At 35.8% G+C, this 72,089-nt stretch overlaps 2 protein-coding genes across 2 annotated transcripts in view; both read right to left on the minus strand.

The window, feature by feature from the left end:
- Positions 1–5,397: 5,397 nt before the first annotated feature.
- Positions 5,398–55,363, minus strand: ADAD1 (adenosine deaminase domain containing 1). Its single transcript, XM_035023132.1, has 11 exons — positions 55,190–55,363; positions 54,236–54,424; positions 51,693–51,860; positions 45,690–45,758; positions 40,959–41,084; positions 37,296–37,419; positions 35,219–35,389; positions 33,398–33,627; positions 22,544–22,781; positions 16,895–17,027; positions 5,398–5,651 (listed from the first exon to the last, which is right to left on the minus strand). The coding sequence occupies exons 1-11, from the start codon at positions 55,359–55,361 to the stop codon at positions 5,538–5,540; spliced, it is 1,734 nt and encodes a 577-aa protein (XP_034879023.1). The 5' UTR covers positions 55,362–55,363; the 3' UTR covers positions 5,398–5,537.
- Positions 55,364–71,545: 16,182 nt separating this feature from the next.
- Positions 71,546–72,089, minus strand: part of KIAA1109 (KIAA1109 ortholog) — a 205,475-nt gene continuing 204,931 nt past the window's right edge. Inside the window, exon 87 of the mRNA XM_035023133.1 lies at positions 71,546–72,089. This exon is cut by the window's right edge and continues 199 nt beyond it. Coding sequence (XP_034879024.1) covers positions 72,072–72,089 — 18 coding nt within the window. The 3' untranslated portion in view covers positions 71,546–72,071.

A 72,089-nucleotide genomic window follows, 5' to 3' on the forward strand; every position in this document is an offset into this window, starting at 1 on the left:
TTTGCAATTCTTATTCTCCTTGACCTGTAGAACCCTTGAGAATGCCTATTCTAGTCTTTGAAATTCCTCTTTCTGCCAACCTCACTCTTCACCCAACTGTTGCTTCCTCTTATTTTTCCAAATGCAAAATATAAGAGTTTCTTGGGAATCTAGCCCTAATATTCTTTTTTTCATGCTCCCCAAGAAAAGGCAAACATCTTTTCTCACAATTTGAGAATTGCCTCTTTGCAAGTGATTCCTAATTTTTTATCCTTACTCTAAAACTTTCTGAAAGGTCTCTATACCTGTATTTCTAATTGCTGAATATCTCTACTTGATGATCTTATTACCACCTTAAAAATATATGTCAAATCTTCAAATATTTTCAGCCACATCATTCTTGACTCCTCTACTTATATTTAAAATACTTCCAATTTCTAGCTCAGCCACTGTATAGTACATACCCATGGTATCATTTTCATCTTGTCTTCTCCTTTGTTTCATATATCCTATTTTTAGGTCATATCTCCTCATCACTGCTTCAATTTATCTTTCCCTTAATTAACTGGTCACAACCTTGGTTGGGGTCATCATTATTTATTAGGCTACTGTTATGGCCTCCTGACTTTCTAGTCTCTTCTGCTCTAAGCAACCTAAAAACACAAAACGGGCATCCATCAAAATCCTTGAGGAGAACACAAGCAGCAATCTCTTCGACCTCAGCTGCAGCAACTTCTTCCTAGAAACATTGCCAAAGTCAAGGGAAGCAAGGGCAATAATGAACTACTGGGACTTCATCAAGATAAAAAGCTTTTGCACAGCAAAGGAAACAGTCAACAAAATCAAAGACAACCGACAGAATGGGAGAAGATATTTACAAATGACATATCAGATAAAGGGCTCGTATCCAAAATCTATACAGAACTTATCAAACTCAACACCCAAAGAACAAATGATCCAATCAAAAAATGGGCAGAAGACATGAACAGACATTTCTGCAAAGAAGACATCCAAATGGTCAACAGACACATGAAAAAGTGCTCAACATCACTCAGCATCAGGGAAATCCAAATCAAAACCTCAATGAGATAGCACCTCACACCAGTCAGAATGGCTAAAATTAACAAGTCAGGAAATGACAGATGATGATGAGGATGCGGAGAAAGGGGAACCCTCCTACGCTGTTGGTGGGAATGCAAGCTGGTGCAGCCACTCTGGAAAACAGTACGGAGTTTCCTCAAAAAGTTGAAAATAGAGCTACCCTATGACCTAGCCATTGTACTACTGAGTATTTACCCCAAAGATTCCAATGTAGTGATATGAAGGGGCACATGCACCCCAATGTTTACAGCAGCAATGTCCACAATAGCCAAACTATGGAAATAGCCTAGATGTCCATCAACAGATGAATGGATAAAGATGTGGTATATATATACAATGGAATATTATGCAGCCATCAAAAAATGAAATCTTGCCATTTACAATGACGTGGATAGAACTAGAAGGTATTATGCTAAGCAAAATAAGTCAATCAGATAAAAGATAAATATCATATGATCTCACTGATATGAGGATTTTGAGAAACAAGGCAGAGGATCATAGGGGAAGGGAGGGAAAAATGAAACAAGATGAAACTGGAGAGGGAGACAAACCATAAGAGACTCTTAATCTCAGGAAACAAACTGAGGGTTGCTGGAGTGGAAGGGGGTGGAAGGGATGGGGGGCTGGGTGGACATTGGGGAGGGTAGGTAATATGGTGAGCACTGTGAATTGTGTAAGACTGATGAATCACAGACCTGTACCACTGAAACAATAATATATTATATGTTAATAAAAAAATTAAAAAAAAAAACCCTACCACTAGAGCACTGTAATAGCAAAAAAAATATAAAACAACCCAAGTGACTATCCATATATTTATGTGTGTGTATGATTACATTAAAAATGAAGAAATGAAAAACCTAATAATTTTCTGTACATATGCATATACATATATTTATGTGTGTATATATAAAGCCAGAAAGTACACATGCACACATATTCTCAGGAAGGGTCAGGGATAAAGCTAGATGTTTCTGTATAATACCATGTATTACAGATATCTTATATATTTTTTATAGATTTATGTATTTATTTTTAGAGGGTGGGGGAGCACATGTGCACCCATGCATGAGCAGGGGGAGGTGCAATGACTAGTTCCAAGAATGGAGCAACAAATGCACAAGATGAGGCAAGAACATCTGGTCATAAGAGAAAGAAAGGAAGTTAACAAAGACTACTGGGATCATGTACAGAAGACAAAGGCACCAACGTGACAAGGTTCTCACAGAAGACAAGGACACTGCTACACTACTTCTATTCACATTGTACTGGGAAGTTATAGCCAGTACAAAAAAAAGCAAGAAAAAGAAATGAGAAGATAAAGATTGGATCAGAAGAAATAAACCTGTCATTATTTGCATATGACGTGACTGTGTATGAAGAAAATCCAAAAGCTCTCCAGATAAACTATTAAAATTAATTTAGCAGGGGCACTGGATATAAGGCCAACATAAAAAATTAGTTTTATGTCTATATGTCAGCAACAAATAGAAAATAAAACATACAAAATTACTTAAAAAAGCATTAGAAACATCAACTAGAAGAAAAACACTGAGAGGTTTAGAATAGGTTCCTACTGACACAAGAGAACAATATGAATATGAATTGTAATGAGAGAAACACAAATGTGTTTAAATTCATAATGATATTTAAAAAATTCTCACTGGTGAACTTTAAAAAATGATAGGGAACCAACTATTTCAAAAACATAAATACAGAGAAACAATTTAGCCTTTGTACCAACTACATCCCAGGTCATCAAATCATCTATAAGCAAACATTTAACAGAAGCATTCCATCTAATGAGAGAATTTATCACCTGCAATCCCCAATGAAATAACAGAATTGGGCAATGATCAATGACTGCTAATATTACAAAAAGAGAGAACCCACACATTGTGTCTTGTGATGAATGTACACAAAACTACCTATGACGTATTTTTGCTAAAAAAATTGAACCTCTATTTGAAAGCCTCTAAATTTAACTATTGATTTCTGGAAATACAGATCACAGAGAAACACACTAAATGACATTATGGAAATGTAAGCAGCAAAAATGAGATTGTGGAAGACTCCACTAAGAACCTAGCTTTTTCCAGGAACTAATTAAAAGGAAAAAAAGTGAGAGAAAATCTATAGATTAACAGATATTTAACACAAAAATTCCAACATATGGATGTTGATTTTGATCTTGATTCCAACAATCTACACAACACTTAATAGATATTGGGAGAATTACTATTAATTTTTAATGTGTGCTAACTGGATTGTGGCTATACACGTGTGTGTCTGTGTATTAGAGTTCTCATGTTTCACGGATGTGTCTCAAAGTATTTTCAGATGAGAGAAACTGAGAAACAGACTAAACTAAAGAGAGCTGATGGGTTACCAGAGGGAAGTGGGTGGGGGAATGGGTGAAACAGGAGATGGGGATTAAGGAGTGCACTTGTTGTGATGAGCACCAGGTGATACAGGGAAGTGGTGAATCACTATAGTATACACCTGAAACTAGTATTACATTGTATGTTAACTAACTGGAATTTAAATAAAATTACTTAAAAAAATAAAACTAAAAAAAAGTAACTTGTCTGGCATTTGTTCTAACATAATCCAGCATGGGGAGATATATACGAAATAAAGATTGCTATGTTTTAATAATTATTGAAGCTGAGTGATGGGTACATGAGGATTCATTTACTATTCTATTTTTGTATGTTTGGAAATTTCCATAATAAGTAAACAAAAAAAATGCTGTGGAACGGTGTCTTAATGTATGTCACTTTCCTACACAAAATCCATCAAGGGTTCCCTTCTGATGACCCAAATGAGAACATCTGCTAGACTCAACCCTCAACTTTCCCATCCAGTGTTCTATATTCTAATCTCAAACACTGTAACATTTCCCATCTAATCTTTGCTTTATTATTTCCAGCTGGAATACATCCCCTCTCTCATTTCAGCCTTCTCAATTTTTATCTATCCTTTAATGTTTATCTCAGATAACAGAACCTGAGACTAAAAGAGGACTTAAATTTAGATGTAACTAATTTAATGGCTTTTGAACAATTTTATAAGTTAAAGTTTAGAAGTCTGAATTTTGAAGTTTGCTTTTCTTCAAGCAAAATATCTTCTACAACCGTAAAACATAAAAGAGGCAATAAGCATTGCTGTTTTTGATGTAGGGCAGTCTAGAGTCCTATCAAGCTTCTATCTCTGAACAAAGAATGACAACCACCAGTATCAATTTCAATCTTCCAAAGATACTTTTAGAATAGACAAAACAAAAAACTTATACTGACCTCATCAGAGATTATAAAGACCCAAGCTAAGAAGAACAAAGTTTGAGACCAATAATGTCTAATTAATCTGTGATTGAAACTAAGGAATAGGTTTGAAGAGGCTGAAGTATGGAACAAACTCAACATTTCACTGAAGACATATAGCCTAACTCAAGTATAACTAAACTTTCTCTTTTGATCTAATCACTGTATAAACAAATATAAGTGTAAAGCTAAATAATTTTTGTTGATTATCAGAAATCCCTACTTATCTAAATTATAAATATTAAATCACATTTGGATGGATCTTACACAACACTTGAAAATGGTCAATCTTATTTAAAGCATTTATGATGACCTTTAATCAGAAGATCATGGTTAACATTTTTCTGCATGTATATGTGCAGTTTGCATTCATAAACTTCTTGGACATGAGAAATGGTGTTCTAGTTGTTGTTTTTCACTATCACACAAGCATGGTTACTGGCAAATATTAGGCACTCAAATGTTTGTTGAATTAATCAACAAATGAGCAAAAACTATTTGTATTCCTGGATTCTAATTTTTAATTTAAAAAGAAAAAACCTGAATGAGATACCCAGAAACAATGTTGAGTATATTTGCTAAATAGATAGCTTCAAAGTAAAAACTTAAAAGAAATTTTCTTTTAAACTACAAAAAGGGCAGTGGCTTTATAATGCCTGTAAAAATAAAGGCAAAATGGCTGCATAATGACTCAGGTAATAATTTTTCCAAAAGGCCACAAGAAATTCCCCAATGTTTTTTTCTTTTTTTAAAGTACGTCTTTTTTTTTTAATTTTTTTTTTTTTAAGATTTTATTTATTTGCGAGAGAGACAATGAGAGAGAGACAGAGAGCATGAGAGGGAGGAGGGTCAGAGGGAGAAGCAGACTCCCCGCCGAGCAGGGAGCCCGATGCGGGACTCGATCCCGGGACTCCAGGATCATGACCTGAGCTGAAGGCAGTTGCTCAACCAACTGAGCCACCCAGGTGCCCCCCAATGTTTTAATGTAAATTATTACTGTCAGCAATCTCTGGACACTGCTGTTGCAAGACTTTGGTTTTGAAAGCTGCAAACCACCAAAATTCTTAAAATATATTTACTAGTCAAAGACACCAAAAAATAAAAGATTTTTAATATGACAATGGATTGCCTAAATCACATACTAAATTGCTCTATACAGGGAGATTTCACAATCCAGGAGCCATAGCCATGTTGTTGGAAGTAGGATTTCAGCAAAGTTTTAGCTTCTTGATAGGATCCAGACATACACTAGAGAAAGAAAAAAAATTGAATTACAGGATATAGGCAGAATTTGGCTTATGAAAAGTAAGTAACCCTAATGATGCTTTAGTTTGACATTTTAAAATTTAATGAAAATAGTTTTGAATTCCTATTTTTCTCATTATTTTTTTTTTTTTAAGCGTTGGCAGCAAGGACTTCCTCTTTTTGCCAGTCTGAAGTTTTTTTTTTTTTTAAAGATTTTATTTATTTATTTGAGAGAGAGAGTGAGAGAAAGAGCACAAGAGGGGGGAGCGGGAGAGGGAGAAGCAGACTCCCTGCTGAGCAGGGAGCCCGATGCGGGACTCGATCCCGGGACTCCAGGATCATGACCTGAGCCGAAGGCAGTCGCTTAACCAACTGAGCCACCCAGGCGCCCTCTCATTATTTTTGAACCTAAACATTTTTCTTGCCAACACTCCTTAAAGACAACTTTTTTTTTGTTTTTACATTTTTTATTAAAATAATCATACTCATTACAGAAAACTTGAAAAGTAGAGAAAATATAAAGAAAATAAAATCTGCCTATAATCCCCAAACAACAGATAACCATCATTTTGGTTTATTTCATTTTTTAATAAATGAACATACAGATGAACTTCTTAAAAAGCTTTACTGAATGGTTAAGCGACTGCCTTCGGCTCAGGTCATGATCCGGAAGTCCCGGGATTGAGTCCCACATCGGGCTCCCTGCTCAGCTGGGGGTCTGCTTCTCCCTCTGACCCTCTTCCCTCTCATGCTGACTCTCATTCTCTCTCTCAAATAAATAAATAAAATCTTTTAAAAAAATGAAGCTTTACTGAAGTATAATTACATACCATAAATGCACTCACTGCAAGTATACAGTTTAATGATTTTTAGTAAATTTATAAAAGGTATGCAACCATCCCACAAATTGTAAAACAATTCCATCACCTGCAAAAAAGCTCCACTGTGTCCATCTGCAGTCCAATCTGTATTCCCAGCTCCAGCCAACCACGAATCTATCTACTTTGTCTTTAGAGTTCTACTTTTTCTAGAAATTTCATAAAACTCAAGGAACACCATATGAACTCTTTTGTGTCAGGCTTCTTTTGGTTAGCATAATGCTTTCAGATTCATTCATGTTGTTTCATGTATTTGTAGTTTGATCTATTTTATTGCTGATTAGTATTCCATCATATGGATTTATGACATTGTTTAAGGATTCACCAACCGATGAACAACTGAATGTTTCCAGTTTGGGGCTATTAAGAATGCTGCTGCTGTAAACATTTATGTACAAGTCTTGTGTGGATATAAGTTTTTGTTCCTCCTGGACAGATACCAGTGAAAGTGCTGGGTCACACGGTAACTATATGATTACCTTTGCAAGAGACTGCCAAACTGTTTTCCAAAGAGACTGTACTATTTTACATTCTCATCGGCAGTACAAGTCTCCAGTTTCTCTGCAACATCTAGTATAGTGTTTTGGATTTTAGTGTTTGTGCATATGGTCAACACCTAATGCCTGATGAGGCTGAGCATCTTTTATATGTGTATTAGCCATTTGAATATATTCTTTGCTACTTTTAAAAACGGTTGTTTGCCCTCTCAATACTGAGTTGTAAGAGTTCATTATATATTATTACAGCTCCAAGACCTTTATCAGATGTATGATTAGTCAGTTTTTTCTTCCAGTCTATGACTTGGATTTTCATTTTCTTAATGATGACTTTTGAAAAGCAAGTTTTAAATTATGGAGTCCAAATGATCAATTTTTTTCTTTTACAGATTGTGCTTCTGGCATCACATCTAAGAAACTGTTTCCTAACCTAGGAATATAAATACTTGGACATTTTCTTCTAAGTTTTATAGTTTTAGCTCTCTTAGATATATGATCTATTTTAAGTTTTTTTTGTATGACTCATGAGTCTAATTTTTTTTTGTCCACAGATATCCAACAGTTCCAGCACCATTTATTAAAAAGACTATTTTTTCTCCCATTAAGTTACCTTGGCACCTTTATACAAAATGAGTTGACCATAAGTGTGTGGGTTTACTTCTGACTTCTGTTCCATTGATTTATAGGTCTATCATTACATCAATACATTGTCTTGACTACTGTGACTTTATGATAAATTTTGAAACTATGTAGGGTAAATCTACCTTTTAAAAAATTGTTCTGGTTCTTTTATATCCTTTGGATTTACTTGTCAATTTTGATCAGAATCAGCTCGTCAATTTCCACACAAAAGCTTGCTGGGATTCTAATGAGTTTGCTTTGAATCCACAGATTAATTTGGAAAGTGACAGCCTAACAATATTTAATTTTCCAACCCATGAATTGGTACATCTCTCCATTTATTTAGGTCTTCAATTACTCTCAGCAACGTTTCATCATTTTCAGTGTATAGATCTTGTACTTATTTTGTTAGATTCATTGCTAAGCATTTTTTATGCTATTCTGGAGAAAACAGTTTTCCCAATTTTAATTCTGGAGTGTTCATTCCATATATATACACACACACACACACACACAATTTATTTTTCTATATTGTCCTTATAACGTGTACTAAATTCACATATGATACAGTTGTTTGTTTTTGGTAGAATCCACAGGATATTCTACATACAAGATTACATTATTTAGAAACAAGAACAGTTTTTCTGTTCTTTTCAGTGTCGATGCCTTTTTTCTTGACTTGAACTTGCTAGGACCTACAGAACAATGTTGAATAGAAATGATGAGAGCAGACATTCTTGTTTTCTTCCCTAATCTTGTGGGGGGAAGGGGCAAGAGTATTCTTTCACCATTAAGCATGATGTCAATGGTAGGTTTTTCATTTGAGGAAATTTACTTCTCTTTCTTATTATTTTTAATCACGAATAGCTGTTGGATTTTGTAAAATACATTTTGTACATCTTTTGAGGTAATTATGTGGGTTTTGAACTTGAATCTAGTCATATAATGGTAATACATTCAATAATTTTTCTGATGTTAAATCAACCTTGCATTCCTGAAACAAACCTCCTTTGTCATGGTGTATAATCCTTTTCATGGGTTGCTGGATTTATTTTGCCAGTATCTTAAGAATTTTGCATGTATACTCCTGAGAGATAACAGTTCGTAGTCTTCATTTTTTTTGTGATGTTTTAATCCTGTTTTGGTATCAGGGTTATAGTGACCTCATAAAAGTTGGCAGTAAACTTTTTAAAAACTTCCATTTTATGGAAGAGTTTTTTTGTAGGATTTGTATTTTTTTGCATATATGTTTGCTAGAATTCACCAGTAAAGCTATATCTGCACTCTGCTTTCCTTTAGGAAAAGAATTTTTTTTTTTTAGTTTTGATTTTAATTCCACTTAACATACAGTGTTATATTAGTTTCAGATATACAATATAGCAATTCAACAATTCCATACATCACTTGGTGCTCATCAAAACAAGGGCAATCCTTATTCCTCATCATCTATTTAACCCATACCCTCCACCCCCTCTGGTAACCACCAGTTTGTTCTCTATAATTAAGAGTCTGTTTCTTGGTTTGTCTCTTCTTTAGGAAAAGACTTTTAATTAATAATTCAATTACTTTAGTTCAATTTGGATATTCTCTTTATTTTTTTTATGCTACCATGCAACAGAACTTTTATTAACATTTTGAACAGCTACTGAGAAAACCAGTGATTCAGCTATTACTGAAACTAGTAATTTCTAAACTTAAATTGGGGCAAATGGCTATAGTGCAGAGCAATGCCATCATTGGGCACTTTGAATTCAAGACTGAAGAATTAACAGCCACCCCTCACATGGAGAACCAGGTGGAGAGTTGACGCTTTCTGAATGTCATGTTTTATAATTTAGATCTTTCTAGGAATGTGTTCATTTAACTTGTCTAATTTTTTGACAAAAGCTTGTTCATATTGGGTGCCTGGGTGGCTCAGTCAGTTAGCATCTGCCTTTGGCTCAGGTCATGATCCCAGGGTCCTGGGATGGAACCCCGCGTTGGGCTCCCTGCTCTGCAGGAAGCCTGCTTCTCCCTCTCCCACTACCCCTGCTTGTGTTCCCTTTCTGTCTCTCTCTGTCAAATAAATAAAATCTTTAAAAAAAAGTTGTTTATAATATTCCAATTATCTTAGCTCTTTGGGGTCTGCAGTGATGACCCTTCTTTCATTCCAAATTTTGATCACTTGTATGTTATCTCTTACTATTTTATGTTAGCCTAAAGGATTATCAATGATTTTTTTTCAACGAATCAACTTTTGATTTCATTGATTTTTCTCTTTTCTAGTTCACTGATTTCTATACTTTATATTACTCTCTCCTTTTGTTTTAATTTGCTCTTCTTCTAACATCTCAAGGTGGAAGCTCAAATAACTGATTTTACATTTCTCTTCCTAATGTAAGTGATTAAAGCTGTAAATTTCTAACCACTCCACCAATTTCAATATGTTGTATTTTCATTCTGTTGAAGATATTTTTTAATTTGCTTATAATTTCTTGGCTCACAGGTTATTCAGAAGTTAAGTTGTTTAATTCTCAAATGGCTAACTTCGCAGATCTCATTCCACTGTTGATTTCTTTTTTTTTTTAATTTTTATTTATTTGAGAGAGAGAGAATAAGAGAGAGCATGTGAGTGGGGGAGGGTCAGAGGGAGGAGACGACCCCCTGCTGAGCAGGGAGCCCGATGCGGGACTCGATCCCGGGACTCCAGGATCATGACCTGAGCCGAAGGCAGTCGCTTAACCAACTGAGCCACCCAGGCGCCCTCCAATTTTCTTAATGCATGTATCTAAGAGTGGAATTCCTGGGTTACATGCGAACTCCATATTTAACTCTACACCCCCAATGTGGGGCTCAAACTCACAACCCCAAGATCAAGAATCACATGTTCTTCCAACTGAGCCAGCCAGGCACCTCTCTATATTTAACTTGTTGAGGAACTATTAAATTGTTTCCCAAAGAAGCTGCATCATTTTACATTCCTACCAGCAATGTGTGATGGTTCGGATTTCTTTACATCATTGACAACACTTAATATCTTTTTTTACTATTGATATATCCTAGTATGTGTAAAGTAGTAAATCACTATGGTTATTTGTATTTCCCTGATGATTAACGATGTCAGACATCTTTTCATATTCTTCTTGGCCATTTGTTTATTTTCTTTATAAAAATATCTATTCAAATTCTTAGGTCACTTTAAAAACTGGGTCATGTATCTTTCTATTACTGAGTTGCAACAGTTTTTATATGTTCTGGATACAAGTCCCTTATCAGATGTGTGATTTACAAATATTTCCTCCTTGTATGTAACTTGCCTTTTCATTTTCTTAATTTTTGAAATGCAAAAGTTGTTACTGTAATAAAGTCTAAAATACTAAATTTTTCTCTTATGGATCGTATTTTTGGTATCGGATCTAAGAAACCTTTCTCTAACTTAAGAATACACATATTTTCTTCTATGTTTTCTCCTGAGAGTTTTTTAGTTTTAATTCTTATATAGGTCTATCATCCATTTTGAGTTAATTTTTTTTTTTTAATTTTATTTATTTGATAGAGAGAGACACAGCGAGAGAGGGAACACAAGCAGGGGGAGTGGGAGAGGGAGAAGCAGGCTTCCCGTGGAGCAGGGAGCCCGATGTGGGGCTCGATCCCAGGACCCTGGGACCATGACCTGAGCCGAAGGCAGACGCTTAACGACTGAGCCACCCAGGTGCCCCCATTTTGAGTTAATTTTTGTACATGGCATGAGGTAAAGGTCCTAGTTTATTCTTTTCCATGTGGATATCAAGTTGTCCCAAGACTACTTGTTGAAAAAACTTTTTTTTTTCCACTTAAGTATCTTGGTACTCTTGTGAAAAATCAATTGTCCATAAATGTTAGGATTTCTTTACTATCAATTATATCCTATTGAGCTAAATGTTTATCCTTATGCCAGTTTTACCGTGTCTTGATTACTCTGGTTCTGTGGTAAGCTTTGAAATCAGAAGTGTGAATTGTCCAACTATATTCTTATTCAAGACTGTTCTGGCTATTTTAGGTTGGCCTCCATTCTTGCTAAAGAGAAATCAACCTTTAGATGTACTGCTCTATGATTAATAACATTTCTTTCCTTCACTGTTTTCAAGATTTTCTCTTTGTCTTGGTCTTAAGCAGTTTCAATAGGACATATGTAGGTATGGATCTTTTTAAATAATATATTTATTTAAATTCCATTATGATTAATATACAGTGTTATATTAGTTTTGGTATGCAATATAATGATTCAATAATCAATACATTACTCAGTGCTCATCACAGCAAATGTGCTCTTAATGCCCTTCACCTATTTCACCCATTCCCCCACCCACCTCTCCTCTGGCAACCACCAGTTTGTACTCCATATTTAAGTTTCTTAAATTCCACATATGAGTGAAATCATATGGTATTTGTCTTTCTCTGGCTAATGGATGGATCTAGCAGGTATGGATCTTTTCAAAAATTTTTTTTCTTGGGAATTTGTGGAGTTTCTTGAATCTGTTAATGTTTTTCATCCAGTTGGGGGACTTTTTCAGTATTCTTCATATTTTTTTCCTGTTTTTCTCTCTCCTTTCCATCTGAGATTCCTAATACACATCTGTTGGTGTGCTTAATATTGTTCCACAAATCTTTGAGGCTCTGCTTATTTTTCTTCAATCTGTTTTCATTCTTTGTCTTTAAAAAATAATTTCTATTGATCTTCAAAGTTCATTGATTTTTATCTGCCATCTCAAATGTGCTGTTGTGCCCATCTAAAGAATTTTTCACTTATTGTTTCAATTCTAGAATTATTTTTTTGTAGTTTGTTTCTCTATTGAGATGGCTATTTTTTTTCATTTTGTTTATTATTGGAGTATAATTAACATAGTGTTCAATTAGTTTCAGGTGTACAATATAATGATTCAACATTTCTATACATTATTCAGTGCTCCTCACAGTAAGTGTGCTCTTAATTTCCTTTATCTATTTCAACCTCCCTCCCCCACCTACCTCCCCTCTGGCAACCACCAATTTGTTCTCTGTGTGTAAAAGTCTGTTTTTTTGTCAGTTTTTTCTCTTTGTTCATTTGCTTTGTTTCTTGAATTCCACAAAGGAGTGAAATCATATGGCATTTGTCTTTCTCTGATTTATTTCATTTAGCATTATACCCTGTAGGCCTATCCAAGTTGTTGCAGATGGCAAGATTTCATTCTCTTTTATGACTAATATTCCATATTTCAATCTTCTTTATCCATTCAGCAATTAATGGACACTTGAATTGCTTCCATATCTTCACTACTGTAAATAATGCTGCAATAAACAGGTGCATAAATCTTTCTGAATTAGTGTTTTTGTTTTCTTCAGGTAAATGTCCAGTAGTGGGATTACTAGGTCATCTGGCAATTCTATTTTTAATTTTTTTTTTTTTGAAGATTTTATTTATTTATTTGAGAGAGAGAATGAGATAGAGCATGAGAGGGGGGAGGGTCAGAGGGAGAAGCAGACGCCCTGCCGAGCAGGGAGCCCGATGCGGGACTCGATCCCGGGACTCCAGAATCATGACCTGAGCCGAAGGCAGTTGCTTAACCGACTGAGCCACCCAGGCGCCCCTCTATTTTTAATTTTTTGAGGAACTTCCATACTGCTTTCTGCAGTGGCTGCACCCATGTGTATTCCCGCCAACTGTGTATGAGGGTTCCTTTTTCTCCACACCCCGATATTTTTTTATGTGATGTTAATCACCATACATTACATCATTAGTTTTGGATGTAGTGTTCCATGATTCATTGTTTGCGTATAACACCCAGTGCTCCATTCAGTACATGCCCTCTTTAATACCCATCACCAGTCTAACCCATCCCCCCACCCCCCTCCCCTCTAGAACCCTCAGTTTGTTTCTCAGAGTCCATAGTCTCTCATAGTTCGTCTCCCCTTCCGATTTGCCCCCCTTCATTTTTCCCTTCCTACTATCTTCTTTTTTTTTTTTTTAACATATAATGTATTATTTGTTTCAGAGGTACAGGTCTGTGTTGATACACTGTTATATTTTCCTTTAATTCTCTGAACATATTTATAATAGCTGCTTTGAAGTCTTAGCTATATTTAACATTTGGACCCACTTAGAACCAGTTTCTATTGACTATTACTTTTTCCTGACTATATGTTTCACCTTCTTGTTTTTTACATCTCCCATCTTTTTTGGTTAAAAATTAAACTTTTTATTGAAAATAGAGCTACTATATGATCCAGCAATTGCACTACTGGGTATTTACCCCAAAGATACAAAAGTAGGGATCCGAAAGGGTACGTGCACCCCAATGTTTATAGCAGCAATGTCCACAATAGCCAAACTGTGGAAAGAGCCAAGATGTCCATCGACAGATGAATGGATAAAGAAGATGTGGTGTATATATACAATGGAATATTATGCAGCCATCAAAAGGAATGAGATCTTGCCATTTGCAACGACGTGGATGGAACTGGAGGGTATTATGTTGAGTGAAATAAGTCAAACAGAGAAAGACATGTATCATATGATCTCACTGATACGAGGAATTCTTAATTGCAGGAAACAAACTGAGGGTTGCTGGAGTGGGGGGTGGGGTGGGAGGGATGGGGTGACTGGGTGATAGACACTGGGGAGGGTATGTGCTCTGGTAAGCGCTGTGAATTGTGCAAGACTGTTGAATCTCAGATCTGTACCTCTGAAACAAATAATGCAATATATGTTAAAAAAAAAAAAAAAGAAGAAGGTAGCGGGAGGGGAAGAATGAAGGGGGGGAAATCGGAGGGGTAGACGAACCATGAGAGACGATGGACTCTGAGAAACAAACTGAGGGTTCTCGAGGGGAGGGGGGTGGGAGGATGGGTTAGCCTGGTGGTGGGTATTGAGGAGGGCACATTCTGCATGGAGCACTGGGTGTTATGCACAAACAATGAATCATGGAACACTTCATCTAAAACTAATGATGTAATGTATGGGGATTAACATAAGAATAAAAAAAATTAAACTTTTTAGACAATATATTATAGAAATTCTGGACATGGTTTTATTTTTTCTGAAGTTTTTTTATTTTTTAAATTTAGCTTGCTTAAATTGTGAAATCTGTTTTCTCCATGGTATGCAGCTGCTATTGTCCCTTCCCAGGTTTTTTATTCTTATTTTTATTTTTTAGCCTGGTCTCCTAATGGTTACCCTATTATCTGCTTCGCTTAATGATAAATGATTTCAGCAGACACTGTTCAAACACCTTAAACCTATAAGGCATCTACCTTCTCATCAATTTGTGTGTGTGTGGGGGGGGGGGGTTGTGTACATAGTCCCTCCACCCTATCCATGGTTTTGCTTTCCCTGGTTCCAATTACCCATTGTCAACCACAGTCTGGAAGAAGATGATCCTCCTTCTGATATATCAGGAGGTCAACAGTAGCCTCACGCTACGTCACAATGCCTACATCATTCACCTCACTTCATCTCATCAAATAAGCATTTTATCATTTACTATCATCACAAGAAAAAGAAAGGTGAGTATAGTACAAGATATTCTGAGAAAGAGACCATATAACTTTTATTACAATACACTGTTGTAATTGTTCTATTTAAATTATTGTTGTTAATCTCTTGTGCCTAATTTATAAATAACACTTTATCATAGATATGTACATATAAGAAAACAACAGTATATATAGGATTCAGTATTACCTGTGGTTTCAGGCATCCGCTGGGGTTCTTGGTAGTATCCCCCACGGATAAGGAGGGACTATTGGATTTAATGTTGCAGCCAGTTCTCTTTTACAGTTTCACTCTTTATTGGGTTCTCTAGGGTCTTCCCTGCACAAGTGTAGGTTCTCATTCAGCCAAGGATATATGGAGAATTTATCTTAGCCCTTCCATGGCTCTTTCATTTTTAAAATCTACCTAAGTAAGTTACTAGTTGGTCCATCACTTGTCCCAACCAGGACTGCAATCTTGGGTCAGCAAAATTATTGATTTTCCCTGTTTGTTGCATACTAGGTTTGGCACTTTTAGGTGACAAAGCTTCAAATTTTTACCCTCTGCCCCAAATAAAGTCCACCCTCAAGCAGCAAATCTACTTCCAGTGACATCCTCACGCTAGTAAAAACTATAGTTCTTGCCACTTAAACTAGCAGAAAGGAGGGAGAAAGAATAGGGTCTTGGGTGAAGGCACCATAAACTCCTGTTGTTCTTATCCAGAGCTCAAGAAGTTTTTCAATAATACATACTTCTGTCTTCAATTTCTAGAGTTGTGAAAGGTGGTTTTTTTGACAATTTTGTCGTTTTTATACTTGCTTTTTTATAAATATGATCTACAACTTCATACCACCAAAACCAGAAATTGCCTAGATAAGCTTTTATACTTAAAAATGTGTGTGCATACCCACAAATCTGTAGTTAAGATACTGTTGAAATTAAGAGACTTTCATACAATACTAGATTACGGACTGAAACTGAATTTAGGTTATCAGAAACAATTTGTATTTAATAACTTGATGTCTTGGGTATGTCACACTACGATAACATGGTTTATGTCAGACAATACCAAATGAAAAAAAGCAGATTAAAAAATACATTCAGTATGGTAATATTTTAAAATATATGCATACTCAAATATACATATATATGCAAGACACATGACGAGAAAATGAAATAACATGCTTACAGGTTTAAAAGTACCGTAATTTGAATAGTAGGAAGGATTACAAGTACTATTTTTCCTCTGTATTTAAAAAAAATTGCCAAATTCTCTATATATGCATTATGTTTGTAATACTAAAAAAAAATAAATATTTTTAAGGAGAGAAAAAGGCTATATATATATATATATATACACACATCACCTACTTAATCAGGCCCAAGTCACATGCTGAAATTAAAGCAGTTTCACAACTTTAAAACAGGAAAATTTACATGGATATCTTAATGTATTATTTTAGAATACTTCTAAAGTTACCATGGTTAATATATACAGAAAAAATTTTATTACCATTTTGTTTTTCTGGATATGAAAGGTTTTGATCAAATATCGTCAAAATAAGTGGCACCATACTAAGGTGGCTACTTTAAGTGGCAGCATCATTTACATATTCAATTTCTGGCATTTTCATTTAAAAATTAATTCTACCAGTACATGGCAATACCTTATATTCAATAACTATTTCAAGCAACTTCTCCTATGTCTCATTATCATAAAATTACATTTTTGTTGTCTTAAATTTTATTTCTATGATCAATTTCATTCCTTTAAGGACTTACCTTTGCTGCATGGTATGTACTAGCTTCAAGTAAATCTCCTTTCTTAGCTTCTTTGGCAAGCAGGTTAAATCGACTTAACATTGCAGCTTTACAAAGCCGGCTTGCCATTGACACACCACTTTTAAATGGGGAACTAAAGTAGAAAGGAATGAAACATCCACTAATCATTATTCAAGGATTTATGTTGACAATTGTAGAGATTAAAGTCAACAATCTACAAATACTTTTCTCATTCATATACAATGAAGATAGTGAAAGATTTTTACACAAAAATTGTTCTGAATATTTACTTTCTGAAGCTAATTAACCTACAGCTTAAATTATTACAGTGTTGCATTAAAAATTAAAGAAGATGGATACTGGAACATTTTATTGTTTGAAGCAAAATTAATCTACGTTGATACAAATTGAAACAGTGGTTGTACCAGAACTGACTGGAAAAAGGCACAGAAAGATCTTCTGGAATGATGAAAATGTCCTGCATTTTAATGGGGTGATGGTTATACAGGTGTATACATTTATCAAAAGGCATGAAACTATATAGTACATTTCACTGCATGTAAATTTTAACTCACTAAAAAAAATATATATACACCCCTCCTCATGACCTTCCTATAATCTATGTATATGTATGTGCATGCATATATTTTTCTGTTTCTAATAAAAGTGGGTCCATAGACCATGAAATTTTTTGCTATAACTCTCTTCATTGTATCTTATTAGGTGTTCTTGTATTTACAAAAATTGCCCAAATCCTTTATTTCTCCCTGTCTCCATACTCTTTATAATGTGACTTTTCACATTCTCCTCTCAGTAACTGTGGTTGATTTCCCCTCCCTCTGAATTTGGGCTAGTTTTGTGACTTATTTTGGTGAATGAATAGAGGATGTGTCAGTTCTGAGCCTGGGCCTCATAGGTTTGTGTTCATTCTCTAGGGAATCATTCCTCTACCAAATGAGCCAGCTGGGACTAGTCTACAAGAGGGTGAGAAAAGACATGGACCAGAGCCTTGTCATTCCTCTAAGACCAGACAGGTTGAATTTCAGTTAATCTAGAGTTAACCCCAGATGAATGAGGGAGCCCAACAAAATCCAGCTCAGTTGACCCTAAAAACTTGTGGACAGTAATAAATGGTTATTTTAAGTTACTAAGTTTTGAGGTCGTTTTATATACAGAAATAGTTAACATATGCTCCTGTGTATGAAACCTATTGATATCTTTATTAATATTTTCACCATGATACCTTTTGTTGTAGTTTTCCCAATGATTCTCCTGGTATAATATGATACCATATGCAAAGAATAGTAATTTTACCTCCTCCAGTATTTCATAATCTCTCATTTCTTTCTCTTGTCCAAATGCTTTAAGTAAAATATTAACAGCAAGAGTAAACAACTGTGTCTTGTTCTGGATGTTATCATCAATCATGATGATACTTCTGACTAATAAACACACATTTTATCCTTAACAAACATATCAAACTATTGCTTTTTTATTATCTTTATCTAGAATAGCTGAAGAGATGTATTATATGCCTTCTTGGGATTTAGAGAGATGAACATGTGGTATCCCTAGATCATTTAATGACTATTTTAATAAGAATTTGTAATCTGGTATTTCTATTATGTTATTACTATCCTCACTCCTACAAAAAATACCAATTGATATTGTTGTATAAAATATGTATTTTTTTAATGTACTGTTAAATTTTGCTTAATACTTTATTTAGCTATTTTGCCTGGATATAAAAGAAAGTTTCATCTGTAACTTCTGTGGAAGGAGGCAGCAATCTTCTATTAGATTTAATAGCAGTGATACACCTGCTCCATAAAAGGATTTTAATGTTTTCCATCTTCTTAGATAGCACTGGAAAGTTCTGCTATTTAAAGGTTTAAAAATTCCTCTGAACCACCTCAGAATGGTGCTTTCTTTGAGAATAGTTAGGGCACCTTCCTGATAACTTTCTTATGAAAATAACTGTTTAGGTTTTTCCCTCTTCTGTACCAGTTATAGAAATAATTTTTCCTAGAAATGTATGCATTTCACAAGGATTTAAAAAATATTTACATGGTTGAGCAAATAAGTTACGATTCTTTTAATCTATTACTGTTAATTACTCCCTTTTATTAAATATGAGATTCGCTAGTGACATTTTCCCATAGAATCAGATTTTTATTACTTCTTTTTGTTATTTAGCTCTTTAAATTACATTTCCAGTTTTTCTGATTTCTTCATTCTGCTTAATTTATTTCCATTATCTCTTGATATAAGCATCTGAAGTACTGGCTTTTCCATTCAGCTTTGCTTTAGCTGTATATCCTACGAGTTCTGATATGTAATGCTTTCAATATCCTTGTTTTCTAAATATTCTGCAGTTTCATTTTATATTTCCTCTTTGAGCCAAAAGTTAGAGGACTTTTTTCCCCAATGAAAGAAATTCCTAGTATACTGATTTTGTTATTTAGAGATTTACTGTATCACAATCAGAAAATGCTCTCTATATGGCTTCTAACTTTAATTTAAATTCAAGTTAGTTAACATATACTGTATTATTAGTTTCAGGGTAGAGTTTAGTGATTCCTCAGTTGCATATAACACCCAGTGCTCATTACATCAAGTGCCTGCCTTAATGCCCATCACTCAGTTTCCCCATCCCCCACCCACCTCCCCTCCGGCCACCCTCAGTTTGTTTCCTAGTTAAGAGTCTCTTATGGTTTGCCTATTTTTATCTTATTTTTCCTTCTCTTCCTCTGTGCTCTCTGTTTTGTTTCTTAAAATTCCACACGAGTGAAATCATATGGTATTTGTCTTTCTCTGACTTATTTCACTTAGCACAATATACTCTAGTTCCATCCACGTTGTTGCAAATGGTAAGATTTCATTCTGTTTGATAGCTGAGTAATATTCCCATACACACACACACACACACACACCCCATCTTTATCCATTCATCTGTTGATAGACATCTGGGCTTTTTCCACATTTTGGCTATTGTTGACATTGCTGCTATAAACTTTGGGGTGCAGGTGCCCCTTCAAATCACTATTTTTGTGTCCTTTGGATAAATACCTAGTAGCACAATGCTGGGTCATAGGATAGCTCTATTTTTCATTTTTTGAGGAACCTCCATCCTGTTTTCCAGAGTGGCTGCACCAGTGTGCATTCCTACCAACAGTGTAAGAGGGTTCCCCTTTCTCCCTATCCTCACCAACATCCACTGTTTCCAGGGTATTATGTTTGAGCCATTCTGACCAGGGTGAGGTGGTATATCTCATTGTGGTTTTGATTTGTATTTCCCTGATGATGAGTGGTGGTGAGCATTTTTTCATGTGTCTGTTAGCCTTTTGTAGGTCTTCTTTGGAGAAATGTCTGTGCATGTCTTCTGCCCATTTCTTGACTGGAGTTTTTGGTTTTTGGGTGTTGAATTTGGTAAGTTCTTTATAGATTTTGGATAGTAGCCCTTGATCTGTCATTTGCAAATATCTTCTCCCATTTCATAGGTTGCCTTTTAGTTTTATTGATTGTTTCCTTTGCTGTGCAGAAGCTTTTTATCTTGATGAAATCCTAATAGTTCACTTTTGCTTTTGTTTCCCTCACCTCTGGAGGCTGTCTAGTAGAAATTTGCTGAGGCTGAGGTCAAAGAGGTTGCTGCCGGTGTTCTCCTCCAGGATTTTGATGGATTCCTGTTTCACATTTAGGGCTTTCATCTATTTTGAATTTATTTTTGTGTATGGTGTAAGAAAGTGGTCCAGTTTCATTCTTCTGCATGTTTTCCCAACACCATTTGTGAAGAGACTGTCTTTTTTCCTTTGGATATTCTTTCCTGCTTTGTTAAAGATTAGCTAGCTGACTATAGAGTTGAGGGTCCACTTCTGGGTTCTCACGTTGCTTCTAACTTAGAATTTGAAATTTTCTCTGTGGCCTAACGTAGGATCAGTTTTTTTTCAATATTCTATAGGTTCTTCAAAAGTAGGTGTATTTTATATATTTACACTGCAGAGTTTTGTGTAAGTTAATCAAATCTACATTTTCGTTATTTAAAATCACTATATCCTTGCGTATTGTTTTGTCTACTTGATCATGAACTGAAAGGTCAATTACTGTCTCAACCAGTAGTGGATTTCTATTTTTCCTCCTCTTCTGTAACTTCTGCTTTATGAATGTTGATACTATATTATTTGTGCATAGAATCCCTAACTGTTCTTTCTTCCTTGTGAATTATACATAATAATAATAAAGAGTCTTCTGCCTTATGTAATGCTATGGAGCTGAACTACACCTTGTCTAATATTTAGATCACATCTGCTCTCTTCATTTGTAATCACCTGGCAAGCATTTAGCTATAATAAATTAGCTAAGCTCATTTTATACGAATTTTAGCTTTGTTATGCTCGTATTTTATCTGCTTTCAGTAAAAGACTTTTTCATGTCTTTTCAAAGACTTGTTTTGTTTGTATGTGTATAATTTGTCCATTATTAACAGCTGATTGAAGGCAAGATTAGTGTAATTCACATTAGTTGAAGTAATCAATAGTATGCCTGAGGTCATACCAAGGAACATTTGTATGTGGTCTTAATTTAAACCCATCTTTCACAAAGAAAGCAGTTTAAGCATTTAAATTTTTAACATTATTCATTACCTCATTATAAATGTACGGTCACGCTAAAAGAACAGTTTTAGTTTCACCTGATAATCAATGGCAGGGATATTATAAAGAAATGTCTAAAACGCATAGCATATTATGGTTACTGGCAAGGGCTTTGGAAATAAAATGTCCAGATAAGAATCCCAGCTGTGTTACTTACTATTTGGGTGACTTTAAGCAAGATATTAAACCTAGCTTGAATCAGTTCATCTGTAAAAGAGCAACAACCTAATCTATAGGGTTATTATAAGAATGCAGTATAACATAGTACATATTTTAACACATGTCAAAAATACAGGTTCTTAGCTTTAGATCCAGAAATTCGGATTCAGTAAGAGAAAATGTATTTTTAAAACAAATACATTATATGATTCTAGTGTTAATTAAAATCACGAAATGATACTTAGAAAAATATAGGTTCTGGAGACTGATTTTGAATACTGGCTCCATTCAACTTAATTAACTCCAGTAAGTTATAGAACTTCTCCAGGTCTGTCTTCTCATCAGAAACAAAATGTGTGTTTTTTTAAAATTAGTACAATGCCTACAAAGTAGTCACACTCAGTGATAACTATAATTGTTCAGAATTCAAAAAACTGCACCTAAAAAAGAATGATTTTAAAAGTTCTATTAAAATGCATTTTTGCTTAGTATTTTTAAGGGTTTTGTTTTTATTATAGTATAGATGGAGCTAGATTTACTGTGAAGCTTAACCTTCTGGGCCCCTTACACTTGCACAGGACCCTTCTAAATACAGCTGACCCTTAAAAAACACAGGTTTAAACTGCACAGGCCCATTTATATGCAGATTTTTTTCTGATACAGTATTGTAAACGTATTTTCTCTTAAGATTTTTTTTTTTTAGTTTTTATTTAAATTCCAGTTAGTCAGTATTAGTTTCAGGTGTACAATTTAGTGATCCCACACTTATATACAACACCCATTGCTTACCACAAGTGTCCTGCTTAAATACGTGATTTTAAAAGAAATTAGTAATGCTAACCTTTCAGTGATCTTTCCACTTAGGCCATCCACAATCTCCAAAGAAATGTCCCCCTGTGCCCAATTCAGACTCAGGGATTTATATTCCAAGTTTGTTTGAAGTGGATATGCAGAAGGTACTAAACTAACATGAGGTCTGTTGACCAAGTAAAACATTGGAAGTTTTGAAGTGAGTGCATCATCAACACGTTGCTTTACAGCAATTTCTAAACCTCTAGTATCACTGCAATTCCCATCACCTAGAAAGTAAAAACAAAACACTCAGAAGTTCAATATCAAAAGACTAGACAAAAAAAAAAGGAAACAGTCTAAAGTCTTTTTATCTTTTTCTTGCAACCTTTCCTTTCCTACTTCTCAGCAGCTACTTCTATATTTTTTTTACCAGAACCAGGACAAGGTAACAATGGTCATAATTTCCATTTAAAAAGGAATCTACAGAAAATAACAAATTGACATTCCAGTGAATAAAAGTGAAGAGCCAGAACTGACCCAGAAAAAAAATATAGTACTTTTTACAGGGTTCTGCCAGAGAGAATTAGCTTATCCTGTCTTGATTTTTCAGATTACAGCATGAAACCAGCAAATAATACAGGAGATAAATGTGGCTGAGAGATGGCTGGTGAGATTAAGTTATTTTTCCACATCTAAGGGCCACAAATTGTAACTATTCCAGTACCACAATGTTCCAGTTTCACAACACAAAATAATTTAAATAATGACCATTTCTGGTTACAATGTGGGCTAATACCAAAACCTTTGAGTTTTCAGTTAAAATAATTGTTGAAAGAATGCTCAAAAAGATGTAATATCATTAGTATAGTATAAAATAGTGGGCTCATCAAACTTAAAACAGAAGTTAGACAAGTCATTCCTATTTAAAAATTAGTAATTCAAAAGTAGATCTCTTTTCTCCTTAAAGCGTCAGAAGTTCTCACAAAGAGAAATTTTATACCACTAGACATTACATCACAAAGTTTTGTTTCCATACATTGGAACTGTTGAGATGGCTATTGGTCTTACACTCATTATGACTATTTGGAAACTAGAAAACGATGTAAAAAGAACACGAATTGCTGTTGACACCTTTTTTCTAAGCACTCCTTTGTGTGTGTGTGTGTGTTTTTTTTAATCCCAGTATAGTTAACATACAGTGTTAGTTTCAGGTATATAATATACAGATTCAACAATTCTATATATTACTTGGCACTCATCAAGATGTGTACTCTTAATCCCCATCATGTATTTCACCCAGCCCCCCACCTACAACCCTTCCTCTGTCTGTTCTCTATAGTTAAGAGTCTATTTTCCAGTTTATTTTTTTTTTCCTTGCTTGTTTCTGAAATTCTTTATGAGTGAAATCATAGGGTATTTGTCTTTCTCTGACTTATTTCACTTAGCATTATACCCTCTAAATCCATCCATGCTGTTGCAAATGGCAAGATTTCATTCTTTTTCATGGCTGAGTAATAATCCATTGTATGTATATACCACATCTTTTTTATTCATCAATAGACAGTAAGTATTCCATTGAACATTCCAAATTAAGAAGTAATGACAAATGAAGACTAGTTAAAAATATGCTTGGGCACAAAAAAAAAAAAAAAAGATATGCTGGGGCACAAACATTTGGGAAGAAATAAGGTCTGTGGAATAGTCACTGTATCTATAATGAACAGAAGACATGGATTCAAAAGAAAATGTTAACATATTATTACTGTTCTATAGACTAAATGCGTCCCCATAAAATATGTTAAAATCTAATTCCCAATATAATAGTAGGCCTTTGTGAGGCACCCTTGTAAAAGAGGCTCTCATCCCTGCTACAGTATCAGGACACAGTGAGAAAACAGGCATCTATGAATCAGGAGATGGGCCCTCACCAGACATTGAATCTGCTAACACCTTGATCCTGGAATTTCCAGACTCCAGAACTGTGAAAAACATATGTTTGTTGTTTAAGACACCCAGTCTGTGGAATTTCTGTTGTAGTAGCCCAAACAGACTAAGACATACTATAATGAAATAATGCCATTGTTTGTGCCTAACATACCAAGACACATGTGGAAAAAAAAAAACCCTGAAAGTCAAATTCCATTTAAGATTCCTTACATACCAAATTTTTTCACCTAAATGTATGGTGATTAACATAACATAATAAAATACAATTTAAAAAAAGGTGGTATAAAAGCAATAATGTAATAGAAAAAAGTATATTAATATTAGAAATTTTACTTTTCCTCTTTATATGTGTATGCTTTAACTATTAACTAAACCTGAAGTATGGTTTTGTTCATATCTTGAGGCTAAAAATTCTTCCTGGAAAAATACAGCTCTAAAATTACAGCATATTATAGGGCAAGCTTGATTTATCTCAGGTCATCTAAAATAACATGAAACTCAAAGGTGAAGTAAAAAGTTAAATCTATAATAACAAAAGCAGGGCGCCTGAGTGGCTCAGTCGTTAAGTGTCTGTCTTCGGCTCAGGTCATGATCCCAGGGTCCTGGGATCAAACCCGCATCAGGCTCCCTGCTTGGCAGGAAGCCTGCTTCTCCCTCTCCCATTCCCCCCTGCTTGTGTTCCCTCTCTCACTGTGTCTCTGTCAAATAAATAAACAAAATCCTTAAAAAAAAAAAAAAATAACAAAAGCAAAGAAACACATCGACAACAATACAATAATAGTGGGGGACTTTAACACCCCCCCTCACTGAAATGGACAGATCATCTAAGCAAAAGATCAACAAGGAAATAAAGACTTTAAATGACACACCGGACCAAATGGACTTCACAGATATATTCAGAACATTCCATCCCAAAGCAACAGAATACACATTCTTCTCTAGTGTCCATGGAACATTCTCCAGAATAGATCACATCCTAGGTCACAAATCAGGTCTCAACTGGTACCAAAAGATTGGTACCAAAAGATTCCCTGCCTATTTTCAGACCACAATGCTTTCAAACTAGAACTGAATCACAAGAGGAAAGTCGGAAAGAACTCAAATACATGGAGGCTAAAGAGCATCCTACTAAAGAATGAATGGGTCAGCCAGGAAATTAAAGATTAAAAAAATTCATGGAAACAAATGAAAATGAAAACACAACTGTTCAAAATCTTTGGGATACAGCAAAGGCAGTCCTAAGAATAAAGTATATAGCAATACAAGCCTTTCTCAAGAAACAAGAAAGGTTTCAAATACACAACCTAACCCTACACCTAAAGGAGCTGGAGAAAGAATAGCAAATAAAGCCTAAACCCAGCAAGAGAAGAGAAATAATAAAGATCAGAGCAGAAATCAATGAAATAGAAGCCAAAAGAACAGTAGAACAGATCAACGAAACTAGGAGCTGGTTCTTTGAAAGAATTAACAAAATTGATAAATCCCTGGCCAGACTTATCACAAAGAAAAATGACCCCTATCAACAAAATCATGAATGAAAGAGGAGAGATCACAACCAACACCAAAGAAATACAAACAATTATAAGAACATATTATGAGCAACTCTATGCCAGCAAATTAGATAATCTGGAAGAAATGGATGCATTCCTAGAGATGTATCAACTACCAAAACCGAACCAGGAAGAAATAGAAAACCTGAACAGACCTATAACTACTTAGGAAATTGAAGCAGTCATCAAAAATCTCCCAATAAGGAAAAGCCCAGGGCCAGATGGCTTCCCAGGGGAATTCTACCAAACATTTAAAGAAGAATTAATACCTATTCTGAAACTGTTACCAAAAAATAGAAATGGAAGGAAAACCACCAAACTTGTTTTATGAGGCCACATTACCTGGATCCCCAAACCAAAGACCCCATCAAAAAGGAGAATTACAGACCAATATCCTTGATGAACATGGATGCAAAAATTCTCACCAAAATACTAGTCAATAGGATACAACAGTACATTAAAAGGATTATTCACCACGACCAAGTGGGATTTACCCCTGGGCTGCAAGGTTGGTTCAACATCCACAAATCAATCAACGTGACACAATACCTTAATAAAAGAAAGAACAAGAACCATATGATCCTCTCAACAGATGCAGAGAAAGCATATGACAAAGTACAGCATCCTTTCTTGATCAAAACTCTTCAGAGTATAGGGATAGAGGGCACATACCTCAATATCATAAAAGCCATCTATGAAAAACCCACAGTAAATATCATTCTCAATGGGGAAAAACTGAGAGCTTTCCCCCTAAGGTCAGGAACATGGCAGAGATGTCCACTATCACCACTGCTATTCAGCATAGTATTAGAAGTCCTAGCCACAGCAATCAGACAACAAAAAGAAATCAAAGGCATCCAAATTGGCAAAGAAGTCAAACTCTCACTCTTTGCAGATGATATGATACTTTATGTGGAAAACCCAAAAGACTCCACTCCAAAACTGCCAGAACTCATTCAGGAATTCAGTAAAGTGGCAGGATATAAAATCAATGCACAGAAATCAGTGGCATTCCTATACACCAACAACAAGACAGAAGAGAAATTAAGGAGTCGATCCCATTTACAATTGCACCCAAAACCATAAGATACCTAGGAATAAATTTAACCAAAGAGGCAAAGAATCTGTACTCCGAAAACTATAAAATACTCATGAAAGAAATTGAGGAAGACACAAAGAAATGGAAAAACATTCCATGCTCATGGTTTGGAAGTATAAATATTGTGAAGATGTCAGTGCTACCTAGAGCAATCTACACATTCAATGCAATCCCCATCAAAATACCATCCACTTTTTTCAAAGAAATGAAATAAATAATCCTAAAATTTCTATGGAACCAGAAAAGACCCCGAATAGCCAGAAGAATGTTGAAAAAGAAAAGCAAAGCTGGCAGCATCACAATTCCAGACCTCAAGCTCTATTACAAAGCTGTCATCATCAAGACAGTATGGTACTGGTACAAAAACAGACACATAGATCAATGGAGCACAATAGAGAGCCCAGAAATGGACCCTCAACTCTATGGTCAACTCATCTTCGACAAAGCAGGAAAGAATGTCCAATGGATAAAAGACAGTCTCTTCAACAAATGGTGCTGGGAAAACTGGACAGCCACATGCAGAAGAATGAAACTGGACCATTTCCTTACACCACACACAAAAATAAACTCAAATGGTTGAAAGACCTCAATGTGAGACAGGAGTCCATCAAAATCCTAGAGGAGAACACAGGCAGCAACCTCTTCGACCTCAGCCGCAGCAACTTCTTCCTAGAAACATCACCAAAGGCAAGCGAAGCAAGGGCAAAAATGAACTATTGGGACTTCATCAAGATAAAAAGCTTTTGCACAGCAAAAGAAACAGTCAACAAAACCAAAAGCCAACCGACAGAATGGGAGAAGATATTTGCAAATGACTTATCAGATAAAGGGCTAGTATCCAAAATCTGTACAGAACTTATCAAACTCAACACCCAAAGAACAAATGATCCAATCAAGAAATGGGCAGGAGACATGAACATTTTTCCAAAGAAGACATCCAAATGGCCAACAGACACATGAAAACGTGCTCAACATCACTCGGCATCAGGGAAATCCAAATCAAAACCTCAATGAGATACCACCTCACGCCAGTCAGAATGGCTAAAATTAACAAGTCAGGAAACAACAGATGTTGGCGGGGATGCAGAGAAAGGGGAACCCTCCTACACTGTTGGTAGGAATGCAAGCTGGTGCAGCCACTCTGGAAAACAGTATGGAGGTTCCTCAAAAAGTTGAAAATAGAGCTACCATATAACCCAGCAACTGCACTACTGGGTATTTACCCCAAAGATACAAATGTAGGGATCTGAAGGGATACATGCACCCTGATGTTTATAGCAGCAATGTCCACAACAGCCAAACTGTGGAAAGAGCCAAGATGTCCATTGACAGATGAATGGATAAAGAAGATGTGGTATATATATATACAATGGAATATTATGCAGCCATCAGAAGGAGTGAGATCTTGCCATTTGCAACGACGTGAATGGAACTGGAGGGTGTTATGCTGAGTGAAATAAGTCAATTAGAAAAAGACATGTATCATATGACCTCACTTATATGAGGAATTCTGAATCTCAGGAAACAAACTGAGGGTTGCTGGAGTGGTGGGGGGTGGGAGGGATGGGGTGGCTGGGTGATAGACATTGGGGAGGGTATGTGCTATGGTGAGCACTGTGAATTGTGCAGGACTGTTGAATCGCAGATCTGTACCTCTGAAACAAATAATACAATATATATTAAGAAAAAAAAAAGAAGATAGCAGGAGGGGAAGAATGAAGGTGGGAAATCGGAGGGATAAACCATGAGAGACAATGGACTCTGAAAAACAAACTGAGGGTTCTAGAGGGGAGGGGAGTGGGGGGATGGGTTAGCCTGGTGAAAGGTATTAAAGAGGGCACGTTCTGCATGAAGCACTGGGTGTTATATGCAAACAATGAATCACGGAACACTACATCAAAAACTAATGATGTAATGTATGGTGATTAACATAACAATAAAAAATTATTTTAAAAAATTAAATCTAATCAAGGACCATAGCTGACCTAACTGGACAGCTTTTTATACAGAAAAGATTCTCAGGAGCTTAATCTACCATAAGTGTAATGTAAGTCAGCAGAAATGGTTGCTGAAACAGCTATTTAAAACTGAGGCTGCATGAAGAATAAAGTATATAAATCAAAAAATCAAACATTAAAGAACTATGCACTGGTCCTACCACATCTGGAACATCATAATTAGTCTGAGGCATTACATTTTACCCACACCACCCATATATCACAGAACATCCAGAGAAAACAAATCATGTTCCTGTGAAACACAAATGTGTGGCCAGGAGAATACATAAAGGCAAGAAGCATCTTGCCTTTGTATTAATAATGCTCACTCTGTATTTTATTACATGAATGGTATCCCTGAGAATCCAACAGTGTACAACACCTAACATATAGTAGGGGGCTCAATAATCACCTGATGAAAAAAGAATGTGAAAGATTAGATTATCAGAGAGCAGTAATTATCAATCCTGGATGCACATTAGAATCTTGAGGGATTGGGATATTAATACCAATGCCATTCTCACATTATTTTCAAAGCTTCCTGGGTGAGCATAAAATGCAACAAGCATAAAGAATAAAATTTTTCAAGTGTTCCAGGCAGTATTAGTGTTAAGTAGAAAAATAAAAGCACTTTCAAAAACAAAACATGCTGACTCAAATCATTTATTCATGAAATATTTACTGACCCCCTAGCACAAACTGGACTAAGATGAGTGTGGCAAAGCATCTGCCTTCAAGAGTGTCAAGTTTAACAGACACAGCAATGAGATTCTAGTACTCATTATGCTCAGACAAAGCTATCAGAGCTCAATTTAATACAAAAAGCAGCAGCATGAGAAGTTATAAAACTGGTTGAGTCCAGGCTCTGCCAATAGGCAAACTGAATGATTTGGGGCAAGTATTTTATTAACATTGTGAACCTATTACTGATCTAAAAAAAAAAAAAAAAAAAGGAATGAATAACAGAATCTCTAAGGTTATCAAATGTTTCTTTCATTAGGAGGGAGTCAGCAATTGGCATTCTTTATAATCCAAATGTACAATTCAAATTAGTTTTTTAAAAGAACTAGACGGAAATACCTCTGGACAAACACTTAGAAATATTTAGACAGATGATCTTACCATAACAGAATACCAACCTTGCAAATATACCTTAAAAAGCTTGAAAATATAAATCCAGCTGTTTTTAAGTACTTAAGCAAAGTGAATTTTCTTCCCAATATGGATTTTTTTTTAAGATTTTATTTATTTGAGAGAGAGAAAGAGAGCACACGTGCATGAGCAGGGGGCAGGCCAGAGGGAGAGGGAGAGAATCTCAAGCAGATTCTGCACTGAGCACAGAGCCCCATACCGGGGCTGGATACTACAACCCTGAGATAATGACCTGAGCCAAAATCACGAGTCCAACACTTAACTGACTGAGCCACCCAGGCACCCCTACTCTGGATTATTTTCTATTCAAATAATAGTAAATGTCTTTTTAATGCAAGCCTAAGACTTTTGTCCTACAAAAGAAGGAAGACTACTACCACAAAGTGATAAAATGAACATCTAAGAACACCCACAGCATAAAATTGGCTTCTGTAAACTTTCTGAAAAGTTAAGTAAGTCTTAAAATGTAATACTCTCCCCACTGGTAAATGATCTAGTAAATAAGGTTTTTAAGAATTAAAATAAAGAACTGTAAAAGATTTCATAAAACTTACACGAGAACGGGATGAGGTCATTATCCTCAAATAATTAGATTTAACTTATAGTGTCAGTACAGAATTAAAGGGAAGCAAATTCCAATTCTAAATAAGGAGGAATTGTTTTAAAAACTGGGGCTATTCAATTAATAGGATAGATTGGTTTTAAATCCTACACTCCACATTACTGGATGCTTTTAAACTAGGGTTAGATGATACTCTATCAGGAATGGCATTAAAAGAGTTTATGTACTAAGTGAGAAGCTGTACTAGACTACTAATAAAGTTCAGTGAATTCTGAAGATTCTTTTGGCTCTCTAAATTTCTCTCTTTTAGTGTACAGAAACTTTAAATGAGTATTTCTCCAAGAGCCATTCACATCATCTGTATCAGAATCACTTAGTGGTGCTTTTAAAATGTATATTCCTCTGTCTCAAAACTCCTACCCCTTCCCCCAGACACAGAATAGAGATCTTAAGAGGTCCAAAAATCTGCAATTTTACCAACAACTTGAACACATTAAAATCATTTAGGTTATACTAGACAGAACGCCAATTAGCTTTAGATATGTCCCACAAAGATGCCAAGAAGGAGAACAGAAACAATTTTACTAAGTCTTATATGGTGTTTTTTATTGCTACCTGGTATTCCCCATTGCTAGGTAAAAGATGACACTCAAAATGACAAGAGATTTAATTTTTAAGCTCCTGTCCCAAACCACTAGCTAAATACTAAATGATTTTATAAGAACCTATACTCATCCTTTTAAGAAACTAAATATAGTATGGAGTTATGTCATATAAATGACAAATTTTATATTTTATTCACCAAAGTCAAAGAAAGCTGTGATTCTGGAGAACACATAGACAATTCTTAGATAGTTAATAGACATTCAAGGAAAAAAAGAGCCTTTCTTAAAGGAAATTGAAATAAGTTTAAGTGCCTGAGAAAGTATCAGACCTGACTAAAAGAAAACAATCCAAAGAAATTTAGTAAGCAAATTAAATCTAAGAAATGTATCATCTACAAGAATATATATTTGGAAAAAGCAGATTTAGAAGTAACTACTTTTGAGGGTAAGAATAACTGGCACTATCATATATTACCAATGGGAATGTGATTTGGAGGGTAACTTAATAACATTTTTCAAAATTGCAAATGCATACATGCCCGTGATTCTACTTCCAGGAATTCATCTTAGAGACAGATATACTTTTACATGTGCAAATAACAAATATAAAAAGGTCATTCACTATAGCATTTTGCTAGCTGAAAAAAATTAGAAAACAATCTAAATTTCCCTCAACCTACAAGTGGTTAAATTATGATACCTTTATACAAGGACATACCATACAGTGAGACACAAATAATAATGAGAAAATTCTTTACATACTCGACATGGAAATATTTCCAAGATACATTATTAAATGAAAAAAGCAAGATGCAGAAAAGTATGAGCTGTATTACCTATTCATACAAAATACAAAAAGAAAGAAAAAAGAGAATATGCATTTACTTCTATCAATATAAACTATCTTTGGAAAGAAAAACAACAAACTAGTAACAATGAATGCCACTGAACAAAAATGGGTGCCTGGGGACTAGGATGGGAGGGAAATTTTTCACTGAAAATCCTTCTGAATCCTTTGAATTGTGAATCAAGTAATGTATTTTCTATACAAAGAAAATAAGCTTAATGTTAGAAAATAAATCTTTTCCTTTTTACAATTTATTAAAGCCAAACAAAAATAGCATCTTATATACACATGGAACTGAAAAATTACCTGTAAGAGAAATTCCTAAGAAATGGGTATAAAATATATAAATAACAAAAAATCAATTTAAAAAACAGAAAATATCACCACCTGAAAACAAAATTATTACCCATATGAGGATCTCAAGCTTACACATGCAATTGTTATAAAAAATTAATGGCAAGCAAAGAAGAACCAAATAACAGTAGTATTTAAAGTATTTCAATACTTTAAAGTTTAAATTAAAGGGGTAAATTAAAGTTTTGCAACACTCAGGGCTTTATGAAAACTATACAAATGAGCCCCCAAATTGTTTACTGACATAATGTCTGAAAAACAATTCAAATATAATTACATAATTCTGTAATACCTCCCACCAAAGAAAGAAGTAAATTACAAATTCACATTATTTATCTTGTGTTCTAGTTACTTCCTACTCATTTGACAAATTAAAAGGATCCAGATCATAACCAAAGGTATGAAAAAGGTAGCAAAAAAACCAAATGGGCATTTAAGATTTTTCTTATTTTAAGGATTAAATATAAGCTTTTAGACTTGAGAAGTTCAAGGAAACATCTTTTTCCAAAAGAAAGGGAAAAAATTTAAGTATTGTGCAAACAAAAGTGTACATTCAAGGTATAATACATCTAACTGGCTAATTTAAAATATTAATTCTTCTCCTCATAAGATAGAAGTCATATTATGCCAAGTATGATCACAAGTTACCATGAAATGAAAAGCTCAATGAAACAATGAATGTGGTTTTTTACCTTAAATAAAGGATCATGTATGCAAAATCTGATTTTATACTGATATAAAATATATTTACTTAGGGAAAGACGCCAGGAGGTACGGAAATCCCACTTACCAACAAGTATACTGCTGATATAAACTGGCTGTATAAAGTGACTCAGCAATGCTCCCTGTACACCAAGCACTTCCCATCTTGTCAATTTGTCACTTGAGGACATACTGCTTACTCTATTAACAACATCTGCAGGACAGTAGACAGTCAGATAAATTTTGCCTTCAACAGCCACATGGAGACTCAGTTCTTCATTGGCTTCAAATGCAGATATAGAATGTGGATTAAGACGCCTAGAAAAAGGAAAGGTTTTTTCCTTTAAAAAACAAAGTATACACAATGGAGTATTACTCAGCTGTAAAAAAGAACAAAATCTTGCCATTTGCAATGACATGCATGGAGCTAGAGAGTATTCTGGTAAGTGAAAGTCAGTCAGAGAAAGACAAATACCATATGATTTCACTCATATGTAGAATTTAAGAAACAAATGAGCAAAGGAATAAAAGAGAGAGAAAGGCAAACCAAGAAACAGACTCTTAACTACAGAGAATGCACTGATGGTTACCAGAGGGGAGGTGGGCAGGGGGATGGGTGAACTAGGTAATGGGATTAAGGAGTGCGCTTGTTGTGATGAGCACCGGGTGTTGTATGGAAGTGTTAAATCACTATACTGTACACCTGAAACTAGTATTACCCTGTATGTTAACTGGAATTTAAATAAAAAATCTAAAAAATAAAAAACAAAGTTAACTAGATTCTAGAGGGGAGGGGGTGGGAGGATGGGTTAGCCTGGTGATGGGTATTAAAGAGGGCATGTATTGAATGGAACACTGGGTGTTATACACAAACAATGAATCATGGAACACTACATCAAAAACTAATGATGTAATGTATGGTGATTAACATAATAAAAAAAGAAAAAACAAAGTTGACAAAATAAAATCTATATGTACTTAAGAATTGTTTTCAAACCTAACTTGCCAGTGTACATTTAATTCTAGTAACAGAAACAGATGCGAAACTAAAGCAAGGTAGGAATGGAGTGACTTGGTTCCACAAGATTAATACCAAAGAGAAATTAACCATATGTAGACCTTATGACAAAGATAAATTCTTTTTACTGCCTTTATGTCCCTTAAAATCAACTGGAAACCTAATTTCTGTTCCTACCACAGTTATTTTCTCTGTATGAAAATTTTTAAAAACTACAAAGAGAATGAAGAAAAAAAAAACCCTGACAATTTGTATTCAAGATTCTTCTCCAATAAAATGTTAAAAAATTAAATGTAAAATCATTTGTCCTGAATTTCTCCAGGAACCCTCCTTGTCCTTGTTTTCAAATGTGTAACTGGAAGAATTTATAACAAAGTATTAACCATGGTTATCTCTAGATAGTCAGACTTGCTTTCTCCTCTGTGCTTGTCTGTACTGTTTCAATTTCATGCTGATGCTACCCATTCATCAAGATAATGAAGTTTTGGCTACAAATTGACTAGAAAAACAAACTGCATTTTTCTTAGCGCCTGTATTAGTATTTGAGAGTGCATAAATCCATGCTTTCCTAACATTTATGAAGCCTTAAAACTCGAAAGAAAAAAATTTTCAACAGCATAGAAAGAAAGTGGTAGAGTACATGGAAATATTTAAGTAGTAGTAGTGTATCAGATCGAGTGGAGGGGAGGAGTGGAGAAGTAGAAATAGATCAGATTGAGTAGTAATAGATCAGATCTGATTGAGTGGCCCTCTAGCAGGCCACAAATAACACCTCAAGCCAGAGGGAGAATACGAACAGATATGAATTTACTTGTTCTATTGTTGTAGGGATTCAGAATATATGATACAGCCATCCTGACTGATTTTAAAAACAACTTCCATGATACTTACAATTGTGACTTAATTTGAGCTGACCCTTTAGGCAACTGGTTCATATAGAGATAAATGTTGATAATCTGTTTGAGAGTGAGTAGATTAGAAGCTGGTTCTGTACAAAATATTGATTTTTCCATCATAGCAGGATTTTTGCTGTAGAAGAGTAGAAGCTGTCTATAAAAGTACCTAAAATAAAAGGGTTATAACTTTATCAAGTAATAAAATTTTAAAGTAATTTATCTTAAGTGTCATATTCCTATTCATATGTGTTGTGAGCAATGTCCCTCCCCATGTGGAAAGTTTTGATATTGATAAGAACTCCGAAAATAACTTTAACCTTATTTAATGAAGCATTAAATCCTGTAAGAAGTCCTCAACTGGAGCCCAGTCTGACATGTGATCTGCCTAAAAGTGCCATTCCTGGACTACCATTCCACTCATTTCACATTTGAGTCCTCAATTGTCATATCCTGCAAAAGACCCATTTCTCTACTGATCCCTCTCTTTGTTCTCAGACAGTTCTGCTTTCAGTCTCCTACCTGAAGTGTCAAAATTCTGCCTTGCTTCTACTTTCAGACAAACAACAACTGTGGTTCCTGCTCCTTAGTGGTTTTAAAGACAAAAACACAGAAGTACAAGAACAATACAATGAAGACCATAAGTTATACTGAGATATGAAACAAATCTCCTGAAAAACTAATACTAATCACATCAGGGGACAAATACTATTTTGCTTATTAAATAAAAAACATGATTTTAGCCCTTTCATCAGAGATAGTAAGAAATAGTAAGAAAATTCAGCACAAGCATATAACAGGGCCAAGCATGGGAAGAAATAAATATAGAAGAGGTAATTTTAAAGAGGTCAAATAACTTAATAAGCACCAATGAGGATTAGAGGGACAACGACTTGCATTACCTTCATGGATTTCTCAAAAACTTTCCTTTCCTTTTAAGATTATATGATTCTTTCCTTATAGAGACATGTACTAAAGTTTTTCAGGCAAAATAATGTCTAAATTTGTTTTAAAATACTCTACCAAAGAAAATACCATCAACAAAAAGTGAGGATGCACAGGTTAAATAAGAACAGCAGAATGCTGATAACTAGATACGCTGATAACTGGATATGCTCATTGGATACTGGTATCAGAATGTTGATTACCTGAATGATAGAATTCATTATCCTATTCTAACTTGTGTTTGAAAATTTCCATAAAAAAGTTTTATAAAAAGTAAGCTCAATGGCTTAACAGAACCATAATCTGGTGGATCCTAGAGAAGAAAACAAATTTCTCACTTTTCATATGAAGGAACTTCTAAGGAGTAACATTCCTGGCTTTTCTCTCCTACCTGCTATTTACTCCTTTTGTAAGGAGCAGAGTGACTACTGAAGAATTTGGGAAAAGAAACTAGGTATGCTCACCTCAGCCCTTTTCTCTCTCCTTAAGATCTGCCAGCCTGTACGAACTTATAGTTATAAAACAAACAAGTCAGGAGGATGAGAAGTATAACAAAGGGAACAGAATCAGTAATACTGTGATAACATCATATGGTAACAGATGGTGACTATATTTACCATGGCGGTGAGTGTAGTGAGTGTTGAACATTAACATGTATAACACTATATATCAACTATACTTTAATTAAAAAAAAAAGAATACCATATCTACATTCTGCTATACAGTAAACTTTGCATAGACCTCATAAATGGAAACTTACTGGTTTCTGGCAATGTCTTTGGATAAATATGACTAATTTGGGGGGAGGTGAATATTACTAAGCCTACTTGGTCCAGATATAAAGCTATATATTCCAATTACTTTGATCAGTAATAAAGATGGTATAATAAAAAAAAGTTGTAGAACTCTTAAAACTGAGTTCATAAGGTCTCGATAATAGAAGCCACTAAAATCCACAGATTATAGACACTGCAGTTACCGTAAGGTTTTCAAAAATGACATGGAAAGACTGTCATATCCATGGCTCAATGATCAGTAAAATTCCATTTGTGAATAAAGATACTGATAGGTGGTTACTTTGGGCTGAAAGCATTAATATTTGGTGGCATTAAATATACATGTTACCTTACCTAAGGAGAGACCTTCTTGCTGTAACAACAGCATGAGTGTCATGTAACACTCTTCCATTTGGCTTAATGCACTGGCTGTAATTGTATTCACCTGTGCCTATAGCTACAACTTCATGCTGTCCAGCTGAAAGGAAAAGGTTAACAGTAGCAGGTTATTTTGACCTCCTTCTTCCCTATGTTCAACCTCTACCTTGCCATTTTAAAATTACTTATATTGACCAAAAAGATGGAAAAATTCCACAGTTCCAAATAAGAGTTCTAGGAAACAATTTTTTTTTAAATGTTTCTGATGATATCTTTTTTTTTTATTTTATTTTATTGAGAGAGACAGAGAGCATGAGAGAGAGGAGGGTCAGAGAGAGAAGCAGACCCCCTGCCGAGCAGGGAGCCCGATGCGGGACTCGATCCCGGGACTCCAGGATCATGACCTGAGCCGAAGGCAGTCGCTTAACCAACTGAGCCACCCAGGCGCCCCCTTATTCTTTTTCTAATAGTTTTGCTCCATTTACTTTTTGCTGTACCCCATTTGAGATTTCCTTATACAATTCTTTTTTCCTTTCACATCCTATGAGGCCTTTCTATAGTGTACCCACTAAGCTCATTGCTCTTTTTTCTCTAGAATATTCTCCTGTTTTTTCTTTTACTTCCATGTTGATGATTTCAGAAAATCTCTAATTTTAGACTTTCAAACAAAGTTCCAGGTGCTAAAGTAGATGCTAGGAATAAAATGTTGAGCAAGACATGCCCTCATGAAGCTTCTAATAAGAGACAGAAAAAGACTAAACAAACCACAAACTTTGATACATGCTTTAAAGGAAAAAAATATGGGGCCAATGTAAGAATAATGGGGGGAAGGTTACCTCATGCAAACTAGCTGCAGAATCTCTCTTTATGAAATTGAAATTTAAGTTTCAGTATGAAGAGTGAGCAGTATGAAGAGTGAGCAGCACGAGTGAGGTAAAGGGTATTGCAGTCAAAAGAAAGAGCTTGTGCAGACCCTGGGCAAAGAGAGACCAGTATAGCTGCTCCAGGAAAGAGTGAAGGGAATGGCATAAGATGAGTTTAGAAAATGAAGCATCATAAACCATGCTAAGGAGTTTGTGGATTTTACCCAAGAGCTATGATGAAGCTACTGAGGGTAAGGGAGTGAAAAACCACACTGGGTTACATTTTAAGATCACTCCTTTATGTGGAGAATGGTGTAAGTCCAAGAAGCTGAAGACATAATGATTTAAGACTCGAGTAATGAAGGGTGGTTGGAAAAGAATAATCAGATCTGAGAGTCTGGAGACATAATAAACCTTAGAGATAAATTGTAGGGTATTAGGGAAAGGACTTAGCCTTTTCGTCTGTCTGAGCAACTGGGGAAATGCCATTTACTGAGATGGAGAAAGCTGGAGGAGGAATAAAATTAGATGGAAAAAACAAAAAGTTCCATTATCACAAATGTAGCTGCTCTAGTAAGGAGGGGATGGTGATGGTAAAAGTATATAGTGTCAGTGTAAGCTCTGGAATGGTGATGTAAAGTTCTGAGTTATAAATAGAAACTCAGTTTCTATTTCAACTCTGTAACTCGACCTGCCATGTTTCAGGGAGATGCTAGTTTGATAATGCAGGAAAAAGAGGGGATAACCAAAAGAAGGAATGCATCAAGATGTGAGAGGGAATGGAACCAAAATTTAAGTGAAGTGATTAGCTATAAGAGGAAAGATCCTTCTTCCACTCACAGTAGAGAAGATGAGCACAAATTACATAGATATGGTGGTAGAGAACAGAAGAAAGTTTTGATTTGACAGCTTCTTACGACACAATTAAAAATTATGAGGCATGGCCATTAGCTGAAAGCAAGGATGGAAAAGAGAATGTAGGATATCTGAGGACAAAGGAAAGTATGTAATGGACATTTCAGGGAATATGATCAACCCTACTGTAGACACAGGCTGGCTGGGCAGTGAGGAATACCCATTTGAGGTTTCTAATACATTTTAAGTATGTATTGATTGTGTGAATTACTCCAGGAATAATGTACTTGATTTTACTCCGTCTTTCCCCACCCCACATTCACAACTGTATTTTGAAACCAGATTTATTACTCTCATCCATGCTATTCACACAACTTCACATCAGCTTCCACATTCCAGTGTATATGGAAACACCGTTCTCTATGTGAACTTGAAATGTTATGTTTTATTCATCTCATTTCATCTATCATTTGTTGTCACTTTCATCTTATCACATCAATTTCTAAAGAAATTTTTCTTTCCCTATTCTCAACTCTAACATAAGCAGCTCCATCACAGTCACCTAAGTTATGATTCCCTAATTCAGGCCCAATCCTCATAGTATTTAAAAAAAAAAAAAAAAAGTTGGCAATTATTGCTTAAACATCAACTTACTTTAATCATTACAAATGTAATTTAAGCTTTTCCTAAATGCCAAGTACTGTGCCAAGTATTTTAATTGTATTATCACATCTAATCCTAGTAACTCCATGAAGTAGAGATTATTTCTATTTTTAAGAAGTTAGAAGAAAACTGAAGCAGAGAGATGTTAAGTATATAACATGCCCAAAGTCATGTAAGTGGCAGAGCTAAGTCTTGTTCTGTTCCCAACAATTAACAGTACTGTATCAATCCCTAACCAAAAGTCTTTCACCACTTACTATCTATCTCATTAAATCCAACTTCTGACTGGATTTTAAATGACTCCATAATCTGGTAACATCTTATCAACGTAAGTATATTCTGTATTACCCCTGTATATATATACTTCTCTGCACTAGTAATAAATTTCTCATTGTTCCATAAAGTTTTCTCATTGCTGCTTTCTTCCTTTATGTCTTTCTCTCTCCAAAAATGTCCTTTCCTCTATTTATCCAAGTCTTATTAACACTTAAAGTTTAGTACCCAAAGATTTTCACTCTATCAGTTCTCTACTATCTGTGAATTCTCATGCATTTTTGGATTACAGAAAATAATTTTATATATAGGTATCTGTATATAGATAGATATATAAACACATAGTTTTACATATAAACATATCTACAGACATATAGATTTTATATATAAATATCCATATCTACATATATCTTCTCTCCCCACCTAAATTATAAAAACTCCTTAAGAATAGGAACCAAATCTTAAATTTGTTTTATATCATCTCTCTTACTCGGAAATGAATATAAAATCCAAATACTTTTAATTAATGATCAACCTAGAACACTAAAGGGTAAATAAAAGATAAAATGTAGTTGGAATCATATCATAATACGCACAAGAAAAAAAGTTTCATGATTTTTCATATTGTAATCCTTTCTTACTTAAAAGAGAAAATATGTTCATTTTTATCTAGACCTTCTCAATGTTTGTTACAATGAAAATTAGATTTCAGGTTGGTAGTAGTTCCAACAGAGTTGTTGTTTAAAATGTTAGGCATTTTACCATTCTGCAGTTCTCCATTAGTTTCTGGTTAGTATACTTTAACTTTGAGAGCCTTTGTATTTAATGATCCATACCCACTAGAAAAGGCCACTTCAAATCAATCAATGCAACACCACTGTAAAAAGGGTCAAAGATAGTTAAAATACTACTATATATAGCTCAAATGATTAGGATATTTAATAGTTGTTCTACAAACCAACACATCCCAAATATTTGGACTTACCTCTTTCAATTATAAAAGCAGCCAAGGAATTGCTACATTTCAGATATTCTGAATGACTGGAAATTAGTTGATTAAATGTTTCTTTAACAATCTGTGAAATCTTTGCATACTGAATATGTCTTCCTTCTGGAAAAAAAATGAAATGGAATATGAATCTGAAGAACATGGTGCTTTCTCCCAGAGGCCTCTATTATTCCTATTATATAACATTACAATTGAGTGAGTTTGTAATTTATAGATATGGGAGAGCAAATAATAATTTATGTCATGATTGATATTTTAAAGCATTCAATCTAAAAAAAGACTATATTATTGAGCTGCTTTTTTTTTAAAGATTTTATTTATTTATTTGACAGAGAGAGAGAAACAGCCAGAGAGGGAACACAAGCAGGGGGAGTGGGAGAAGGAGAAGCAGGTTTCCCGCAGACCAGGGAGCCCGATGCGGGGCTCGATCCCAGGACCCTGGGACCATGACCTGAACCAAAGGCAGACGCTTAACGACTGAGCCACCCAGGCGCCCCTATATTATTGAGCTTTATGGAAAACTCCTTGTAAAAAAATTTCTTAATACTACATATTAGAATTATTGATCTACATTTAATGAAATATTCAAAAGTCATACAAGACACTAGTCATTTCTTTGAATAGGATTATCCCATATTGCCAACCAACATCTCACTGAATGCCAGTAGTCTTCCTTCAACACTGTGACAATTAAAATAAACTCCTTAGGGGCGCCTGGGTGGCTCAGTCGTTAAGTGTCTGCCTTCGGCTCAGGTCATGATCCCAGGGTCCTGGGATCGAGCCCCGCATCGGGCTCCCTGCTCAGCGGGAAGCCTGCTTCTCTCTCTCCCACTTACCCTGCTGTGTTCTCTCTCTGGCTGTCTCTGTCAAATAAATAAATAAAATCTTTAAAAAATAAAATAAAATAAACTCCTTAGTATTTGCCCCACTGAGAACTACTGCAAAGCACTTAGACCCTTGATATAGTCCATGTTCCCACTAAAAAAAGTCCTAAACTTTGAAAGGAGATAAAGATAGTTTTAGGTAACTAGGATCACTAGAGAACAGTTTATAACCAAGAATATACATCAAAAGTCACCCATGGTTCTTCTCTTTCTCTTTTTTTAAAAAACATGACAGAGCTTAAAATTAAGATTCTTGGTAAGGCCCTGGCCATTTGTTGCTTTGTGTATCCCTAATGAAGAACCATTGTTCTAGAGAATGAGAGGTCACAGAATCACCTAATATAGTGTTTCTCAAAGTTTAATTGTAAGCCACCGAGAGTTCCTGATGTTTCATGATGGTTGCTAAGTAGTCTATCAAGGGGTTCGCAGTCCATTTCATATTTTGAGGAAAAAAAGCAATGAAACAACTTTGCTGTCATCCATTATATATTAAATGAATAACTATAATTTTCACAAATCATTTTTACCTACTTAATTATCATTACATTAAAAAAAGCACACAAATGATAAAAGTATGATGTTAGCAATCTAAGCTAACATTCTGCTAATGGGACATAACCCATTTCAGTTAGGCCACTTACATGCTTTAGTTTATATTTGTTAAACTTTAATTTTTCTGTTACTATTGTAATGCTCTCTTCTTAGCAAAAACAAATTCACATGATCAAGAATAATGTGAACAATCACAAAATTCATCACAAAATGAAGCTCTGAGAGAAAAAAGAATGAATAGCTATATTCTTCTATCTTATCACAAAGCATATAATGTGGAGGTGCCAATTATTACTATAATTGCATATTAGCATATATTTCACTAAAGTTGGTACAACAAAACCATCAATGTGTGGTGTATAAATTAGTCTTTGTTCCTTACGTAGTAAAAATACGAGAAGTACTCAGCAACTTGGCTCTGCATATCACCAAAAACTCATGATACAGAAGAAGCAGTATCCATTTAATGATATTTAACTTTTTTTTAAAGATTTTATTTGAGAGGGGGAGAGAGAGCACAAGAGAGCACAAGATGGGGGAAAGTTGGAGGGGGAAGCAGACCCCCCGCTGAGTGGGAAGCCTGATGCAGGGATCTATCCTGGGATCCGGGACCATGACCTGAGCTGGGATGGCAGAAGCTTAACTGAATGAGCCACCCAGGCACCCCAAATTTAACTTTTTTTTCACTGAAACAGCAGTATAAAAATATACATTCAGAAGTTCCCTCACCAAATGCAGGCAATGTTACCAGTTTCTAATAGAAATTTTGAGAATCTATAAATATATATAACTTCAAAAAACAAAAACTGGTTCATGCTAAAATGCACCTTTTGCATTTACTTGGTCTTGGACATCACTCAAGGGTAGACATTAGTATTACCTCATCCTTCTTAATGAGTCCATAGAATGAATGTACTATAATTTGTTTGATCATGTCATATATAATTAGCAAGTACTGTGTTATGATATAGAGTAGAAAAACACACTGAGATTAGTATAGAGCAAGAATTGTGTATGGGGTGGGGCACCTGGGTGGCTCAGTTGTTAAGCGTCTGCCTTCGGCTCAGGTCATGAGCCCCGCTTCGGGCTCCCCGCTCAGCTTCTCCCTCTCCCACTCCCCCTGCTTGTGCTCCCTCTCTCGCTGTGTCTCTGTCAAATAAATAAAATAAATAAAATAAAATGAAGTAAAATAAAATAAAATGAAATGAAAAGAATTGTGTATGGGGCAAAAAAAATATTCTGCTACACACTTAAAGGTTGCACCTAAATATCATAAAGAACATCTGGGACTTAACAACATACTAGTATACCTCTTGATCTTAATTCAATGTTGAAGAAATAATATTGTGAGTATAACCAAGTCTCAGTTACTAAATGTATCTCTTATTACCAATGCATGTAAAAAAAAAAAAAGCAAGTGTAATACCATTTTCCTTATACATACACCCTGGCTATTAAGGAAATAAAATGTTCTCCCAAATTACTGAAAATGAAGGATAAGATAAAAATATGACATAATGCCATTTAACACCATTTCTTTGATTTCGAGTAGCTAATTTCAAGTGATCTTCAGTATAATGGGTAACCTGAACCTATCTTCAGAGCCAAAATATCACTTTTTAAAAATTTTTATTTATTTGTTTAATTTGGGGGGGGGGGCAGGAAGTACAAAGGGAGAGAGAGAATCTTAAGCAGGCTCCATGCTCAGCATGCAGCCCAATGCGGGGCTCCATCTCACAACCTGGAGATCATGACCCGAGCCAAAATTAAGAGTCAAAACCTGAATGGACTAAGCCACCCAAGCACCCCAAAATAATTGCTATTTTTAATGAAATGTGGCCCAGTTAGAAATAGAACAAAGCAGACAGGCTGTGAAATAGTGATACACTCTATAACTGGCCCAACAGGATGTTTTGGAAATTATTATGGGTCTCAAATCTTTTTTCTTCAAAGGCAACAACATCCAACTCCTGTGTTTACCCATAAGCTTGAAGGATGAGGTTTGCTCTCCGTTTTCTGACAACTTGACTCCTGTCTGAGCCTACTAAACTTGACTCTAATCATGTATTTCTTTAAACATACTGTTAACCACATCTTCTTTCTTCTTCACAGACTGATGTGTTTTCTCAGATATCAGAAATTTCCCATATTGTTGGTCATTGACCAAGATTCTGTCCTACTATTCATTGAAATTGCCCACAGAGGCTGAAAAGACAGACTAGAGCCCTCTCCCATATTCAGGGATGATTATTGCTGGATTCATCCCTCACTTCCCTTCTTTTCATCAATTCTTATGACTGTTAGATCAAATTACTATATTAAACTTTGGTAAATTTTGCCATTTGAATAGGCCTATTTTCCCTGGTTTGGGCCTTTTACTCCAAACAAGGTCACAAATGTGCACAGTTTTTCTCTGTTTTAGAAAGATAATGTAAATTAAAAAAAAAAAAAAATGGACAAACCAAGTCTGAATAGGCAAAGTTGGTTTTTAAACCCTAATCTCCAGACCTAGAAGAGAAAGAAAAGCTCATTTTCCTTTTATTTCTGTAAGTATTCTAAACTTTGAAGTCTGAAGTGTTAACTACTATGTAAGCCACATAGAAATAAGTTCCTGACTTTCAGAGGCTTCATAATCCGATAGGAAAAGTATACAAATACCACCACACAATGTCGAATATGACAAAGTGTTATAATAAAAGGTTACTATTTAGGAAGCATCTACTGGCACTGATTTAAGTATTTTACATCTATGAATTCATTTAATCCTCATAATTATGCTATGAAATAATTATTGTTATGGCCATTTTATAGATGAAAATTTAAGGTACATGCAGAAGTAGCTGATTGTAGACCATACAATTAGTAACTGCAATTGTAGTTGTAGTTTTCTTGAGCTTGAGTGACAAATAACTGCCATTAAAAGTAAATAGATTTAAAATAAATGTCCCAACCATTAAGCACCAGAAAGCCATCGGTTTTCATTAATGACAAGCCTACCAAAGCAAAGCATTCTCAAAAGAGCAGCTATATGAAACTGATGAACCACCTCCTTTCTAGAAAAAAAGCCATTTCTTCAATCTTTCCTCTCCCTTCCTTATTTCTCTTTTTTAGCACAGTACAGAAGGAAATTCTCCTCCTTGTAGAAGTGTGACAGGTTTGAATAAAATACTAATGTAGATATTCATACCTAAGCATATTTTAATTATATGTGAATTATAATTTTTTATTGGGTTACTCTTCTAAAAAAGAACATCATAAAGGACTTTCCTACCATAATGTACTTTTGAGACATATACTGGTTCAGGTGAAACAACAGGTTCTGCAGGGATAGGAGGAGGACCTGTAAAAAAACAAAACAAAACAAAAGCAACATAAATAAACATGAAACTTCAATGTTCAAAGAACAAGTATTTTACTATTCTATAATCAATAGCAATCTTAGAATGATTATTTTTTCTGTATAGTTCTGCCAACTCCAGGCCATCAAAAATCCATTAGCTCAGCCTTGATAAATGTCTTTTCTATACTGAAATTATACACAGTTATGGACTTCCTGACCTTATGCTGCTATATAGTTTTTGTTGTCATAGACGCCACATTCCAAAAAGCATTTAGAATGAAACCTTGTTTTAAATGCTCATGAACAATTTTCTATTTACAGTAATAATATGCAAAATACTTAAAATTAATATCCTATCAAAATTTAATAAGTAAAAGTTATCGTTTTTTCCTAGGGGGATACTACATTCAGTTTTCAAAGTTTTTAGTCTCATTCTTTGCAATGGCTTTCCAATTTAGATCCCGGGTTAGGGTATCCAGGAAAAACAAAAAAAGAACATGACATTAAACCAAAAAAAAACAAAACAAAAAAGAACAGAAAAGTTTAAATGCAGAGTTTCCAAGAGCAAAGGTTCAACTAAATTAGTATCTTTCAAGAATCATTCATAAGAACAAAGGAAGCAAAAAATACTGCTATTCCGGACTTAATTCTGAGTAAGACAAAATACTGACTGAATATGTCAGAATTAGCAAGGAAAGACTGGCAATGTCATCTTGTGGCTCATGTTAGTTAAGCAAAGGCTAACTATAGTTAGATATATACACTCTGGACTTTAAATAAGCAGAACTTTAAAAACTCAGAGAAAGATGGATTTTTTCCATTTGCTCAAGAGAGTTGGGCTCAGGTAGAATGAAAACCAAAAATATTAAATCCTGTTCATCAAGCACAAATAGTTTCAATAAAGAAAATATGACTGCACATGCTGGCCTGCATTTTAAAGCACCATGCACAAATAGGCAAAATAATCTTGAAAAAGAACAAAGTTGAAGGACTCACACTTCCTATTTCAAAACTTAATACAAAGTGACAATAAATCAAAACAGTATGGTAATAGCATAAAAACAGATACCTAGACCAATGGGATAGAGAACCCAGAAATAAATTCTCACATATTTTCTCAAATGATTCTTGACAAGGGGGCCAGTATCATTCATTCAAAGGGTGAAAGGGCAGTCTTTTCAATAAATGATGCTGGAAAAACTAGATATCCACATGCAAAAGATTGAAGATGGACCCCTACCTAACCCCATATACAAAAATTAACTCAATATGCATCAAACACCCAAACATAACGGTGAAAACCATGAAACACTTAGAAGAAAACAGGAGAAAAGCTTGATGACGACACCGGATTTGGCAATAACTGCCTGGATAGGACACTAAAAGTACAGGCAACAAAGAAAAAATTGCAACTTCATCAATATTAAATACTTTTGTGAATCAAAAACCACTACTGAGTAAAAATGCAAATCACAAAAAGGGAGAAAATATTGGCACATCACGTATTTAATAAGGGATTGATATCCAGAATACACAGTAGCCTTTCCCTTATCTGAGGGGATTAGTTCCACCACAGATAATACCAAATCCTATATATGATGTTTTTTCCTATACATATGTCCAGCTGATAAAGTTTAATTTAGAAATTAGGCACAATAAGAGATTAACAATTATAGAACAACATGTATAATGTAATAAAAATTATATGAACATAGTCTCTCTCTCTCTCAAAATATATGATTGTACTGTACTCACCCTTCTTGTAATGATGTGAGATTTTAAAGTGTGATGAGATGAAGTGAAGTGAATGGCATAGGCACTGTGACAGTGTTAGGCTACTATTAACCTTCTGATATGTCAGAAGGAGGATCATCTGCTTCCAGACCACAGCTGACCACAGGTAACTGAAGCCGTGGAAAGTGAAGCCGTGAATAAGGAAGGAATTACTATAGAGAGGACTCCTAAAACTCAACAAAAAAAACCCCAATAACCCCTCTCAAAAATGGGGAAATGAATTATCACATTTCTCTGAAGATACACAAATGGCACATGAGAAAATGCTCACCATTACTAATCATTAGGAAAATGCAAGTCAAAGCCACAATGAGATGCCACATCATACCCAGCAGAATGGCTACTATCAAAAAAAAGGAAAAAATAACAAGTGTTGGTGAGGATGTGGAAAAACTGGAACCCTTGTGCACTGTAAGTAAGAATGTAAAATGGTGTAGCCATTATGGAAAACAATATGGCAGTTCTTAAAAAAATATTAAATATAAAATTACCAAATGATCCAGCAATTCCACTTCTGGGTATGAAACCCAAAGAATTGAAACCAGAATGTCATAGCTATCTGTACACCCACATTAATAGCGGCATTATTCACAATAGCCAAAAGTTGAAGCAATCCAAGTATCCATCAATGGATGAATGGATAAAAAAAAATGTGGTATATACATAAAATAGAATATTATTCAATCTTAAAAAGGAAGGAAATTCTGGCACATGCTGCAATGTAGATAAACTTTAAGGACATTATAAGTGAAAAAAGCCAGCCATAAAAAGACAAATACTGTATGATTCCACTTTGCAGACACTTAACAACTGAGCCACTCAGGTGCCCCTAGAACCAGATTCTTAAATCACTGTGTCAAAAAGTGTTAGATTTTCTGGGTGCCTGGCTAGCTCAGTCAGTAGAGCATGCAACTCAATCTCAGGTCATTGAGTTCATGCCCCATCCCATGTTGGGCATGGAGCTTACTTCAAATAAAAATTAAAAAAAAAAAAGTTTTTTTTTAAAGTGTTAAGATTTTCAAAACTTAACGAAGTATCATTAATAACACTATCCTTGAAAAAATTAGAGCCAGAAGTATAATTAAAAAAATAAGATTATACTTTAAGAACATCATGTAAAAATATGAAAAGATATACATGGAAAATAATTTTGATGAGTTCAAAATTCTGAAAAAATTAAAAATAAGTTTTTTAAGTTTTATGTTATAAATCAGTAGATCAGAGATATAAAGCTCACAGCAAAGAAAAGGAATACTCAGCTCTTATCTTCCATATCCCTTCACAAGAAAAATAAATCTTTAAACTCAGCTGTTTAGGACATTTTAAAGAATGTAAAGAAAAAGGTGATCTAATTGAATTATTAAATTAAATTATTACTAGGCTCTGTAAGAAAAAATACATTATTAAAAAAACCTTTAATCATAATTAAGGTACTATTGGCACTCTTTGAGAAAACAATGGTGAATATAAAAAGGGGCATCAGTGGAGATGGGGAAGTGCTACCTTAATTTTCACAGAGAAGGCAGAAGATAGATATTTAGAAACTAAAAACTGTAGCCCATCAGGCAAAACATTTGCTAGCCCTAGTTAAGCATTTTAAAGACCCTTAGGGAAAAAGTATTTATCATTAGAAGCCAATCATAAACATCCTTTTCTGACAATTAAATTAGATGCTTGGGAAATTGTGTAGACATGTTTTAATGTAATTTCAACAAAGCATTTTAGTTTCTTGAGGGTAGAGGACAGATCTTACTTGATTTTTGATTCCCAATACCTACCACAGTCCTTGGATCACAGCGCATCCTGAAAATATAGATATCCTGATTCTAGCATTCTACAGTTGGAAGGAACCTGGGAAAATATTGCTGGGGATATACCTAGGTGGGTTAATAGCTGATAAAATAATCACATATAAAGAATTTCCATTAATATACTGAAGGAATGCCTTAAGAATATTATTTGTCACCGGTTCTGCATTTCACATTAATTTGTTAAAGACTCTGGAAAGGCAAAGGCATATCTATAAAAGAAATAAGTCACTCATCACACTAAGCTCCAGGTGAGTAGGATTTGTTCACCCAGAGGATAAATGAGTGTGAGACTGAATAAATGAATGATGAACAAATATGAATATTGGTAAAGATAGCAAAATTATCAAGTGATAAAATCAAAACTCAAAATTATCAAAATTGAATTCGTATCAGAAAGATAAATTTCTAGGTTAAAATCAGTACAGACCCTCCAAATATTTAAAAGAAAAAACAAAGAAAACATTATCCACAGGACAAAAGGAAAAAAAAAACCATAACATGACACTTACCATTCATAATAAAGGCAAATGTTAAATTTTTTATTGAAGTATTTTTTATGTCAAAAAAATCTATATTTTAAATGTTATTATGTTATGTTAGTCGCCATACATCATTAGTTTTTGATGTAGTGATCCACGATTCATTGTTTACATATAACAACCAATTTTATGCACAATAGAAAATTATTAAAAGCAAAACAGGATAAAGATATTAAACAACCTCAAAAGGTAACTAAAAGTAGCACTGTGAGAATTAAAAAAAAATTCAAGACCAAAAACATATATAACATATATAAAATATGCAAGATTAAAAAGAAATAACTTTATACTGATTTTAAAAATTTCTTATACTCTCTAACAAAATGAAATCACTGCATCATTGCTTTTATAGGTCAAATAACATGTAAGAATCAACGTATTTCAATAAAATAAAGATAATGACATTTATATTGCCAGCATGTATAAGATAAAATCATACCTAGCCCTGAAAAATTAATCTGAAAAACAGTGAACAGAAAATAACATAAAAATGAACAAAATACTTCCCTAAGTACTTAATACAAAATATGACAAACTATTTGAAAACAATAAAAAAAACTACACATCAAAACTCACATGTACCAAAGTAAATCATTTTTCATTACTAAATGGTTTTAATTAAACAACAAAAATAAAAGGCCATGAAATAAGAGTTAAACTTAAAGAACAAAATGAGCTTAAGTATTACGAAAGAAAAAATGAATAGACTAAAAACAAAAAAAGCAATAGTACAATAAAAGTGATGATTTGAGTTTAAAAAGAATGAATTTATCATCGCTGCTTAAATCAAATTTGTTTTTTTAAAGTTAACTTATTTACGGATAAACCTAAATGTAATCTACCATTAAGTGACCACTGACAAAAACTGCTTATTATGCTAACACGTATATAAAATGGTAACATATTCCTCAAACTGATTAATATTTAATAAAAGTTACTTATCATTTTATTACTAATTATTCACCAAGCACTGGTTGAGAGCTTTGCATGCATTATTTATTTAATCCTAAGAACAGCCACAGGAGGTAGTTACTATCAGAGTCACCATTTTTTATTACTTATTATTTTTTTAATGTCCCCATGTTTTAAATGATGAAACAGGTTTAGAAAGCAAATAACTTGCCTATCCAGGGTCAATATTTCAACCTGAGCAATCTAATTCTGGAGTTTAATTAACCTAATTTGCTATGTTGCTTTAGGCCATTATTTTCTCAAGTAGCTTTATCATTACTGAATTTAATATAGATAGGCAAACTTAACAAAAATTGCATTTAAAAACTCTAAGCATTAAATGCACAGTATTAAGAGCATAGTAAGAATCCAATAAATTACAGAGAAAATCAAGTTTCTAGATGTGAAGCTATTGAGAATCTGATAAATTATGAGACAATTCAGTCAACATGTTTATAGCTTATGGTGCTGAAACTACAAGAGCATTTTTTTCTTTTATATAAAACTTTTTAAATTTTTTTATTCTTTTCTTTGCTATTTTTATTTTAAATTCCAGTACAATTAATATACAGTATTATATAACTTCAGGTGTACCATATAGTGTTCAACAATTCCATACATTACTCAGTACTCATCACCATAAATGTACTTTTAATCCCCTATATGAGAGCATTTTAACTAATATTAACATGTCAGCAATCAGATAGCAATGGAAGGAAATAAATTCTGCTACTTCTATCTTGCAGTTGCCACGTTAACTCTTCATTAACAAATCCTTCAGGTGATTCCTTCTGGAAAAAGATACATTTTAAAAATACTTTATAATCAAGAGTATTTACCTGCTGTTTCTAAAATTCTTGGTTCAGGTTCATCCAATTGTAGAAGCTCATCGAGAGCTAATTTCGCTGCATTGGATCTAGACTCCTTTTTATTTTGTCCCAGTCCAGTCTTATATTGAATACCATCCACCACAGCACAAAAAGCAAAATATGGTCCCATAACATTACCTTGAAAAAGAAGTCAGAAGGAATGCTGCAATAATTCACAGTATGATCTTGCAAGTGACATTTGATAGAGAAAAATATCCCAGTACAAAAATTGTGGAAAACCATCTTGGCCTATCAGTTTTGTGTTTTGTTTTTTAGAGCCAATGCAGGTTAAAAGTAACTCTGGGTGAGCCCCTGAACCAGTTCTGAGAAACCGGTCAAGCAGCCAGGTTAGCTCCAGATTCAGCATGAACAGTAGGGACAGCTTTAGAGTACAGATCATACATGGAGCAACAGTGTCTTGTATAATGAAGCCTGGCAATAGTAAGCATCCAAATACCTACTGAATGACCAATGAGAGGTAAAATGTGGAGCCTCTGGTAATAGCTCTCTCTTTTTGAAATTCAATACCAATAAAGTTGAATTTCTCCCACCTTCTGAGTGCTCTGATACTCTTATATAAGTTCCAGAATAAAAGGGATCCCTTTGCAGAAATCTTGTGAACCTATCAGGGAGTTATGGTTAGCAATTCACACCACCACAGCCTTAAGGACAAGTGGAGGGGAGGAAAACTGAAACATAATAAAGAAGATATGCTAAAGAATTAAACTCAATGTCCAGCCACCCAAAATTCCTAGAAGGATTACCTTTACATAATTACTTTTACCTAGTTTTCATTTTTGCCTAATGAAAAATGAAATGGAATCATCTAAATTTATAGGGCAAAGATTTTTCCAGTTTTACTATTTGGTAATTTAGACTTTAGAAGGCCTTTAGTTAACTTAAGATTCTACCCTGGTTATGGATGTCTAGGTACAATGTCACTCCACATAAGCCTCGTCATCATCATCATTATTTTCTCACATATTACACTAACTTCTGTGTTTTTAAAGATGTACATCGAGGTTTTACAAGCAATTCCTGACTGCATCTGAGTAAACTGCTTTCCTCTCACTATCTATGACTTCAGTTTCCCAAGTTCCTTCCTTATGATCACCTAGGTTCCAATCCAAATTTACAAAACCTGAGAATATTTTGTATTTTTAACTGATGGCCCAGATGATTCTTATGTGCGAGATATCGTCCATCAAATTTATTAAGAACTCTGTATCAGAGTGCTGAGCTTTTAAAGCTTCATCCTATCATACTTCAGATTCTCGAACTTTAGTATGTATTTAAGTCACCTATAGAGTTGTTAAAATACTGATAACTCTGGTCTCATCACTAAACCTACTGATTCAGATTATTCAACTAGTACTATGCACACAAAGTGAATACCATTACTAATCAATGGATTGTGTTTTTGAGTAGCTTTTGCTCAGATCAATAAAGATCTGCCCTTACACATTTTTTTTTTCTTTCTGTGACCAACAGTTTACATTTTTCAGAACAGTCTGAAAAGAATGGAGGGAAAACTACTGACACAAAAATTAAGTCCACAGTATTGATTATGAAGTAATCCAACCTATAGTGATTGGACCTAGAAAAACTCTACCTTATATATTAAGATTCTATCTTTATCATCTGTTTACTGTTATTTCCTCCAAAAGAACAGACTGGAAATTTGACTTCACTATGACAATCTTAGCTAAAATCTCAAAAGCTTTAAATTCTTTTACAAGGATGCCTTGAGACCCATATTGGCAAAAGTTAGCAATGGTAAAACTTAAAAACCCAAACTACTTGATAATGTCTTTGTATACACACACACACATATTTGTGCACATATATTTTTAAGGACTGTGTTTCTTTGCCTCTTATACTTTTACCCTCTCCATGTCTATTAAAAGCACTTATTATCTCATCCCTCCACTTTCCTAAAGTTCTCTCTAATCACTGGTCATGAGGTAAGGAGATTAGAGGCAGCTTTTTGCATTTTATTTGATCTGTACTATTGTAGCCTTCTACAGGTTGGGGGTGGTTTAAGAGAGAATGGAAAAATAGTCACAGACAATTCTGCAGATGGAGTATCAATCATGTAAGTGCTATTTTCACCTCTGAACCTTGAATTTCAGAAGCTAAATTAGACCATAATTTTGTTAGGTATCATCATCACATTAGATAATCGTAGTCCAAATATTCAACAACTCTTCAAAAGCATGTTTAGTCTACAAGTACTTACACCTGAAAATAATCCACGAGGCTGATGGGATTTCAACTAGCCATACACAAAAAATTAAAATTTGACTGTAAAAATTTTGTACATGTAAGTTATTTGCAGAAAAATATGAATCTAAAAATTTCTGAAGTATACTTGTCGAAACATACCAGTAGTTACCTAACCCCAAATTCTGTAAATATAGAAAATAATCGAATTTAGTACTATTTATATGCTCTGCTTTTAACAGGAAAATATCTTCTAGTACTGTAATAACCAGACACAACTTTGCACTTGCCTGTTGTTACAGTTTCCTTAAGGTCAAGGTGAACCCGCTGCATTTGTGAAAACTGGTGCAAAGCTGACACAGGATTTATCTCTCCACGTTTGTATTTCATTATGAATTCCTTAGGTATTTTTTTTGGAGGAAGGACAGGATTTGAAATAGATGAAAGACCTTTGGAAAGCAATGGTTCTGGAAAATTACCTAAAAATATATGGTTATAGTTGTCAGTTCTGTAAAATTAAAAAAAAAAAAAAAGCTAAAGTACTAAATTCTCCTCTAAAATGGAAGATTGTCCCTGATACGTCTAGTTATATGTGTTCTTCATTACAAGTAATTTTCTACTAAAAAATTTTGGCACACATGACGAGTGTAACCTGTTGATGCATATACCTTTTTGGAGTACTAGAACCATTTTTGCAAAGAAATGCTATCATTGTCCTAATATGAAGTGATATCAAGAATCACAGAATTTTAATGATGTCAAGGTCTTCAGAGGCTCTCAAAGCCTTTTTTTTTTTTTTTAACACATTACGTCACTAAGGCCTGGACTAAAGATGCAGACCTGGGACAAAGATCAGTTTCTGTTTTCTATTCACTATTTTATCTTACTTTTCACACTGAATTCAACTGAATTTAAGTGTTTGTCCCTGCTTCATACTTATGCTAAGCGATATGTGGAGTAGAAACCAGGGTAAGTCCAGTCCCTTCCCTGAAAGGACCAACACAACCTTCACAACCAAGGCTTGAAGCGGTTGAACAGTTAGTAAAGAATGAGCAGCGAGGAAAAGGATTTCCACGGGCCTCTTACAGTGTTCAGAGTCAAATCGGAATTCCAAACGAGACACAGCCACTCGTAAATGTATATATATCTAGGCAACATTTAAACTGGAGGCTCAACAGTACTTGTTGGCCATCCTTGAATCTTCAAGAACGAAGGCATTATTGCAAATGAAAAAGAAGTCATACCCGTCACTTGCGTCACCTTGGAAGCCATATTCGACAGGCTGTAACTTTCTGAAGAGTATCTTGCGGGTGCAGTTACCGTCTGGGTTGATGGCTGAACTGGCAAGTTCTTTTTCAGCATTTGAGCAAAGCTAGGGACCCGGGAACTCTGAAACCAGGCATTGTTGCCAGACATTTTCTCACCTACAAATCGTAAGAGAATTGGCAGAAAACAAAAAAGTACTAGATAAAAATACTTACTCCGAAATTAAAAATATACAAATCTCCATAAATGGCTTAAACACACTCCCGCGACATACAGCTAAATCTCTTAACTGATGTCTGACTTTGCGACTAGAGTTTTAACAGGCTCGTCCCTCCTCTATCCCTTCCAAAGCACTGCTACACAAGGGTAAAGGGTCAGAGCGGTTCACGCGGAAAGCTCCTACAACTACTCGGGGGTCAAGGAAAAAGAGAAAAAGAAAACCTAAAACACGAGACCCTCAGCGGCCCGGTTCCCAGCCCAACTCCCACCCACCGAAACTGTCCTTCCTGCCCCGCAGGCCGGAGACCGAGCCCCAGCCTCGGGGCTCCCCGGCCCCAGCCGCCGACGCCGTTGCTTCCTCCTCCCGGCCTCAAGCTCTGGCTGCGGGGGCTCCGCGCGAGAGCCGCGCGCCCAGGGCGGCGTCTTTCAAAAGCCGCCTCGTGGCGTCCCCGCAGTCCCCGAACTAACACCCCCACGCCAAGCCTCATCCAATCACCAACCGTCTCCGCAGCCGGGGTTTGGGGCCTGCGCTCACGCCCGCGCCGCGCAGCGCCCCCGGGGCTATGTGGGCCCGGCGGGCTCCGCAGGCGCGCTGTGCGGCCTGCGTCAACAAGCGGCGAGACGTCGGACGCCGCGCGCGCGCGTTCGAGGCCCCGTGACGCCGGCCTTGCCCTCTGGGCGCGGATGCTCGGGCCTGCTGCGGCCGTCGCTGTCGCAGAAGTCGGGTTAAGGTTGCGCAGGGTGGCCTGTTCGCTGTCGTACCGAGTGCCGTCCACATCCCCCTAACCGCCGTCCTCCACAAAGCACCGTGTTGGGACCTCCTTATGCAGGATGCTTGGAGGCTGTGCTCCGGGAGCCAGTGTGCGGGTGGTTTCAAGGAAACCTTTGGCTCAAACCTGCTTAGACTCTGAGAAGGCCCCTGTGGACAAGGTTTGGCCTCAACCGTGTCTTTAATGTTTACAGAAAAAACCCACCTCGGACTCCTGCATAAGTTTCACTGGTGGAGCCAAACAATGAACAATCATGAAAGCAGGTGGGGCCGTTGAGAGCGAATGATGACAAACCCATTGTGGGTGTTTTCGGTTCTTGGCACTCGTGAAAGTTGGAGACCCTAATGGAGGTGTTGGCTGACAGACGGTTAAATGTATATGTATTTTCTTATGAAGGCAACTGGTTTTCTTATTTATACACATTATGATGTAGACAAGATTTCGATATGTGCTAGGTCAGTCTTGGCCTTAGCCCCAATCCAAGGGAGCTGATTTTATTGAAGAAAATAACCTCAGTCATTGTTGATGTGTAATCACTTTGTAGAGACTCAAGCCCTCCCCTTCTCCTCAAGGAGAATATTAAAGCAAGACCACACTACATCTATGACTAATTAATTATGTTCTGGCTAATACCTGGTTCAGTTTCTCTTTAGTAAATTGCTGATCAAGTTTGGCTTGTAACCCGGAAGGAACTCAAGGAATTGAGTGATAGCATTATAACAATATATAAATGCCCCCCTACTTTTTTATGCAGGTAAGATTTCCCAAGGGTTAAATTGTTTTAAAGGAAAAAGGGAAAGGGAAAGAAAACAATAGAGTTGATAGTATTTTACCTCATTACAGCAAGAAGTAATATCCACCCACAAACACATGGGCTAATTGGAAGAAAAAAATAGCTTCGTTCCTCTCATTAAGCAATGCATTTTCAATAAACACTTGTTTTTCTTTAGTGATTATTGAAGCGTATTGACATGTTCCTTTGATCAAATGCCCGTTAATAATTGTAATGAAACCCAAAGCAGAATTTTTTTTTCCTTAACATCTGGAGACTTTTGCTTACAGGAAATTAAAAAATTCAAATGCTGTTGCCAAGAAGTATGATAGGGATGATGAATAAAACCTCTGCGTACGAAAATATACAGTTACGTTAGGATCAAGTTTGAGGAGGGATCTGGAATGAAAATAGAAGCTCAAGAAGTAAAAGGAATAGGTAAAAATTACTCTTAAAGATAAAGTGGGTATATACACAATGTTTTATTTTGAAATAATTTTAGATTTACAGAATTGTAAAGATAACACAAAGAGTTCGCCTACCCTTCCGTCCAGTTTTCCCTAATGTTAATATCATACATAACCACTGCACAATTATCAAAACTAAGAAATTGGCATTAGTAGATTACTAACTATACTATACACTTCATTTGGATTTCACCAGTTTTTCATTTAATGTCCATTTTCTGTTCCATGATTCAGTCCAGGATATCACATTGCACTTAGTGGTCACATCTTAGTCATCTGTCTCATATAATAGTTTTTCAGTCTTTCCTTGTGTTCATGACCTTGCCACTTGTGAAGAGTAATGGTAGGGTATTTTGTAGCATGGTTCTCAATATTGGTTTGCCTGATGTTTTCTGGTGGTTATACAAGAGTTAAGGGTGTTGGGGAGACGACTGCATAGATGAAGTGCCCTTCTCATAGCATATCAGGGAGTACATGATGTCAGCAACTATTGGTAATATTAACCTTGATGACTTGGTTAAGGCTGTCAGGTTTCTCCACTGTAAAGTTACTGTTTTTTCCTTTTCTGGACTGTTTTTGGTAAAGGATTCCATCCTACACAGAAGGGGAAGGAAATAGAGAACCACCTACTGGAGAGAGGAGTATCACAGAATTTATGGGCATATATTAAAGCCACCATATTAATAAATATTTTGAGGAAGATAATTTGAGGTTATGCAAATATCCTGCTTCACCCTGGAGTTTCACTAATTTTCATTCATCTTTGGATCTTGCCTGAAGCAGTTATTACTGTGGGTTTTTTTTTTAAATATGCTTTCTGAGTTAAATTTCTTTTTAATTGAGATATGATTGACATAAATTAGTTTCAGATATACAGTGTAATGATTTGTTAACTGTATATAATGTGAATTGATTGCCATAAGTAGTTACATCCATCCCATAATTTTTTTCTTTTTTGTGATAAAAACTTTCAAGATCTACTTTCTTAGCAACTTTTAAAAACAAGCGTATTTCAGAGACCTAGCAGATCGAGTTCTAGACCACTACAATAAAGTGAATATCAATATAAAGCAAGTCAAATGAATTTTTTGGTTTCCAGTGCATATAAAAGTAATATTTACACTATACTATAGTCTATTAAGTGTGCAATAGCATTGTGTCTAAAAACACAATGTACATACCTTAATTTAAAAAATATTTTGTTGGGCGCCTGGGTGGCTCAGTTGGTTAAGCGACTGCCTTCAGCTCAGGTCATGATCCCGGAGTCCTGGGATCGAGTCCTGCATTGGGCTCCCTGCTCGCCAGGGAGTCTGCTTCTCCCTCTCACCCTACCCCTCTTGTGCTCTCTCTCTCTGTTTCAAATAAATAAAATAAAATCTTTAAAAAAAAAATACTTTGTTGCTAAAAAATGCTACCACCAACTGAGGAGTAATCTTTTGGCTGGTGGAGAGTTTTGCCTTAATGTTGATGACTGCTGACTGATCAGGATGGTGTTGCTGAAGGTTGGGTGGCTGTGGCAGTTTCTTTAAGGCAACAATGAAGTTCCTTGCATCAGTATTTTTCCTTTCACTAATGATGTTTCTGGAGCACACAGTGCTTCTTGAAACCATTTTACTAACACAAATTCTTTCAAATTTGGAGTCAATCCTCTAAACCCTGTTGCTGCTTTATCAACTTAGTTTATGTAACATTTTAGGTCTTTTGTTGTCATTTCAACACTCTTTACAACATGTTCACCAGATTAGGTTCCTTCTCAAGAGAATACTTTCTTTGTTCATCCATAAGAAGCAACTCCTCATCCATTCAAGCTTTATCAATGAGATTGCAGCAATTCAGTCACATCTTCAGTTTCCACTTATTTTTTTTTTTTAAGATTTTATTTATTCATGAGAGAGAGAGAGACAGAGGGAGAAGCAGGCTCCCAAGGAGCAGGGAGCCCAATGCGGGACTCGATCCCAGGACCCTGAGATCATGACCTGAGCCGAAGGCAGATGCTTAACCATCTGAGCCACCCAGGCGCCCTTCAGTTTCCACTTCTAATTCTAGTTCTTTTATTATTTCCACCACATCTGCAGTTACTTCTTCCAAACTCCTATTAATATTGATGTTTTGACCTCTTCCCATGAATCATGGATATCCTTAATGGCATCTAGAATGGTGAATCCTTTCCAGGGGGGTTCCATTTATTTTGCCCAGATCCATCAGGAGAATCCTATCTATGGCAGCTCTGGCCTTACAAATGGATTTCTCAATAAGACGTGAAAGTTGAAATGAATCCTTGATCCATGAGCTGCAAAATGGATGTTTTGTTAGCAAAAATGACATTAATTTTATTATATATCTCCATCAGAACTCTTGGGTGATCAAGTGCATTGCCAATGAGCAGTGCTATTTTGAAAGGATCATCTTTCTGAGCTGTAAGTCTCCATAATGAGTTTAAAACATCCAGTAAACCATTTTATAAACAGATGTGCTGTCATTCAGGCTTTGTTGTTCCATTGATAGAGCAGGCAGAGTAGAGTTGGGACAGTTCTTAAGGGCCCTAGGATTTTCAAAATAGCAAATGAGCATTGGCTTCTATTTAAAGTTACCAGCCGTAGTAGCCCCTAACAAGAGAGTCAGCCTGTCCTCTGAAGCTGTGAAGCCAGGCATTGATCTCTCTAGCTCTGAAATTCCTGGATGGCATCTTTTTCCAACAGAAGGCTGTTTTGTTTACAATTGAAAATCTGTTTAGTGTAGCCATCTTCATTAATGATCTTAGCTAGATCTCCTGGATAACTTGCTGTAGCTTCCACATCAGCACTGCTGCTTCGCCTTGTTCTTTTATGTGATGAAGATGGCTTCTCTCTTTAAACTTTATGAACCACCTCTGTTGGCTTCAAACTTTTCTTCTACAGTTTCCTCAGTTCTCACAACCTTTGTAAAATCAGAGAGTTAGGGCCTTGCTCTAGATTAGGCTTTGCCTTAAAGGAATGCTGTGGTTTGATTTTTCTATCCAGACCACTAAAACTTTCTCCATATCAGCAATCAGGCTGTGTTGCTTTCTTACCATTGGTGTATTCACTGGAATAGCACTTTTAATTTCCTTCAAGAACTTCTCATTTGCATTCACAGCTTGTGTCTTAAGGAACAGGGAGATCTGAGGAGAGGGAGAGAGATGGTGGAACGGCTAGTCAATGATGCAGTCAGAATATACACATTTATCAATTAAGTTTGCCATCTTAGATGGGTGCAGTTTTTGGCACCCTGAAACAATTATAATAATAACATCAAAGATTGCTGATCCGAGGTCACCACTATAAGTATAGTAATAATGAAAAAGTTTAGAATACTGTGAGAATTGTCAAAATGAAACATGAGACTCAAAATGAGCAAATGCTATTGGAAAAATGGTGCCAATAGACTTGCTTGATGCAGGGTTGCCACAAACCATCAATTTGTAAAAAACAACAACAAAAACACATTATCTGTAAAGCACAATAAAGTGAAGTGCAATATAAAGAAGTATATCTGTATCAAAGTTGGGAAGCATTTTTGGAGTAAGGTGCTTTAAAAAGCACAGAAAGAGAGCAAGTGGTATCAAGAGTGACAGCAAGTAGACCCTTGCCAGGTCATTAGGTGTATATGCAGTGGTCTAACTATGTGGAGTGATGTCAGGAGGTTGATGGAAACAAAGCTTGGGCTCTCAGAATAAATACAGGTAGACCTGACGGTCATCAAGTCAAATGGCAAGTGAAATGGTACAGGATAGATTTATAAATTTGTAAATTTGTGAACTAATTCTCTCGATTAGCTCCTTTCCCCAGGTTTCATGTTTCTATTATGAGGAGATTCCACCAGAATAATAACCTAGTTTTTCTCCCAACACTTTGTTTACTCCTCCCCAGAAGTTAATCTCTTTTGTGCTCTGGAGACAGGAAAATAAACTCAGCCCCTTCCTCTCTTTTCACCTTTTGAAGCTAGCCTGCCTGGAAGGAGGATGCAAATCTGATTTCCTCTGTTGTGCATGCTGTAAGGGGAAAGCTGAATTTGTCCAGCTTGCATTAATATAGTAAGTTTGTGTATTTAGAGAGCATTAGCAACCCCATTTGGCCACACCACTAGCCACATTTTCCAATTTAGATTCTTTAATTAAGCAATAAAGCTGACTTTTTTTTTTAACCTCCGTATCTCTGATATCTGTGTGTTTCAATGAATTCCAGCCTTTGAAGAGGAGGAAGTCAATATTTATTAATCTTGAGCATCAAACATGAAGAGTAATAGTTTTCTGTTTAAATAATTTTTCTTTATTACTATGGTCTCCTGTTAACAGAATGAAAATTAACCTACCTTACAATGAAAGAAAGTTGATGCCCATGGGTTTCACTAGTTGTATCACTACCCAGATGCAGTTGTACTTATACCAGTGGAATAGATTACTGAAGATTCAGTGATTCCTTGGTCTGGGAGAGATCAGCTGGGGTGCTGCCCTATAGGATGTAGTAGATGTTCTAAACTAGTGATCTGTATCTCACACTATACCTCCCATAAACAGAATACATGAGACCAATAACTGAGTGTTTAAAGAGGAAGTGTCTCCTCTCACTATTACACCTAACAAGCTCCTTCAAAATCTATGCTTTCTGTCCAGTTCTGCTGTCAAGAACTCTTAGTATCCAAGGGAGGAATGTTTCTACTGGGAATTCAACAATGGTCTTATTAAATTACAATCTGAGGCTGCCACCTAGTTACTTGGGTTTGCAAGTGCAAACTGGTTGAACTAGTAAAAAGGTGTGGTTATAGTGACTAATTCTAATCATTGCAGGAAATAGGGTTGCTGCTACACAGTGGAGGCAAAGAGAAATGGAGATGGCTCCATGGTGAAAAGTCTCTTAGTGCCCCTACATTAGTAGCAGAGTAGAGCAACTTTATGTATTTCCATTACGCTCAGATCTCTCAGAAACAAAACTCAGATTATGTTGGAAGATATTCTAATGGGTCTCCCACGTTTCTGCATTTCTTGCAAGCACATTTAACTGCTCTTTGTTCAGGACTAAATTTTCAAGGATATTTGTAGAGCAAACAACCTTGGAAAACAGAGATAGTATCTACCCCATGTGCAAAGAGTAGATTTGCTTATAGCCCTGAAAGATACAGTGTTTCCTCTGTCATTAAAATATTAGATTTCCCTTAGTTCAGAATTTTTCTACATAACACACCCCACTGTGTATGCAGCATTCATCTGGACCCATACATGCTACCTCCATGTGATCTGGACAAGTAGAACTATACAGACACGCAGATGTCCATGCTGTGAATAATAAAGTCCTTAGTCTCTGACCCAGGAGTCTCATGTCTTCTGCAAACATCCATGAAACTGGGGCAGATTACTTTAAAGCTTTCAAGCAGAATAAAATCTCAAACCCTTCACAGTTCTTGACAGATTATTCCCCTGAATAAGGAGCCTTAATCATCTGAGATAGTAGTGGAAGGCAATAGACATGGAATGGTGTACAAGAAGTAAATGACAAATTCTAACAACAATCGTATGGCCAATGCAGAAATGAGGGTTAAACCATCTATTTTTCTGCCATGGACATTTTATGTATTAAATACTGTGGCAAAAATTTAAAAGTTATCTTTAAAACTTCAGTACTTATTCATATATGAAGTAAAACAATAATACCAAGCATTTACTGGGTAACAGGTACTATGTTGTTTATCAATTTTCCTCCCAATGAAGTAGACGATAATATGCCTATTTCGCAGATGAAGAAATAAATTGAGACTCAGGGGCCAGGTAACTTGACCAAGGTTAATTTTCATCAGGGCTTTAGAAGTAGTCTTCTTAGTGAGGTATTCTTTAAATATCCTATCTGATATTTTAATCCCTTTCTCTATAAATACCATATGTCTCCCTCTCTGCTTTATCATCTTTTTTTTTTCTTTTAAGCTTTTAAATTCCAGTTAACACAGTGCAATATTAGTTTCAGGTGTACAATATAGTGATTCAACACTTCCATACTACACCCAGTGCTCATCACAAGTGCACTTCTTAATCCCCATCACCTATTTAAACCATCCTCCTACCTACCTCCCCTCTGGTAACCATCAGTTCTCTATAGTTAAGAGTCTGTTTCTTGCTTTGCCTCTTTTCCCCCCTTTGCTCATTTGTTTCTTCAATTCCACATATGAGTGAAATCCTATGTATTTGTCTTTCTCTGACTTATTTTGCTTAGCATAATACTCTCTAGCTCCATCCACATCATTGAAATTAGCAAGATTCCATTATTTTTTAAGGCTGATTAATATTCCATTGTATATACCGCATATTCTTTATCCATTCATCAGTTGATGGACACTTGGGCTGTTTCTGTAATTTTGCTATTGTGGATAATGTTGCTATAAACATCAAGGTGCATGTATCCCTTTGAATCAGTACTTTTGTATTCTTTGGGTAAATACCCAGTAGTGCAATTGCTGGATCATAGGGTAGCTCTATTTTTAACTTTTTGAAGAACCTCCATGCTGTTTTCCACAGCAGCTGCACCAGTTTGCATTCCCACCAACAGTGCAAGAGGGTTCTCCTTTCTCCATATCCACACTAACATCTGTTGTTTTCCTGAGTTGTTCATTTTAGCCATTCTGACCAGTGTGAGGTGGTATATCTCATTGTGGTTTTGATTTGTATTTCCCTGATGATGAGTGGTGTTGAGTATTTTTCGTGTGTCTGTTTGCCATTTGTATGTCTTCTTTGGAGAAATGTCCGTACATGTCTTCTGCACATTTCTTGACTGGATTTTTGGGTTTTGGGTGTTGAATTTGGTAAGTTCTTTATAGATTTTGGATAGTAGCCCTTGATCTGATATGTCATTTGCAAATATCTTCTCCCATTCCATAGGTTGCCTTTTAGTTTTGTTGATGTTTCCTTTGCTGTGCAGAAGCTTTTTATCTTGGTGAAATCCCAATAGTTTATTTTTGCTTTTGTTTCCCTCGCCTCCTGAGATATGTCTAGTAGAAAGTTACTGTGGCTGAGATCAAAGAAGTTGCTGCCTTCATTTTGCTCTAGGATTTTGATGGATTCCTTTCTCATATTTAGGGCTTTCATCCATTTTGAATTTATTTTTGTGTGTGGTGTAAGAAAGTGGTCCAGTTTCATTCTTCTGCATGTTGCCATCCAGTTTTCCCAACACCATTTGTTGAAGAGACTGTCTTTTTTCCATTGGACATTCTTTCCTGCTTTATTGAAGATTAGTTGACCGTAGAGTTGAGGGTCCATTTCTGGGCTCTCTATTGTGCTCCATTGATCTATGTGTCTGTTTTTGTGCCAGTACCATACTGTCTTGGTGATTACAACTTTGTAATACAGCTTGAAGTCTGGAATTGTGATATCTCCAGCTTTGGTTTTCTTTTCAACATTACTTTTGCTATTCAGGGTCTTTTCTGGTTTCATACAAATTTTAGAATTGTTTGTTCTAGCTCTGTGAAAAAAGCTGGTGTAATTTTGATAGGGATTGCATTGAACGTGTAGATTGCTTTGGGTAGTTATAGACATTTTAACAACATTTGTTCTTCCAATCCATGAGCATGGAATGCTTTTCCATTTCTTTGTGTCTTCCTCCCAGTTTCTCTCATAAGTGTTTTAGTTTTCAGAGTACAGATCTTTTACCTCTTTGTTTAGGTTTATTCCTAGGTATCTTATTGTTTTGGGTGCAATTGTAAGCAGGATCAATTTCTTGATTTCGCTTTCTGTTGCTTCATTATTGGTGTATAGAAATGCAACAGACTTCTGTGCATTGATTTTAGATTCTGCACCTTTGCTGAATTCAGTTGTAGCAATTTTTTAGTGCAATCTTTCCAGTCGGGTTTTCTACCTAGAGTATAAAGTCGTCTGTGAAGAGTGAAAATTTGACTTCTTCCTTGCCAATTTGCATGTCTTCTTTCTTTTTGTTGTCTGATTGCTGAGGCTAGGACTTCCAATACTATGTTGAACAACAGTGGTGAGAGTCCACATACCTGTCGTGTTCCTGACCTTAAGGGAAAAGCTCTCAGTTTTTCCCCATTGAGGATGATATTAGCTGTGGGTCTTTCATATATGGCCTTTACAATGTTGAGGTATGTTCCCTCTATCCCTACACTATGGAGGATTTATATCAAGAAAGGATGCTCTATTGGGGCACCTGGGTGGCTCAGTGGGTTAAGCGTCTGCCTTTGGCTCAGGTCATGATCCCAGGGTCCTGGGATTGAGCCCATATCGGGCTCCCTGCTCAGCAGGGAGTCTGCTTCTCCCTCTGTCTCTGCTGCTCCCCCTGCTTGTGCTCTCCTGCTCTCTCTCTGTCAAATAAATAAATAAAATCTTAAAAAAGAAAGATGCTGTATTTTGTTAAATGCTTTTTCTGCATCTATTGAGAGGATCATATTGTTCTTATCCTTTCTTTTGTTAATGTGGTGAATCACATTGATGGACTTGTGGATGTTGAACCACGCCTGCAGCCCAGGAATAAAACCCATTTGGTTGTGGTGAATAATCCTTTTAATGTACTGTTGGATCTGATTGACTAGTATCTTGTTGAGAATTTCTGCATCCATGTTCATCAAGGATATTGGTCTGTAATTCTATTTAGTGGGGTCTTTGGTTTCGGGATCAAGGTAATGCTGGCCTCATAGAAAGAGTTTGGAAGTTTTCATTCCATTTCCATTTTTTGGAACAATTTCAGAAGAATAAGTATTAATTCTTATTTAAATGTTTGGTAGAATTCACCTGGGAAGCCATCCAGCCCTGGACTCTTGTTTGTTGGAAGATTTTGGATGACTGATTCAATTTCTTTCCTGGTTATGGGTCTCTTCAGGTTTTCTATTTCTTCCTGTTTCAGTTTTGGTAGTTTTTATGTTTCTAGGAATTTATCCATTTCTTCCAGATTGCCTAATTTGTTGGCATATAACTGCTCATAATGATTTCTTATAATTATATTTCTTTGGTGTTGGTTGTGATCTCTCCTCTTTCAATCATGTTTTTATTTATTTGGGTCCTTTCTCTCTCTCTCTCTCTCTCTTTGAGAAGTCTGGCTAGGTGTTTATCAATCTTCTTAATTCTTTCAAAGAAACAGCTCCTAGTTTCATTGATCTGTTCTGTTGTTTTTTTTATTTTTGTATCATTGATTTCTGCTCTAATCATTATTATTTCCCTTCTCCTGCTGGATTTAGGCTCTATTTGCTTTTCTTTTTCCACCTCCTTTAAGTGTAAGGTCAGGTTGTGTATTTGAGACTTCTCTTCCTTCTATAGGAAGGCCTATATTGCAATATACTTCCCTCTTAGCACTACCTTTGCTGCATCCCAAAGGTTTTCGACTGTCACGTTTTCATTTTCATTTGCTTCCTTTTTTTTTTTTTAATTCTTTAATTTCCTGGTTGACCCATTCATTCTTTAGTAGGATGTTTTTTAACCTCCATGTATTTGTGGTTCTTCCAAATTTTTTCTTGTGATTGACTTCAAGTTTCATAGCATTGTGGTCTGAAAATATGCATGGTATGATCTCAGTCTTTTTTTTTACCAGGTGAGGCATGATTTGTGACCTAGTATGTGATCTATTCTGGAGAATGTTCCATGTGCACTTGAAAAGAATATGTATTCCGCCGCTTTAGGATGAAATGCTCTGAATATATCTTTTAAGTCCATCTGGTCCAGTGTGTCATCCAAAGTCTTTGTTTTCTTGATCTTCTGCTTAGATGATCTGTCTATTGCTGTGAGTGCGGTGTTAAAGTCCCCTACTATTATTATATTATTATCAATGAGTTTAAGTTTGTTATTGATTTATATATTTGGCTGCTCCCAGGTTAGGGGCATAAATATTTATAATTGTTAGATCTTCTTGTTGGATAGGTACTTTTATTATGATATAGTGTCATCCTTCATCTCTTATTACAGTCTTTGGTTTAAAATCTAGTTTTTCTGATGTAAGTATGGTTACTCCAGCTTTCTTTTGATGTCCATTAGCATGATAAATTGTTCTCCACCCCCTCACTTTCAATCTGGGTGTGTTTTTGCATCTAAAATGAGTCTCTTGTAGGGTGCCTGGGTGGCTCAGTCGTTGGGCGTCTGCCTTCGGCTCAGGTCATGATCCCAGGGTCCTGGGATCGAGTCCTGCATCGGGCTCCCTGCTCCGCGGGAAGCCTGCTTCTCCCTCTCCCACTCCCCCTACTTGTGTTCCTGCTCTCGCTATCTCTCTCTCTGTCAAATAAATAAATAAAATCTTTAAAAAATAATAATAATAAAAAAATAAAAAAATAAAATGAGTCTCTTGTAAGCAACATATTGATGAGTCTTGTTTTTTTTAATCCATTCTGATACCCTGTGTCTTTTGATTGGAGCATTTAGTCCATTTACACTGAGTAATTACTGAAAGATATGAATTCAGTGCTATTGTATTGTCGGTAAAGTTGTTGTTCCTGTAGATTTTCTCTGTTCTTTTCTAGTCTTTGTTACTTTTGGTTTCTCTTTCCTGCTCAAAAGGTCCCCTTTAATATTTCTTGCAGAGCTGGTTTAGTGTTCATGAACTCCTTTAGTTGTTTGTCTTGGAAACTCCTCATTTCTCCTTCTATCCTGAATGATGGCCTTGCTGGTAAAGTATTCTTGGCTGCATATTTTTCCCATTTAGCACGCTGAATATATCATGCCAGTCCTTTCTGGCCTGCCAGGTCTCTGTGGACAGGTCTACTGCCAGCCTTATGTTTCTACCATTGTACGTTAAGGACCTTTTTTCCCTAGCTGCTTTCAGAATTCTCTATCTTTGTATTTTGCAAGTTTCACTATGATATGTCATGGTGTTGACCTCTTTTTGTTGATTTTGAGGGGAGTTCTCTGTACCTCTTGGACTTGAATGCCTGTTTTCCCCCTTGACTAGGGAAGTTCTCAGCTATAATTTCTTCAAATAAGCCTTCTGCTCCTTTTCCCCACTCTTCTTCTTCTGTGACTCCTGTGATATGGATATATTTTTTTTTTATGGAATCACTGAGTTCCCTGAGTCTATCTTTGTGATCTAATAGTTTTCTTTCCCTCTTCTGTTCAGCTTCATTATTTTCCATAATTTTATCCTCTATAGCACCTATTCTCGTCTCCACCTCTTTAATCCTCATTGTGATTATACTGTCTGTTTTTCATCTTAGTTATAGCATTTTTTATTTCAGCCTGACTAGTTTTTAGGTCTTTTATCTCTGCAGCAAGGGTTTCTCTGGTGTCTTCTATGCTTCTTTCAAGCCCAGCTAGTAGTCTTATGACTTTTGATCTAAATTCTTGTTCAGATATATTGCTTATATCTGCTTTGAGCAAGTCCCTAGCTATGGTATCTTCCTGATCTTTTTGGGGGGAAGAGTTCCTCTATCTTTGTCATTTTGGCTAAGTTTCTACCTTTTCATGTTATGAAAGCTTGTTATGTTTCCTGCACCTTAGAGTAATGCTATATTAAAAAGAGGTCCTACACTGTCTAGGGCCTGGCACTTCAGGAAGTGTTTCTGGTGTATGCTGTGTGCACTCTGCTATTGGGTTTTGGCTGCTCTTTCCCACTGGTCCGTCCGCTGCAGAGTTCCTCCTTGCCTATAGTGGAGAGTGTTTGGACCTTTATCTAGGTGTGCTTTGATCTGTTTGTTGAAAAAAAGCATGGAAAAAAAAGAAAGACAAAAAAAGGGGGGAGGGTAAAGGCCTGATTGAGAGAGAGAGCATGAGAAAAGGAGAAAGAACAACAAAAAAACCCAAGCAACCAAACAACAACGACAAGACTGTAAGCCTGATTCCAAGGAAAAAATAAAAAGAAAGAAAAAGAAAAAAAAGTCTGATCAAAAAAAAGAGAGAGAGAGAAAAGGAAATGAAAAAACAAACAAACAAAAAACTATAAATGTGATTCCAAAGGAAAACAAAAACAAAAACAAAAACAACAGCCTGGTCCTATTTGCACCAGAACTGAAGGGGACGCTGTGAGGCACTGTATGATCGGTAGACTTGGGGCCTGCGGGGTGCCGTCTGTGTTGCTCTTCTGGGGGAGAAGCACCCTGTGCTGGCTCAGAGTCAATCCTGCCCAGATGAAAAACCACTTGCCCAGCACAGGGGGTCAGGGTTTGGTGTAAGCGGCTCCCACCTCTACTTGGGGCTGCTATGTTGCTCTCTCAGGTCCAATCGTGTGGATAGCAAGGGCAATATGGTGCCACCCCACTCTCTCATCCACCGACAGGGGAAATCTCACACCGCCTCCTGTTCAGAAGCCCTCATCGAAAAAGTAAAGGCCTTCAGCGTGCCTGGCGCCACAGCTCTGCTGCGTTTTATCTTTGGTGTGGCTGGGATTTAAAATTCCAAATCTTAAAGGAGCCAGCACCTAGGCCTCCTCTGGGTTAGAGTCTTGCTGGTCTCTGACTAGTGCCCTTTCTCCCACAAAAAGAGTCCCACGCCTGCATGGTGGATGGATTCTATGCTGTGGCACCATGAAAAGCAGTGATTGGGTCATCCACCCTCTGCACACACCTTTGTCCCCTGCCAATGAAAGGCCATTTGTTGGCGCCTGCATGGTCTTGTGTCCTTCGGGAGGCAATATATCCTCTTCCAAATGTACTCCCAATAGGAATGATCTCTCTCCCAGCGCAACCCAGGAGATCCCTGGACCACTTTGTGCGTGCTCTGAACCAGAGCCCTCCTCTCCAGAAGCACAGGCTACAGCTCTGCTCCGGTGAGGTCACACACTTCCACAACTCGAGTTTTGCAAAAACCTGCGACACTCGGTTCCCATTTCCCCAGTCTGTGGTCTGAGAGGCTTTCATCTTGTGCGAACCCAACGCCACACACTCTCACCCCCGGCCCCCTCTCTCCCTTTTTTCCTGGAGAAAAGGGTTCCTTCCCTCCACGTCTCTGAAGCTTTTGTCTACCCCAATTCACTTCCACGGCACCTTGGACCTGCCACGCTGTCTCCCTCCAAACACAGAGAATCTACTTCCAATCCTCAGATGGATTTCCTGTATGTTCCAAATGATCTGACCTCGATACAGCTGTGTTCGAGGGATGAGGAAAACCCAGGTTCCCCCTACTTCTCCATTTTAACTCCGCCCCCAAGGATTTTTTTTTAAAAGATTATTTATTTATTTTAGGGATAGAGAGCGAGTGCAGGGGGGTTGGAGCCAGAGAGAGAGGGACAAGTGGACTCCGTGATGAGCACAGAGCCTGAAATGGGGCTGGATCCCATGACCCTGAGATCATGACCTGAGATGAAATCAAGAGTTCGGGGCTTAACCGACTGAGCCACCCAGGCGACCCCATGATTTAATTTTTTTTTCTCCAGGACAAAAATGTTTATTGTGCCTGTGGAAATAGCCACTTGATAAATAATTTTATAGACTCATCTTGTACATCTTTCATTTCCTCTTTTTATATACCTTGATTTTTTTTTACATGCCATAGAGCTGACCTGATTCTATAAAAAACAAATAGAACATGCCAAAGAATAAAGTAACAGATCTTAAGGTAGTTACCTTATTATTTATCTCATATCACTGTATAATTGGTGAGTTAACTCAGAAGGATCTACATGTTTGGATAATAATTGCAATTTTTTTGTTCCTGTTCCTACTTTAGCATTTAGCAGACTCCTTCATGGACATTATTCCATTTGATCCTCAAAAGCATTGTAGGATATAAGAGATTTTCTATCTCTGTTTTAAAGATTAAATTCAGGGAGTTTAAGTGATGTGCACAGGTTATGAAGAAAAGTAAAGTTTTGGCTAAAATTCATTTCATGGGGTGCCTGGGTGGCTCAGTTGGTTAAGCGACTGCCTTCGGCTCAGGTCATGATCCTGGAGTCCCTGGATCGAGCCCCGCATCGGGCTCCCTGCTTGGCGGGGAGTCTGCTTCTCCCTCTCCCACTCCCCGTTTGTGTTCCCTCTCTCGCTGTGTCTTTCTCTGTCAAATAAATAAATAAAATCTTAAAAAATAAATAAATAAATAAATAAAATTCATTTCATGAAAGATCTTTTTCCATGATTTAATTTTTAAAGGTATTAATCATCTTCTATGAAAACATTCAATAACAGGTTAGGCATCTGTTATAAAAATAAGCTATCAAAGGAAGAAAAGACTCAAAAATAACTACAGAGTGAAACCAATTACTGTGACTTTATTACAATAGTTACAAACAATATTTTAGTGGTAATCATATCACAATTACTCGAACTATATACAAATAGGTATTTTTACAAGACTACATTTTCAAAAAAGAAAAAGCAATTAATGACCAAAAAAAAAAAAAATCACATTATCAACAAGATTTTTTCTAAAAGTTATGGCCAATAGCAAAAATTCACAGTTACTCTGAAAATATTTTAAAGATGCAGGAATCATATTGCACATAATACAATTATAAACCCTACTGAGCAGATTTATATATTTTAATCTAGTTTTTCACAAAATTTACATTATCATGCAATACTTCATTGTATACAGAATGGTGGAACTAGAATAAACAGGTTAACTTACAAACTTTCAATATAATGGCCACAAAATTAGAGTTATTTTAAGTTATACTGAAAATAATTTTACTATACAAAAAGAAAAAAAAAACACTCCAGTGTAATAAAACTTAATGGACACAATCATAATTTGTTCACAGATCAAGTTACTTTTTTAGTGTTCTTCTTTGTC

The sequence above is a fragment of the Mirounga leonina genome, unplaced genomic scaffold (assembly GCF_011800145.1).
Source record: "Mirounga leonina isolate KUSES-001 unplaced genomic scaffold, KU_Mleo_1.0 Mir_176, whole genome shotgun sequence".
Classification (NCBI taxonomy): Eukaryota; Metazoa; Chordata; class Mammalia; order Carnivora; family Phocidae; genus Mirounga; species Mirounga leonina.

What these genes read in the sequence shown, in the direction of transcription:
- ADAD1 (XM_035023132.1), bottom strand. Translation starts at nt 55,361, where the DNA reads ATGTCTGGCAACAATGCCTGGTTTCAGAGTTCCCGGGTCCCTAGCTTT. An exon ending in TATCAGCAGTATACTTGTTG is followed by an intron (nt 22,782 to 33,397) that starts GTAAGTGGGATT and finishes TTTACTTTCTAG; the next exon opens with GTGATGGGAATTGCAGTGAT. An exon ending in AGTGGAAAGATCACTGAAAG is followed by an intron (nt 17,028 to 22,543) that starts GTTAGCATTACT and finishes TTTCTACTTTAG; the next exon opens with TTCCCCATTTAAAAGTGGTG.